The 72,089-nt window shown below is 32.2% G+C and overlaps 5 protein-coding genes and 1 long non-coding RNA gene across 15 annotated transcripts; 3 read left to right on the plus strand and 3 right to left on the minus strand.

Annotated features, from left to right (window-relative positions):
- Positions 1-28,792: 28,792 nt before the first annotated feature.
- On the plus strand, positions 28,793-32,317 carry LOC112283144 (palmitoyl-acyl carrier protein thioesterase, chloroplastic). The gene is made up of 7 exons (XM_024521503.3): positions 28,793-29,130; positions 29,268-29,709; positions 29,934-30,067; positions 30,200-30,313; positions 30,537-30,705; positions 30,934-31,002; positions 31,117-32,317. The coding sequence occupies exons 1-7, from the start codon at positions 29,012-29,014 to the stop codon at positions 31,462-31,464; spliced, it is 1,395 nt and encodes a 464-aa protein (XP_024377271.1). The 5' UTR covers positions 28,793-29,011; the 3' UTR covers positions 31,465-32,317.
- Positions 32,318-41,224: 8,907 nt separating this feature from the next.
- On the plus strand, positions 41,225-47,134 carry LOC112284052 (E3 ubiquitin-protein ligase COP1). 7 transcript variants are annotated; one of them, XM_090250996.1, is made up of 15 exons: positions 41,228-41,757; positions 41,874-42,510; positions 42,636-42,705; positions 43,159-43,236; positions 43,368-43,523; positions 43,817-44,203; positions 44,426-44,595; positions 44,843-44,908; positions 45,219-45,297; positions 45,404-45,559; positions 45,799-45,897; positions 46,024-46,128; positions 46,285-46,464; positions 46,631-46,741; positions 46,925-47,134. In XM_090250996.1, exons 2-15 carry the CDS (start codon positions 42,500-42,502, stop codon positions 47,090-47,092), a joined length of 1,836 nt encoding a protein of 611 aa, XP_090107122.1. In that variant the 5' UTR covers positions 41,228-41,757; positions 41,874-42,499; the 3' UTR covers positions 47,093-47,134. The 7 variants fall into 7 exon arrangements, with proteins under 7 accessions (XP_073391070.1, XP_073391071.1, XP_090107121.1 ...); XM_090250995.1 differs by having other exon boundaries at positions 41,226-41,757; positions 46,631-47,134; XM_024523556.3 differs by having other exon boundaries at positions 41,874-42,705.
- Positions 46,134-48,141, minus strand: LOC149989108 (uncharacterized). Of its 2 annotated transcripts, none has more exons than XR_016503216.1 (3): positions 47,550-48,141; positions 46,764-47,139; positions 46,134-46,565 (listed from the first exon to the last, which is right to left on the minus strand). It is a non-coding gene; the product is annotated as an uncharacterized LOC149989108 (long non-coding RNA). The 2 variants fall into 2 exon arrangements; XR_016503215.1 differs by having other exon boundaries at positions 46,263-47,139; positions 47,550-47,732; positions 47,921-48,115.
- A 721-nt stretch (positions 48,142-48,862) lies between these two features.
- Positions 48,863-51,050, minus strand: LOC112284053 (uncharacterized). 3 transcript variants are annotated; one of them, XM_024523560.3, is made up of 5 exons: positions 50,617-51,050; positions 50,172-50,494; positions 49,900-50,064; positions 49,577-49,649; positions 48,863-49,448 (listed from the first exon to the last, which is right to left on the minus strand). In XM_024523560.3, exons 2-5 carry the CDS (start codon positions 50,415-50,417, stop codon positions 49,444-49,446), a joined length of 489 nt encoding a protein of 162 aa, XP_024379328.1. In that variant the 5' UTR covers positions 50,418-50,494; positions 50,617-51,050; the 3' UTR covers positions 48,863-49,443. The 3 variants fall into 3 exon arrangements, with proteins under 3 accessions (XP_024379328.1, XP_024379329.1, XP_024379327.1); XM_024523561.3 differs by having other exon boundaries at positions 50,702-51,049; XM_024523559.3 differs by having other exon boundaries at positions 50,664-51,048.
- A 2,379-nt stretch (positions 51,051-53,429) lies between these two features.
- LOC112283386 (uncharacterized) lies at positions 53,430-55,239 on the minus strand. Its single transcript, XM_024522005.3, has 4 exons — positions 55,072-55,239; positions 54,506-54,801; positions 53,841-53,943; positions 53,430-53,716 (listed from the first exon to the last, which is right to left on the minus strand). The coding sequence occupies exons 2-3, from the start codon at positions 54,764-54,766 to the stop codon at positions 53,860-53,862; spliced, it is 345 nt and encodes a 114-aa protein (XP_024377773.1). The 5' UTR covers positions 54,767-54,801; positions 55,072-55,239; the 3' UTR covers positions 53,430-53,716; positions 53,841-53,859.
- A 2,601-nt stretch (positions 55,240-57,840) lies between these two features.
- On the plus strand, positions 57,841-61,596 carry LOC112283276 (uncharacterized). Its single transcript, XM_024521796.3, has 5 exons — positions 57,841-57,957; positions 58,557-59,225; positions 59,619-59,926; positions 60,204-60,635; positions 60,822-61,596. Exons 2-5 carry the CDS (start codon positions 58,917-58,919, stop codon positions 61,333-61,335), a joined length of 1,563 nt encoding a protein of 520 aa, XP_024377564.1. The 5' UTR covers positions 57,841-57,957; positions 58,557-58,916; the 3' UTR covers positions 61,336-61,596.
- Positions 61,597-72,089: the final 10,493 nt, after the last annotated feature.

Consider the following 72,089-nt stretch of genomic DNA (forward strand, 5'->3'; position numbering starts at 1 on the left):
AAACAATGTTACAATATAAAACTAATGCTTTATAGATGACACATTCTTATATCTTCAAAGTACCTTAAAAAGCTTTCAATATACCTTTAAAGATCTAAAACTACTGTACACAAAGTTGGAATCTTTAGTAAACTACAATGAAATACGAGCATTCTGAAGTAGTAATAACTTAAATCTATAGTAATATTACAAAGACAAAGGCCTAATTTAACTCTTTTAAGGTATAACTATAAAATATATGAATTTCATATTTGAAGACAATATCACTCAATAAATCAAAGATAATGTCATCATACAACAAATTTTGATAGATGTCATCAATGAAAAGCCTCAATTTTTTTGTTGTATTTCCAAGATTACTTGCTAACTCTTATGTATATTCACTAATATCATATCTAATCCAATGAATAAGATATTTCAATCTAATTTAGTACCACCTTTAATCAATTACTTCCTCTACTTCAAACTCTTGATTAATTTCTACTTCTATAAGAAGAAGTGGTATTTGTCTTCTTTTTGAGATATTCATTGTCTTATATGGCTTAAGAAGAGGCAAGTAGAATATAAAATGGATCTTTTTAGACTTTAGTAGATATAATCAATAAGCAATAACATTGACTTGTTTACAAATAGGAAAAAGTTCAAACTTACAATAGTCCAACTTATCACAAGAACAAGTAGTCTTAATATTGCAATGAAGTAACCATACTTTTTGCACCAATATTGAATTGTGATTGTTCTTTACAATAAGCATCTGCATTAATCTTTTACTATTTTTAAAATTCTTTTAATTACACTTTTATTATTATATGTAGCTTTAACAAATAATTTTTTTAATTATTTTGCTATAGGATTATCAACTTTCAAAAAGACAAAAGTATCAAGTTGTGGATGATAATCATAATTGGTAAAAAAAAATCTTTGTTGAATAGAAAAATATATTGTATTATTGTACACAAATTCAACCAATGGCAAAAGAGTTGTCCAATCATCTTGATGATAGTTGATAGTATATATCAAATACTACTCTAAAATTTAATTTATCTATTTTTTTTGTCCATTGATTTGAGGATGAAAAGCCAAAGAGAGCTTTATATCCACCTTTAAAATCTTGAAAAGGATTGTCCAAAATCTTGATATATATTGAGTCTTCCTATTTGATATAATATCTTTAAGCAATCCATGATAATAATAAATATTTTCAAAAAATACTTAGTTATTTCTTTACTTGTGATAGATTTTGTACATAGTATCAAATGTTCCATATTGGTAAAACAAACTACTATCAAAAATATAAAATCATACAAATCTATTACTGAATGATTTGTAATAAAATCCATAGAAATAAAATATCATAGTTATTTTAGAGTAAGTAATGGCTAGAGAAGTCCATGAGATCAATGACAAGGAATTTTGGACCAAAAATAAATATCATATGAATTTACAGAGTCTTTGATTGCCTTCTACATTTGAGGCCATGAAATATTTTTAGATATTAGCTCTAAAGTCTTATTATATCCAAAATGTTTGAATATTGGAAAGTCATGACAAGCTTAAAAAATACGTAATTATGCTCTATCTTTTAGAATGTATAATCATCCTTTGAAATAAAATAGATTATTTTTAAATTTAAATTTAGAAGAATCATGAGACTTAAAAGAATTATTTTTAATATCATAAATGAAAAGATTAGAGAACATACTCAATTGAACTTACTTGAGAAAGGTTGTATCAACAATCAATTTCGATTTTATTGCTCAAAGTTGAAAATATTCTAGCTTAAGAAAATTATTTTTTATTGAACAAAAGATGTATTTCTTTCTTTTGGTATAAGATAAGAATGTCTAGAAAGGGCATCTGACAAACATTATTATTTTTTAGATCAATAAGTGATCTTAAAATTAAAGCTTGATAAAGACAAGCTTCAACAAGCTTAGTAATAATTCAAAATTTATGCTGTCATAAAGTATTAGAGATTCTTAAAATCTACATATACAATGATTGGATTTAAAGTACCTTCTAGATAATGATGTTATTTTTAAAATAAATCCACAATTATAAAAAGCTCTTTATTATAGATCTTATAGTTAATCTTGGTTGCTAAAAATTTCTTCAAATAAAAAGTTAATAAGTGGAGCTTATCATCTGCCTTTATTTGTAAAAATATAATACTTATTACAAAATTTGATGGATCTATTTATATGAAAAATATCTTAAAAAAATTGATACAATACAAAATTGGTACAAAAATAATATGTTTTTTAAGGCTTCCAAAGATGCTTCAACTTCATTATCTCACTTAAGTTTATTTTTATAGGTTAGATATATAAAAGAAGCTACAAGTTAAAGAAAGTTTTTCATGAAGATATTGTAATAATTTACAAATTTTAAAAAATATTACATATCTTTGATGATTTTTGGAAGTTTTCAATCTATAATAGTCTTAACCTTCTTAGGATGTATTATAAGACTATTATTTGAAATGATGTATCCTAAAAAGTTAACTTGAGTAGTATAAAATACATATTTTTTCATCTTTGTATATAATCTTATATCTTTTAATTTTTGTAATACACAAAAAATATGAATTTTGTACTCTTTTATGTTCTTCAAATAATTTAAGATGTTATCTAAATAACAGACAATAAAATCATCAAAAAACTCACAAAGGACATCATTTATTATATGTTGAAAATTAGTTGATGCATTCATGATTCCAAAAGGCATGACATTATATTCAAAATATAGTTTTTTAATTATCTTTATTTTTTAACACATATCAAGTTATATGCTTCTCTTAGATTTATTTTTGTATAAATTTTTGCATAATTGAATTGATTAAGAAGTCTTAAAATCAAAGATAGAGGGTACTTATTATTATTGGTAATCTTATTGAGTCTTTGATAGTCTACACATATCTATAGAGATCTATCTTTTTTCTTCATAAATAAGATAGGAGCTCCAACTGAAAATTTAAAAAGACATATGAGGTCCTTAGCCAACTTTTTATCAATATATTATTTGTATGTAGAAAACTTGTTTTGTGATAGTTTATAAATTGGTCCAAATAGTGAATGAGCTTGTTCTTAAAAATCAATGGAACAATTAAAGAGATAATACTCTCAAAAAATATTTGTATTTTTTTAAAACAAAATATCTTAATAATCTTGTTATTGGATTGAAATGCCACTTGAGATCTTTTTTCTATGAAAAATAGTTGTAGTGTATGTAACAAAAGTTGATCATTCTTTTGCAACATGCATGAAAGCTCTTGTATCAACAAATAATGGTTTAGATGTATTGATTTTATGGATTTCTACTTGCCTAAAAAATCTTGGACTCAACTATGGAAAAAAATCAAGATTACAAGAAATCCAATTTATTTGAAGTTTGTATTTTTTTAGCCATGATAATCCTAAAAGAATTGAATTAAAAGGAGACTAATCACATTAAATATTTCTAAATTATTATGACTACTAATTATTATATCTAAAAGAAAAATTTTATGTCTAACATCTTAAGAAGGTAATAAATAACTATCTATTATTTTTATATATTCATATTTGGTTTTTTTAAACTAAAGATATTTCTTATTTTTTGATAAAGTCTTCATCTATAAAACAAGCTAAGGCTCTTAAATCTAATGAGGCTATGACTTTGTGATTTATTAGTTCTAAAGAAACTTCTATTACAAAATAAGGAGAAGGATTTGAAAGAAAATAGGACCTTTATTAGGTGTTATGTAAGATTTTAGCCACATGATTCCTATTATAATAAAAAAAAAAAAAAAAAAAGCTTGTTTTTTGATACCTTATCTTCTTTGGCAACCATGCTATTTATTTTATAATTGCATTGCTTCTTTGGATAATATTGTATAGCATATTTGGATTCTCTACAATATAAAAATAAACCTTTTTTATGAATTTTTTTTTCTTGTTTAGTAATAGGTTTAAAATATACCTTATCAATTTGTATAAGCTTTGGCCTAAAAAACTAAGTATCTAAAAATTTAGAAGGTATCACTATAGCTTGACATATAGAATTCTAATCAAATCTTTGTTCTTGGCATCTTTTAAAGAGTCAATTATTGCATATAATTTCTTGAATAATAAATTGCTTTAATGAATCTATTCTTGATATTTTCAATAATGAATCTTTGACATAATCTTTTATCCTATATCAAAACTGATTGATAAGGACTTTGTCATTCTAATTCATATTCCAAGCAAGATTTTAGAATTCAGTTGCATGTGTAGTCGTTGAATCTAATCTTTATCATAGAAATATAAGTTTGGTTTCTTCTATTTTTGTAATTATTTTCTTCAAATACAGCTATAAATATTTAGAAGAATGATTTCAAATCTTAGAATGGTTGTGAATCTTTTTCTATCAAAGATACAAATGAAAAGAAAGAATTTTCACATAAAAGTATGTTTATGAATCTAACTTGAATAAATCCATTGAGATTTTGTAAAAGATGCAATTTTAAATAACTCTTAAGTTATTGTAGAAATATTTGAACTTTTGATCTTATACCATCAAACTTCTCAAGCATATTAATCTTTGCTTCTCTCATGCTTGTAGAAGCAAGACTTTTTAATTTAATTGTGAAGCTGATCTACTTACTTCTTTTAACTACACAACTTTTTGGCATAGATTCTAGACTTCTTCCATAGGTATAGGAATAGTGCCTCCAGGGTTGGAATTGGCAATATGTGAAATTTCTATCATAAGAATATTGAAAAGCTTGTAAAAATTAGTAATAATTGAAAATCTATTCTTATTTAGGCTAAGAGTGTTATACATAATTTTTTCTTTTATAGACAATTCAAATAAATTCAAAAGTTAAATTAGAGGAGGATAATTTGCAACCTCTAATGTCAAATAAAAATTTCAACATAGAGATAATTTACTTTTATTAAAGAAAAAATCAATATTAAAAAAATAAATTATTTATTTAGAAGATATTAGTCAATGACTTTTAAAACACAACAATAGATGTAAGATAATCCACTTATTTTTTTAAAAAGATAAAAATAATGATAGAGCACTCTTATTAAATTGTCAAAGATATAAATCTTAAAGAACTAAAAGTTCAAGAGATTCTTGTGATACTCAAAAAGACTAAATAATCACTCAAAGATAATATAATATTAAATTAGAATGGCTATTATCAAATACAAGAAGACAAGAATCAATATTTTTCACAATAATAGCTGATTTAATTTTAAATGACTTTATAAAGTTATAAAGTAATTAAACTATAAATTTTTATAAATACAAGCACTAAAAATTTAAAATCAAAGTTGGAAAAAGAGGCCAACTAACACCTAAACAAATTTTAGGATTGATTTTTTATATGATAAGTTTAATTTGCTTCAAATTAGATGTGTTTGATGTTAATTTAATAATTAAAATATATAATTTTTTTAAATTATAATCTATTATTAGATTATTAATTATTAAGATTTTAATTTGTTGTAGTATTGATTGAAAATTTATTTAAGATTTAAGATTGGATTAAAATTTGATTAAGATTTATTAAAGATTTATTAGAATTTAATTAAAATTTAATTGGAAATTTTTAGGATTTAAATAAGATTTAGTTTAATATTTAGTATTTAATTAGAATTTTATTTTATAATTTTTGATTTAATTAGGATTTAATTTAGGATTTAAAATTAAAGATTTTATTAGGGTTTCATTAGAATTTATTTAAGATTATAATAGAATTTGGATAAGATTTCATTACAATTTATTTAATTATTTTTGTATCATATATCAATCTTTACTCAAATTGGAATTATTTCTCATGTCTGATTAACTTAAATTAAATTAAAAAAAAGATGACCGAATAGTTTAAGAAGTAAGAAACTTTGAGTTCGATGCCATTAATTCTTTTGATGTGATACAGTTCTTGGTTGATGTAGAATCGATTGATTTTGAATCAATAGGATGTTAGATTTTTTTTCTTTGTAATTTATTTTTGGCTAATTCTTTATTATAGATCTAAATAGAATGTATCTAAAATTCCAAATTTGAGGAAGAAATTTGTCTACAAGGATTACTTGTAGCATGTAGAACTTCAAATATTGAAATCAACGCTTTAGGTAATATAGATTTTTGTAATATTAAAATTTCAAGTAACTATATTTAATATTAGAAAGAAGTAGAATTAAGAAAAAATATTCTAAAATTTAACTCATTGGCCTATAGTATTTGGTGCAAAATTATTTTAAATATCCATTGAATTTCTATTAATATAATTAGAATAAAATATTAGACTATAATAATGACTTAAAAGAACATTACTTTTGACTCTAGCTTATAGAATATTGAAATGGCCTTGTAGCTAATAAAATAGCCTTTATTTGTTGTGTAAGTAGAATTATTCTTAAAGCTTTTGTCATCCTTAAATTATAGTTGATTTGTATATTATAAATAATTATTTATTTTATAGTGGTGTTTTTGCAACAAGATAATCTTTGATTGTGGATGTATCTTTTGAAATAGATTGTAGATTTTGGTTTATTTAAAAATCCCTTGAATGCATTGTCTAAGATATTTAACATTCAAAGAGGCCATGAGTAAGTTCTCTACAATTATTTAAGGAGTAGAAGGTACAAAAGTTTGTGAGTTTCAAGTTTCTCTATTGAGCAATCATCTTTGCATATGAATTAATGAGTCTCTTGATGTGTGGTTGCTCTAGCTATCTACTTATTAAATTAAAAAAATGATAGATCCTTGACATATTGACTATTGTCATATAGAAATAATAGTGCATATTTAGTTGTTATAAAGAGCAAACATAGCATTTCTATGAAGTTGAGTGCCACAAATCCTCAAAAGGTTAAGCCAAATAGTATCTATAAGTAAAAATCTTATTATTGTGGTTTAAAATTAAATAGTGATAAGGAGATGAATATTGCACAAATACGGTAGCTTATTATGTGATTGATTTTTATCTATCTATAATTTTAAATTACATCATCATATTTTTATAGAAGATTTCTAATATTATATGTACTAACAATTATTTTAAAGAAGGTTGTGGTTATTTTATTTAGTATGAGAGACTTGGCTTGTATTATTGATTATTTTAATAGATCTTCAAGTATTGATATTTGGCAAGACATGGCTGGTCGACAACCTACCATGCTATAACTTTCCTATAGAATAGAAAATCCAAAAGATCTTGTATTTAGAAATTTGTATATTAGATGAAAGAGTGAAAGTTATAACTTAAATAAATAGCTGTAGAAGGGATGTGGTTTATTAATCATATTTATAGAAGTTGAGATTGTAAGACTTTAGTAAAGGAATTCTTTTATGTTGATGACGCTCTTTAGAGAGATATTTTTTCATACAAATTATAATTTTTTATCATAGGTAGATTGTACAATATTCTCTATATTTATTAATATTTAAGTAGTTACTAATAGTTTATCATTTTAGAGGAATGTAACTTATTCTTATAAGATGTAACATTATGTAGTATCATTTTGCTAGTTATTGATAATGATTGATAATATAAGATGTAATTTTTTTAAAGTTACATTGAAGTGTAAGTGTGAGCTCTCAATTATACTCTAAAATTTAAATTTTTATTATTTTCCTATTTTATGATAATTAAACATGTTGAATTAGGATTTATATAAGTGGAATTTATTTTTATAGAATTTTTAGGATTACAATCCTTGATGGTATAAATTAAAGCCTAATTCCTTGAATTAGGTTAATTAGGACTAAAGTGATAAGAGTTAAAAAATTAGAATAGCAACTTAGTTAGTTTAATAATTTAGAGGTTGTTAGTCATTACTATAAGGGTTGACTAAAAGCCTATGAGTGCATCTATAATCATTCACATGATTTAGGAGTTGGAATTATAATTCTCTAAATGATTTAGGGAAGTTAGCAATGATAATTTTGGATTTTCCTCCAAATTTGACAAATTCAAGCGGCATGGTGGTTCTTCTACTTAATGGGAGTCTTTTTAATGCAATGGTGGAACCGGATTTACCTCCTAGAATAAAGAAAACAAGATCAGCAACCTCTCCTTCAAAATACAAGAGAAGTAATGAAATTCTCATTTTGAAGAATTTCACAAAAATTGCCAAGATCCTTGTAAGTAAAAACTTCCATGAAAATTATAATTGAGCATGGATTGAGGCATGTAAGTAGTCGATTTTAGCTTTAAAAGATGTTTTGAATACAATAGTGAAGTTAGATTTAGAAAAAAATGCTTTCTTGACCTCTTACAAGAGCCATCAGCCTTGGTAACGAGATTAGTTTTTCGATGAATGAAGGCTGTAGATCTAGATTAGGGATCTTAAAAATCAAGGGTGAAGATGTAGCCACCCTTCTACGACCCTCTACTCAATTGTATAAGAGGGGCTTGGTTTTCCAAGCCCTCTCTCTCTTCTCTTTTGGATGAAGGGCAGAGCAATGCCAAAATTTGGCCAAAAGCCTAATCTTAATTTTATTTAGATTTTAATTCTCATTGTAAACCTTGTGATTGTGTATGTATGGATTTTGCATTGTGAAGGATGGTCATTAAGTTTTAAAATATGTTTCATTGAGGTAAATATCTCCTCGGCCTTTCAAATACCCCAAGGGTTTCAAGGGCCTCGAATTTTCTTCAATCAGTCACTCAATTTCTGTTGTTTCAATGTGACATTCTAAAAAGTTTTAGCTTTTGTTGTTAGCTTTCCAACAAGATAAGACTTGCTTGATTTGGAGTAAGAAGGAATTTTTTAGTGAATTTTTGAGTTTGAAGGAGTCGACTGCCTTTGCAGTTTGAATTAATCAAGTTTGGAAAGGCATTTCTCAGTGCCTGAAGATTGAATTTATTTGAAAATTTGGGAGAATCAAGTTTTATAAGATAAGCTTTAAAAGGCATAAATTTTGTTGAATTTGAAGACAATCTGAATTTTAGTGAATTTCTAAGTGAAGAGGATTGGTCACCGCGGCAATTTGGATCACTCAACTTCAAAGGAAGAAGTCTTACGAGAGGCTCATTAGATTGTAACAAAGATTGTTGGATCAAAAGCGTCTTCAAGTCAGCCTTGCAACAAGCTTAGAATCATTCAAATTGAAGCCGATTACAAATTTTGGCAAATTTTGGAGTAGAAGGGGATCACTGCCTTCAATCCTTACGTGTTGTCAAGGTACCTTCGCTTTCACCTCTCTCACTTTATTTTTACTATCATCTTCACAGTGACTTGTAAGCTCCACATTTTATTTTTTGGCTAATAAATTTTAAGTTTAACTTTAAACCTCTAATATTATCACTTTAATTTTTAACTTTAATTTTTAAACTAAACTTTTAATTTTAACTTTTCACTTAACCTTTAATCTTAATTTTTAACTTTAAATTTTTTTAACTTAACTTTTAACTTAGCTTTTAATTCAAACTTAAGTTTTTATTCTTATGGTCAATTAATAGTAATAACTTAGTTAATTATTTTTATTATGTTTGCATAGTAAATTTCATTTAACATGTTAATTTAATATTAGTAACCATTGCTGGGAAGGCCTAAAACTAATTGGATTTTTAATATAAAGATTAAAATTAATCTAAAAATTACACAATTATGAGCTCTCCAATTCCACCTCTTGGTCTTGTTGTGTGGCATAAGTTTCATCAAATGGTGAAATTTGGCCTCACAGTAAGGTATCTTTATAAGTAGTATGGCCTCAAATACTATATGTAATGTTAAGGCGAGTATAGAGTCAAGTCATTATAAGTCCAAATCTTATGTAATCATTGACATTAGTTGAAGTGGTATCAATCCAAGTTAGGCAGAAAAAGAAAACAAAGAAGAAAGAGAGGTTTGTCATGTTTCTTGAATTTGTTCTTTGACCATGTATACTTGTTAGTAAAAAATATAGGTTTTGTAGGGGAGTTATTCTTGAAGAAGTTAGTTTTTTTAAGATTTCTTTGAGTTGTAGTAGTTTGAAAGAGCTTTGTTTTAAGCTTCTAGATCTCAAATTGCATAGTAGCATTATTATTACTTGGCATGATTTAAATAAGAGGATTACTACAACGTCCTACTTAGTCCATATTTTTTTGTATTTTTTTAATATTTTAATTAGAAATATATTAATATTTTTAATATGATATATATATATATATATATTTAAAATTATATATAAAATTTAATTATTATTTATAAAAATAATAGGTAATAAAAATAATAATTAATAAAAATAATAATTAATAAAAATAATAATTAATAAAAATAATTATTATTATAAATATTTAAACATCTAATACTTTTATTAAAATATTTTTAAAATAATGTAATAAAATATGCATGCATATAAGTAAGAATTTTTTTAAAAAATACTATTTTATACTAGCAATCACAAAAGATATAGATGGTAAGTGTTATGAAAAATAAAACTTGTGGTGGCATTAAATATATCTTATTATATTAATAATAACTAATTAATATCTTTAAATATTTATTTTAATCTTTGAATATTTTTAAATAAATTATAAATATTTCTAATATATAAATATTTTACATAAAAATGATATCAACAATCTTATTTAGAGTTAAAGTTAAAAATTGAGCTAACACTTGTCTAATAAATATTAGAAACCATATTTCAATACTTTAAATAACATAAAATTTAATTATCTCAATAGTTTATTGATATTTTAAAAAAAGAGTTAAGAAGACAAACTAATATATTCTAGTTTTTTTTAGTTTTAAAGAATTTTTATTTTAAATTAATATATAAAAAAAACTAAAAATAATTCTTAAAAGAAAATAATATAGATAAATTTTATAAAATCCTATAATATCTATTTTAGATTTCTTATTTAAAATACTTATTATGTAATTTTTTTCTAAAATCATATAAGATTTTTATAGATTTTTCATAAAAATATATGAATTAGATACTAATTCATATATTTAGTTCTAATTATTCTTTTATCTATATTTTTAAAAATCTTATAAATTTTAAAATACTTATTATGATTTTTTGATAAGATAATTATTTTATAAATTAAATAATTTTACGAAATTTAATTTATATTCATTAAATTATATTAAAAAGTATTTACTTTTATAATTTTAAAATAATTTAAAGATTAAAAAATTCGTAAAATCTTTTAAATACATTAATGATCTTGAATAAAATCTACGTAGATCTTTTAGAAATGTATAAAGTATGAAAAGGATTTTAAATCTTTTTTATTTTCGTAAAAGTGTTTCTAAATCCATTCTAGTCTTTTTATTGTTTTTTATGCTTTATTTATATATTTGTATTTATATATACATTGAATAATTCAAAAAGCTTCTAAGGCCTTTTTTTCTTTTAAAATATTAAAAAAACATTAATCCAATACCTAAAGATTTATATAGTAGCTAAAAAAAATTAATAAAAAATTAATAAAATTTTCTATTTTTTCGTATAGCTCTGGTATAATTAATAGGAAAAAAATATAATATGAAATTAATAATTTGATTCTTAGAATAATACTTCAATTATATGTTTTTATAATTTAAATAAATATTTTTATTGAATTTTTTAAAAACATTTATTTTATATTATAATGATATTTTTAATAAAATATTAAATATAATAATAGATATTTCATAACATATAGCATAGTGAAAAAAACACGAATTAACTATAATTTAATTAAATTATTAAAATTTAAACTATCAATATGTTTCTTTAATAAATAAATTTTATAGCCTTTTTAGGTGGTTTTATTTGAATTTAAATTTCTATATTGAAAAAGGAATTTTATTTTTATTAAAATTATAATTTATTTAAAAAACTTCAATTATGGTAATAAGATCAATTATAATAGATTAAGTTTTTAGAGTATATCAATATTACACAAAATTACTATTTGATGTATAATTTCAAAAGTTTTAGTATATTAGTAGGTTTTATTTTCTTATACATCTTTTTTGTTTTGAAGAACCAATCTACAAAGAGTTAAAATTAAAATATAAATATTAAATACTAAATTACAAATTATTTTCTAATTTATGTTTTTATCTAATTAAATCTTGATCCATCGCCTCGTATCTCATTTTTTCTTAATACGTAATTCAAACTAAGATCATGCAATTATAAAAGAAATAATCCAACTATAGATTAAATATATTCTAAAATGGTTAAAAAATATAGTATTGATATCAATTTTTATATATCTTTGTTGGTTACATTGATAAAAGTATTACCTCTATTGATAAAATAATAATATAAATTTATTTTAATCTATTTGATTCTTTTATTTATTTCTTGTGTAGATTTTTTTTCAATATAAGTATTTTAAATAATACTCAAATTTTTATAATGTGCATTTTTACAATCAAAATTTTACTTTTTTTAATTATAATTTTTTTTATGTTAGAATTTTTAAACTTATAATAAATCTTTTGTGTAAAAATTTTATAAATATATTTATAAAGATTAAGATATATAAATGATGGATCCATATAGTATTATACATATATAATTGATTAAAATAGTCTAAAATTAAGTCATTATTATAAAACTTATTTCATTTCAAACCTTGTTTAAGTCTTCTAACAAATTGACATAAAAAGTAACTAATTGTTATTTTAAAGGTTTTACATCATCCTTGCATGTGGATGACAAGAAGATGTGAAAGAGATCTAAATTGGTATGACAATTGTTTTATGGCAGTTCATATTTATACTAATTGATTTAAGAAATACGAGGCAATTGAGAAAAATAAATAAATAAATAAATAAAGCCTAGAAATGAGGCGTAACCAACAAAACAAAAAAAACAAACAAACAAACAAAAAAAAAAAAAAAAAAAAAAAACTACAAAAATAAAGAAAAAGTAACTCACTGACTAAGAGTAGTCTCTATGCAAGACAAAGATGGTTTTGTATTTTGGCTAGGGCTAATAAAAATAGTCTTTGTGCAAAGCAAAGATATTTCAGCTGGGGTGAGAATTAATCTTTTTCAATGCAAAAGTGGTTTCATATTTCAGCTAGGGCCAAGTTTAGCCTCTTTTTTTATGTAATATATTGCTGATTTTTTTATACTACTCTTATTTGCATCAGAGTTTCATTGCACTCCACTTTGACAAAGTACTTAGCTAATCCATTTTGTATTTGCTGATCTTCTAATATTCCTCATTTATGCTTATAGTTCTATTTTAGTTGTCATAATGTGGTACCTGATGTAATGAATCTAAACACTAACAGTATGTACACAATTCTATGCTATGTCCCTTCCAACCAATGGTAGTCAATCCTCAACAACGTGGAATTCAGGCAATGCTTTATTGTAGAATCTACTTAATTAAAAATAAAATTGTCTACCTTTTTTTAGAAATTATTCTTGAATAATAAGTCTAAGCACTTTTGAACCTTTTTTTAAAAAAAATGAGAAAATGTAAGTCATTCATATAGATGATGATATTTATCTATAGAATAGTACTAGTTCGGTAGTTTTGTTTTTGACATAGCTGACTACTAGACCAAAATTTTTAGATTTGTTAAATTTTTAGTACTATATATTATCGTTACCTTATTTTAGCTTTAAGATTTTCTTTAAAATATTGGACAAAAATAGTTTTTGATATTCTAAAAGTTCATTAAGCATCATTTGATAATATCAAAACAAGTATAATATAATAGTCATAAATAACTTTGTTTTTTGTTTTTTTAAAGTTTTTTTAAAGTTTTTCTGTATGATTAAATTATAAATATAATTTATGTAATTAATTAATTAATTAATTAAAACATAAATTAATATGTGTGCAATGCATATTGTTGTTTTGTTTTTTTCAAGCTAGATTTAATTGCATAAAAAATCTATTTAACATTACCAAACTACAACATTTAATCTTGAATCAAATATTGCTTGTATGTGCATAAAACTTAGACTAACTTTTTCTAAATTTCATTAAAAACCACAAGTTTAGAGTGTAATATTTAGAACTAAGTAAGAACCAACATATTAAAAAGGCATTAAACTCTGTTGGAGAATGCTACAAGCATTTGATAATTTAAAAAAAAAAAAAAAAAAAAAATCATTCATAAATGAAATTTGACAACTGAATTTTTTATTGAATGAACTTTGTGGTAATTTTTTAGTCTTCAGTTGATATTGTGAATATATTATCATTACAGTATTTAACTTCAATAGGATAATTAAATTTTTAATAGAAAAAAATAAAATAAATAATACTTTTGCCTTACACATATTAACATAAAATATGTTTGTAAATACAACCTTCATTTTTAATATAAAAAATTATTTCTCATAGTAATTATTTCTCATAGTATTTTTTTTTTTTTTTTTTTGCATATATACATATAAATAAAATTTATAATTGTTTTTTAGATCAAGGAGAAATATGTTCACACTGTTCAAAGTAAAACATGAATGGACTCTAACTCTGTATTACAAGCTCAAAGAAGGAAGCAAAAAAAGTACATATCTTCAAGGTTGCCTCAAGAGGATCAAAATTACTCTAATTCTAAAAAGGCAAAGAAAATAGTTAACCCTTTACTATTATGGGAGAATAGATCAATTGGTATGGGACCTTGGACAAAATGAGTGGCCTAGCCACATACCATTCGTGCAATGCACTACTATCTTGGGCCACTCCCTACTCAAGAAGAGATATATGGTACTTAATGCTATTAAACAAAAGTGAAATAGAATTTTACCACAAAGTTTTAAGCTCATATGGGCAAATGTTTGGGACGTAGAGAGAATAAGAAAAAAGGCTAGTCTTTTGTGGCAAACATAGCACAAAAAAGTTGCAGTGAATGTGTGGCAATGGCACATTTGTGGAGATGCAAAATATTGTTGTCATGTGTGCATGGACGGCTCAAAAAAGATAATGTTACATCAATTTTAGAAGTGCAATTTTGCATCTAGAGCATGGAGGTGGGAGACCCACCTCTTCCAACTTCTTACTCCAATGACCATATTTACAAAGATCCTGAACAAAGAAATAATGATAACAAAAAAATAAGCATGTTAGGCCTTAGGACTGATGAACAAAGTAGTCAAGGTAATGATATGAGAGGTAATATACTAGAAATGCGGCACCTTCAATTTTCACCATTGTGGATGTACTGCATTTTTGCATATCAAATTCCTAGGCACTTTAAAAAAGTAAGTTGAATATGGTTATTATTGCGTATGATTGTGATGTAGATCATATGGATCAAATAAAATAATGAATCATTCAATGGAGTCTTTTGGACAAGTGAAAAAGTTTTTCATTGAATATGGCTGCAATTAATAGATTATGGAAGGAATGTTTAAATCAAAACACAAGAGAATATGAAAAGTAAACCATTTTTTAAAGCCAAACTTATTCAACAATTCTATTAATCATAGTACATAAATCAAATATTGGTTAGTTGGATAACAAATAAACCATTGTGGAAGCTATCATGATAAGGAAAGTAGAAGTAGATAATTGTCTATTTTTATTTTTATTCTAAACTAATATCCTAACTCAAATTAATTGGTAATATGTAACTTACTCATCTACAATAGAAAAAGTCTTCTATTTGTGTATATATATAATAAAAATTAGAAGACATAGACACTTTAATATCCATGGTGACTTTAGCATACTACATCAAATCACCATCAAGTTAGAATAACTTCAAAAAAGCTAATCAAATAAATCCCACACTATAAATTTAATGAAGACTTTGAAACTCTCTTCAAAAGCTTCAAGTTGTAAGACTATGGTCACATATTTTTCCAAACTATCAGTAATTAAAAGAATCTATCACCTCCAAACCACCACACAATCAGCAATCCATAGTTTATTTAATTCTTTATTAATATCTATATGATGTTTATTAATGTCACCATAGTTTTTGCTATTGCCACCACAATTCTTCACTCACTTTACATATTTATTTCATTTCATATATATATATATATATATATATATATATACAATCTTATTTTTTGTAATATTATCATTATTATTTTATAAAATTAGTGGAAAAAACTTATTTTCATTAAAAACATTGAGAAAGGTGTAGATAACATGTGGTGAATGACAAGTTGTGGTAGTAAAAACACAACTCTAGATATATCTATATATATATATATATATATATATGAAAAGCCTGTCATTCACTAATTTTCTTAGTTTTAAATATCTGGAGCCAAGCATGTTTGAAATTATGTTGGATAAGTATTGATCACAGTGGGTTTAGGGTAACCATGGGAAAGTAAACCAACAACAACCCATTTCTGAAGAGGCAGATAAGCTAGAATGAAGAAAAGGAGGAAAGGCAGCAAAAAAAATTAAAATAAATGACATTGACTCAGATTGAAATTAATCAGAGTTAGAACTCCATCGAGAATTGAAGTAGATCTTATGCAAGTCAGTCAGCTTTGGGATTCAGTGTGTGTGAAGGAACTGGTGTCAGTAATAAACAACATGCTGACTGTGATGGTAAATGAACGACAAGTACTAACATTTTTCACCTCATTGGTACAAAACATTATTTAGTAAAAATAAGTAAAGAATTAAAGAATTAATGAATCTCCAATCCTCATTGTCACACCCATGTTTATTCAAGTGGGGTTTTATTTTTATTTTTTTACATTTAAAAAATCATTAAATATTTTTGGGAATTGATTGTAATCAATTAATCAATGTAAAAGTTCTTAGTTCATTAAATGATAGTTAGTAATCTCTAAATGTATTTCGCATAATATCTTAGAGCCTAAAACTCTGATTTGTCTAGTAAAATGTGGTTGTGTTAGTATTTTGTGGATATATTTTGATGTATTTAAAATTTTGTTTCGTTGGAAATGAAATATCTTCAATGTATAATGGGTTTGTAACCTTAAATTTTTAATTCTGCAATCACTGATTAATTGTTTTAGATGCATCTTAATAGTACAACTGAAGGTTTACCAAAGCACCTCACAAATTTCCGAATTTGTGCAGAAAAAAACATTCCCATTGTTGTAGGTTAACATTGTTACAGTTCTATTTGAAAAAGTTAATAAAGCAGTTAAACAAGGTTGGCCTATTTAAGAGGTTTTTGATGAAATTTAATTTATTGTTACTAATACGATTAGGTAGCATAACCATTAACAGCTGACTCAAAAGAAAGTTGACTATCCATAATAATGAATGTAAAAACATGTTGTGCTAATATTATGTGGATATGCACTGGTGAATGGGTAGATACAAAACTCTCTCAAAAAATCAGTTAAGGTTTATTGGTCCATTTCATTGATATTAAGGTGGAATGTATAACAAATTATGACTTAATGAAAAAATAAAAAAATGTTATATCTACTTTATTAAGGTATATCAGGAATAGGTTGAAGCAGATACGGAAGTTTAAATGAATTCTGATTCTTCATTTATTGAAACAAGCAGTACAATAAAAGCAAAGGTGGTAATGTGAAGATGGTTTTTGTGAAGGCTGATGCAACTTATTTGTTGAAATTCATGCTATTGGAAAATCCATCATATGCAACCTTTGTTGCATCACTAGTTTTAAGTAAGTTGGTTGATGTTACCATAATTATTTCTTTGGTAAATGTGTACATGGTTGTACACAACCATATGTGTATGTATATATATATATATATATATATGTTCTTAGGATTTTTTTTCAATTAAAAGTAAGAAAAAAAAAATTATACCAAATATAAAGTATTGGTTACAACAAAAGAACCCTATAGTTTAGGATTGTTAAGAATACATGCTTGATACTATTTTTTATATCCATATATTAAGATCGCTCAAGGAAACAAGTAGTGGTTCTAGATGGTTGCATGGATGGATCTTTGTTTTTATTAAAAAAATATATTTTCTCTAGAATTCACAAGTCGTTTTATAAAATATATAGGCCATTTAATAGAGTTCACAAGCTATTTTACAAGTTGTTTTACAAAGCTTTGCATCCATATATTAAGCTCAAAAAGATAAGTGGTGGCTCTCATTCATTGCATGCACCTCTCTTGGTTTTTATCTAAAAACTTAATGTTGTCTAGAGTACAAAACTATGGTTCTTAATCAACAATGTGTTGCAAGTAGAAATCTACCTACTCCTATGTGCAATGAAAGCTATACAATCTAAGTTACTTGATAAAATTGCAATAGAAACCTTCTCATGAGAAACCTTTTTTCTTTGCACCTTTCTTATAATTGGCACTAGATTCTTGATTCAACAATTAATAGTAGTATAACATTGTTGTTCTGTATGGATTTGCAAGGAATCTTAGAAATTATTGAAAAGAAGCAAAAGCTTGACCAAGAGGAAGCAGAGTTAAATATTAAAATAATTCTTGATTTTTTGCATTGTTTGCAAGTTTGGAAATTAGAAGCAATGAAAGAGATAAGTCCTAATTTCTTTGCTTCTTCTAGATTACATCTCAACCATTTTAATTTTACAAATGTTTTTTGGTTTCATAGTTATATAAATTTTTTCTTAATTTTTGATGGTTTTTATATGCAATTTCAATTTTATTTTAATTTTTTATGGTTTCTATTTGCTTTGGATGTTTTGTGTATAGAAAAAGAAATGAAGTGGATAACTTAATTAGTTGTTTTAAGATATAGTGATTCACTTGGCACTATCATAGCAATATTATAAAGCTTAAATCATATTTTTTTGAGCAAAATATCAATACTAGTTGCAAGTTCATGATGGCAAACAACAAAAATGGCATGGAAAACAAACTTTTCATTATAACTTTAGCACTTACATATGCAGTCCTCATCCAATGTGTGTTTCTTATGAGAAAGTCAATTGGTGTGCTTGATTTAATTTGTGAATCATTATTTAGATCTTCATGAGTAATTAAGTCTCCAAGTTCAATATATTGAAATCTTGAATTTTCTATCTAACATTTAAAAGTACATGTACAACTTTATAAATGCTTGAAGATGATAGAGAGTAGCAACAATATTTGGAAGAAGCATCAAGAATAAAAACTAGATCTCAATTAAGGGCGTTGTTTGCTGTTTTGCTACTGCACAAAAATTTGTTAAATTTATTAAACTTATAGTAAAGGTTTTGGAAAAGCATCTCAAATGATCTCAATGCTTGTTTGCAAAGAAAAAATCAAATTAGTAATCCAACACAAGAAGAGATTAAGGATTTTGGACTTTTTTTGCTAGATAAGATTTCATAAGACTCCAACAAAATGCTTATATAGTTTCTTTCAATGCCATTACCAAGAAACAATTGGAATGCAACAATTAATAGAAATTAATTTATTATTGAAGAAAGAAAATTAGACATTCAATACATAGAATCAAATTTAGAGCACTATGTTCCATAATTGAATCATAAACAAAGAAAGGCATTTGATGATATTATGACATCTATAATAGAAGAACACGGATGCATGTTTTTTCTAAACATGCTTACAAAAATTGATAAGACATTTGTCTACAAGATTTTGGCAATTAAAGTTTGATTGATGCAATACATTGTCATATTTGATGCATCATCAAGATTTACTACATTGCTACTTGAAGGAAGAAGAACCACCTAATCTATGTTCAAGATTCCATTAGATTGTAATAAAGACTCTTTTTGTTCAATTACTAGGAATTCCAACTATGTTGACTTTATTTGCCAATCTTTGCTTATTATTTGGAATGAACTTCCAATGTAATATCATTATTGTCATGAGGCAATTGATTCTTCTTTAAGAGACATTTGGGATATTGAATGCACATTTAGAGGAGCTATATTAGTTTTTGGTGGAGATTTTTGCCAAATATTGCCAATCATTGTAAAAGGAACTTGAGAGAAAATCATAGAAGCATCTTTTTAATGTTCAACACTTTGGCATCTAATAAAAATCCATACATTAAAAGAAAACATGATGTTGAATTCACTAGCTTTTCAAGCAAATATTGAATTTGCTATTTGGCTTCTTCAGATATAAAATGCATACACACATTGTATATATTAATAGTTGTATATTTGAATTTTTATGGTTGTATTATTATTAACTAATATTTCTATTTTCCACTTGTTAAAATAAGAACAATACAAACTTATTACCTAATAATGTAGTTATGCCTCTCGATCACATGATTGTTAATCAACAATTAATGTCTTTAATTAATGTTATTTATCCAAGGTCGTTTTAAAATTGGTGTAGCAAATGATGCTTTCTTAACAAATAGAATCATTTTATATGCACAAAATGATAATGTAGAAGATATTAATGAAGAAATTATACCCATATTTTCCAAAGAAAAATAAGAATATATAAGTGCTAATGAAGTTTTTCTTGAAGATGGTGTTGACAATAATAATGTTTATCTAGTTGAATTTATCAAGTGGCTTAATCCATCTAAAATGGCTAGATTAAGACTGTGTCTTAAGATTGAAACTTTAGTGATATTACTAAGAAATATTGCTCCTTGCCAAAGACTTTGTAATAGAATCCCATTGGTAATTACATGACTAATAGATTGTATTATTGAAGTAAGAATTATTGGAGAAAAATTTGGTAGAAACTTGGTATTCATTCCGTGGATTACATTAACTTCTACAAAAAAAGAACTTTTGTTTATTCTAAAGAGAAAAAAATTTCCAATTTGTCTTGCATTTGCAATAATAATAAACAAATCCCAAGGACAATCAGTGAAGCATGTTGGTTTGGATCTATGACATCCTATTTTTTTTCCATTGTCAACTTTATATAGTACTCTCTCTATGCACTTCCTCCTGTTTTATCAAGATTCTTCTTTTTAAAAATGACAATTAAAACTACATTCTAATTTATTTTTAAAAAAAAATTAATTAGATAAATATTAATAATTTATTTATTTCTTAACTTGACTACATCTTTGAATGTTGTAACATACTTTTATAATTTTTTAATGTAATTTAATGATATATATATATATATATATATATATATATATATATATATTATAAGTAATTTCTTGAATAAAATTAACTATTTTTTTTGGATATGATCCATAACAACTATACAACTTTACTTATCCTACTTTGTAGCTAAAAGATCTTTTGTATATTTTATTTCTTTCTATTTTTATTGTATTGTAATTTATATTTGAAAAATATTCTTTGGGTCAAAAAATGCTTCATTTGAGTCACACTTTCCATGACAATGACACGGTTTCATCTATATATATATATATATATATATATATATTCACACACTAGTGAAAACTCTTGTTTTTAGGCAAAGAAAATTTGTAAATGATCTATTGTACAAAAAATAAAGTAGAGGTCTTTCTACAAATTATGTAGGGTTTTTTGTTGTCTAACAATTCCTTTGATTTTGGTCAATGACAAGGCTTATTTGTCTCTTTGTCTTTTACTAAAGCTTCCTTATTATATACATAATAACAATAAAAAAAAATGTATTGTGTAAAAGAATGCATTAAAATAATTAAATCTAATTAATAAGAACTATAAGATTACCATAGATTGTAGTCAAAGTGTTCTATGATTATATGGATCATTGTAATGTACATACATACACACTTAGTGCTATAATAATAAATAAAAAAAGATTGATGATATATAAATTTCTATACCAAATAATTCTTAACATTTTATTTTATTTTATTTTATTTTTCACAATTAAAAATAGAATAACATCCACATAATGCTCTTTGTTAAAACAAAACTTCTTAAAATTTAAATTTCTTATATTAGGTATTTATATATAGTATAAAATAGTTCATAAATCCTTCTAAAGAAAAATGAGAATGTTTCATTTATTGCTTTTCTCAGGATTTCAGTAAATTATGTTGTAAGCACCTATGTGTTGATACAAAGTTTTTTTAATAAAAAAGTTAAATGAAATTTTTGTAATATTATATGTCGGAATTCAAATCCACTTCTAAGAGCAAAATTTAATAACATGCAACTAAAGCTTTCAAGTTTTTTTAAAAACCCAATCAATAATGATCCTATGTGCTCAATGCATGTCAATTCACAAAAATTAATCCTTAAACATGGAAATCATTTTATGTTTGCATGTATACTTGAAATAACCACACACTGAATAAGCATTTTCACAATTAATGCTGCTTATAACAGTTTTTAATGTATAAAACAACGATTATCACAGTAGTCACGGAATCCTTTAAACACATCCGTAATAACAAAACGTTTAATACAAAGTAAGGAAAAAACCCTAATCCCAGCAGAGAGACAGAGCGCGCAAAACCCTAATTGTCGCACATAGCCACCACAATTCTAACCGCAACACAACGGCAGAGATTGAAACCGTAATAGGAGCACATTGCGAGAGCAAAATCCTAATCTCAGCACTAAAGGAGCGAGAGAGAGAGAGCGCGAAACCCTAATTGCAAGTCAAAGAGAGTGAGAGCCAGTAAAACCCTAATTTCCGCACAGATGGAGCAAAGTTCTAATCGCATCATAAAAATGAGAAAAATCCTGATCAAAGCTCAACGAACGAGCGAGCCCTAATTCTTGACTGAAGAGAGACAAAATATTTGAACGAATGCCTACAATTTGCAAATCCTACTTCACCGGGCGGATGTGGTGGTGTGAGAATGGTGCTATGTTTTCACCTAGAAGAGATCAGTGAGTCTTTGTCTTCTTCTGCCGAGCAAACATTGTGCATCTGCCCATATATGTGTGGATAAGCGACCATCAGCTCTTTGGGCGTTAAGAACCTGTTGCACCCGGAAATGCGTGCAGGAATTGGGTCGGTGCAATCGCACACGAGGTTTTGCTGAAATCTGTGCTGAAGATAATAATCGCGACTGCGCTGTAGCTTGCTATCCCGATTTCGATCCATAATTTTGTTCCCTTGTACAAACTAGAGTTGAAGACTTGACGGTGGCTCGCGAAGGCATTGCTCGTGTGCACATTCGTAGACATCCGTAGCCTTGCTGCCTTTTCTGAAATGCGCTGATCCGTCTGGGTTTGAGGAAGAGCCTTGTACCACGTGGGGTCACTGATGCGGTATTTCAGAGTGGACCATGGCCTGGATCGTCACCCAAATACTGCTTAGGGGTGATGCATGGGTGAAACAGTGATGCAATAACGCATTTGCCAAATTCAGACGAGATTTGCGATGCACAACAATTTGGGTGTGAGCACTGCTCTGAAGCTGGAGATGTCAGCAGGACATATTGGTCTTGTATCTGATCAAATATGGGAAGGTTGCGAATTGCTGGAGGTGGAACAATAAAAGCCTCTGGATTTTACCCAGTACTTGCAAACGCTGCTCTCAAACCTCCTCATACTGACTTGAATACGGCAAACTCACTCGAATTTGGCTCTCCTCTGTTGATTTGCCTACTGGGGGGGTAAAAAATAAGGGGTTAAGGATCAGAAAGCACCAGGTTGGCAACGTTCAGATTTGAGAGCCCGAAAGCTATGGAAACGTTTTGAGAAACTGTCGTTGCATGGCTGTTTTGACAGTTCCATCATTTCTGTGAATAATTTCTGGTAACTCACATACGTTGTGATGCATCAATTTGATTAGAACTGCACGTTTGTGCCGTGGCTTTCAGTAGGGTCAACTTGTATCAATAAGCACACAACTTATTGTACTTTGGCAGCTGTTGATTGCGGCTCTCTCTTCCATTCATCATTTTGGTTGCTGGAACACGAGAAGATGCTCACGCAAGGGTTCGTATCAATGTGTACATGAGTTATAACAGGTCCTCATCCGCCAACCCCACATTATCCAAGACAAAGCAAAGCGCAAAAGTTTCAATCCGCTTTATTGAATCATGTAAAAATGTGAGACTGTGAGGCAGAATTGCGACAGTAAAAGAAAGCATGTAGAAAAAGTGCCCAATTATCAATAACTTCACAGAAGTCCGGAGCAAGAGCATCATGCGTAGGTTGAAGTTCTTGGCAACTAATGTGAACGATGTGAGCGAGGCCAGATGGGTATCTTCTCTGCAATCTATTCTGCTGTTCGAAATCAAGTAAAAGAACAAGAGAAAACTGGACTTGCTGTGAAGACCCCAAGCCTGACAAGAGTATAGTCATGTGCCTCTGGGCAGTGCCTTCAATGCGAGCTCTGTGAAATTAAACAAACTCTCACATGACCCCTGTCTAGTTCCGTCGTTATCTCTGCTATACAAGGTGTTCCAGTCAGACGCCATTTGCCAGGCTTGTCTTGTGCATCAGCAGCCTTCATAATACGAACACTCCAGTTACTGCGTATACGCCAGGGAGCGGGTCATAATGCTCCCTCAAACATTTTCACTGGCGGTACATCTTGAAAACTGGGCTGGGCCAGAAAAAGCCACTGGAATTAAAGAAAACGCGCTTTTGAATGACTTAAAAGCTCACACGAACTTGCCCCGGACAAGGAAAAAAAGGCTCACTCAACAAGCCTGCAGCGTCGCAATTCGAGGTCGTCACATAGGCCATCACACTTTCCTTACCTTCCCTCCTGGTTCTCAGTGCGCATTACAGTGACCGTTCCGCTGCGCTGAATCATTGAACCCATTACAGCTTCGCATCCTCATTCCGTGAGTAACAGCCAGCCCTGGCTGAGGCTGTAGGTGTGCACACACACTCAGAGAGTTTTGCCTCCTGTTCCCGCTGACAGCGAATCCGACAACTCACCTGATTTTTTTCCCTCATCCCCCGCGGGCCTTTCAAACCTCTGCACATCACGCTGCCGCTTCTAGAAGCTCATTTATTATGCATCCACCGCACATTTGTGGGTGGCACCAACTCTTCCCGTATGAAGCCGGTTTAAGCTCACCAACGTCGGAGGAAAGCCGACATGGACCTCCCTTCTATGCAGGGGGGATGAAAGCACACACTCCCATGCCTGCGAAGAATCCCACCGCAGACAGCGCTGGACAACGCTGTACAACCAGGCACGCTGTGCAGTAGCAGCTTTGACTGGAGGTCTGCAGTGCATGCATTAGCGGCGAAGTTGCTGCTTCTGCTGCAACAACAATAACAACTACAACCAAGGTAATGAATTCTCATCATGGGCGACGGATCCCCGGCTTCAACCGATGATTGGAGCTCGGAAACTGCAGTATTTCGTGCGAGCTGGCCACCGCTACGAAGGGAGTGAGCATATCCATTCTCATACACTTGGTGTGTGTGTGTGTGGATATTTTTGCTCGTGGAAATGTGGCCTGGTTTTGCATCAACGTGGGATGTGAAAGGGAAGCCTATAATGCATATTATGTGGGTGTTTTGGGAATGTTCTCAAGTGAAAAGATCATGGCAACCTCACTCTTGTACAAGATGTTACGTAGCTCTGAGGGTGTGGGGACCATACAGAACATTTTCTTTGCAACAAACAATTTTTGCAGTAAACCTTTCGTGAGATTTGAAAGACTTGGATTTTATATGGACCTTGTTGAGAGGTGTATGCACACGAATCATTTGGATTGAAAGGAATGTCATGGTTTTCAAAAGAAAAACTTCAAATGACCAGCACATGTAGAAACAAAATTGTCAATTGAAGAAATAGTACAAGAATATGTTTTTTTAAACAATTCACTAGAATAATTACAAATGTAAATGTAATTTTGTGTTTGTTATTGTGTAATTATTTTTTAAAATATGAACTAAATTATGGATTCAAAATTTTTGATACATCAACTGGGTTGTTTTATATAAAAATACAACCAATTGGTTTTCTATTTTATAAACCTATAATGTTTTTATTGTTGTTGTGTCCACAAAAGTGTGGAAAACCTTTTTTCAAGTAGCACTTTGAAGTATTATAAAATGATAAATAAATTGAAAAAATAAATAAATAACCGTTCAATATGTAGTGAACACAATTTTTTACATATTTAGATTCTTAATTTTAAACAATTTTCATATATCATTCTTTTTCAAAAGAGTATACATTTGACAAGGCTAACCTTGGTGTCATTGATTTTATCATCTCAAATTTTTGAGAATGAGGTGTTTTAAAAATTCAAGTAAAGAAGAGCTTGAAGAAACATTTATTACAAATACTTTGTAAAATTTAGATTAGTAAGGTTCTGTTTTGACAAACAAAAGATATAAAAAAATGAATCTCTTCAAATGACTAGTAAGACTGAATGGTTTACATTAACTAAGAAAAATATTTAAAATGATCATTCATACTATTTTACATGGTGTATATTTAAAAAATGAAATAAAACAATTTTTCATGTAAATATTATCCACAAAATGGTTGTAATTCAAACTATCTTCTATCAAACAGAATAATGGGTTGTTTACCAAGCTTAGGATATGATTTGTCAGGTTCTACTTTTGTACTTATCTCCATAAATGTACAAGAAACTCTTCATGCCAAAAAGATCTCTTTGATTTTCTTTAAATATATATTTTTCCTTTTCCTGTTCCAAAATCACAATAAAAAATACCGATTTTAATAGTTGTCAAAGGTCATAGTGACTACAAAAATCCAAAATCTGTAAGTAATAAATATGTCAAAATATGGAATACCTTTATCACTAATAGATATAATTTTGAAAATATTTTTATGTGTTCCTCTACATTAACACAACAAACAAATGGCAATGAATTTTTTATTTGTATAAAGTAATGACATGTTCAAAGGGAATTATGGCCTTTAAAAGCTGTAAAATACTTGATAACTGTGTAAATAAATTTTGATTTTTATTGTTTGTATAAAACCTTGCCGTGTATTAAAAATAAGAACTTTGCTGCAATGATTTGGAAGAACCATATCTACTTCATGATTTTGGAATTGTAAAAAAGAAAAAAATTTAGGATTACAGAGGCACTATTAGCAAATTTTACAACATCTAAAAACATAAATTGTAATTGATATATTTATAAATTTATATATATATATATATATATATATATATATAAACTGGCGGAAACTTGTGGCTTTGGGTTTAAAAAAGCCATAACATTTTAATTTGCGAAGTCAAAAATCATCAACTTCTAAAAAATATTCAAAGAAAAGAAAAAAGAAAAAAGAAAAACATCAAAATATGAATGGAACCAATTACGTTTTTTTTAACTAATTTAATAAAATTTTAGAATGAATTACATTTATTATGGTATTTTGGCTTTACTATTTTTGGATAAAGAATCTTGATTGTATTTGAATAAGTGCATTGTGAAATGGCAACATAAAGTTTCACATTATGAAAGGACAACATTTGTTTTTACATTGTGAAAGGGCAGCATATATTTTTACATTGTAAAAGGACAACATATGTTTTTGACCAATAAGAAGACTACTTTGTCTCAACCAATTAGCTAATGAGAATGCTTCTTTATCTCTTTGTTTTATAACTAAGCTCTATACGCTCCCAATTGATGTATTCAAACCCAGATAGCACCTCAATAAATAATCCTTTCAAATCTGCAATTCCGCTAAATCAACCATCTGTGGATTAAACAATACCAAAATCTCGCACTGCATCAAGGGATTTTATGATCGTCTTGAATGAAACCCAATGAAGTGGTGGGAATTTAATGTGAGGGAAGAAGTCTCCACACGATTCCTCGGGTAGAAACGTGGGAGTCAGACCCTGAGTTTCATCCATATACATTCATTTCCGAGCAACCGCGGTGTGCGAGGAGCGTCGCGTCACGTCGCGGCGGCGACGCGAGCACAGGCATTCGCGACGCGCGCGCGCGGAGGGGTTTGGCTCTCACGCGGGTCGCGTCGCGTCGCGTTTCACCAGTGTCATGGAATCCTGGCCTCCGGTACTGCAATCGGGAAGGGAATGATGGAGGGGGGGGGGTCACGTCACCAACCCACCACCGCCCGGGCCTTTCCCCCACTCGTCTCCTTCACCAAGGCGTTGCATTCTGTTGCCCTCCGGAGAATTATGGTTCCATTGATGGACCATCCCCTCGTCGCTGCTCCACCGGGGATATTTACTGCGAGTGGGTGGCTGGATTCATCCTCTGACTGGATTTTCATCGCACGTGACGTCACCGGTGGCCCGATTATCCAGCTTTTTCGATTCTCCATATATTCAAGGTGTATTACACTGTGGATTACATATCCATGATTCGGAGCGTGGAAATAAGGAAGGAGGAAGCATGCGGTTGTGCAGCGCACAATATTCTGTCTGAGAATTGATGTCACTTCTGTCGCTGTTGGAGAAGTTGGGAGAGGGTGGAGTAGTACTGGGGAGCAGGAGTACTAGCGGGGAAAGGGAGGTCGATGTTGCTACGAGAATAAGGAGGGCGGAGGAGTTGCATGGAGGGGATGTACAGTGAGAGGTTTTGGAAGATTGTGAGTGATCGAGTGGCCGGGGACGAACGGAAAGGGCTGGGTGGGAGGGGTTTATGAGGTGGGGGCGGGGGTCGTAGAAGCGATTGGCTAGGCTCTTGGTGTCTGTTGTTGGAGAATTAAAAACCGGGGTACACGCGAGCACCTGCCACTCTGGGGAGCCATTAATACAGTCCCCGCAGTTTTGGCGATCCTGCTCATGAACCTCACAATCACTGGCGTTCATCTGCAGGCTTTTTGCGGTTGCCTCAGCCCATCGTGACATGCACAAGTTCAACTGTCTCCCAGCTCCCTGTGGTTGCTTAATGCAAGGCTGAGTTCACGTCTTGCGACACTTCCTGCCCTGCCACCTCTTTCGGTTGGCGAGGAAGCCGAGACGAGCGTGACAGTCAGCGGGGAGAGGCTTTTCACTGTATCGCTGAGGCGGTTGTAGTATTGTCTGCGCATCATTTTGAGGGCGGGGGCGATATATCTAGGCCTTTTTCAAGTCTCGGCTTACTGCTGCATTGAAGAAGGGCGTGAGAAGATTAAGAGTGAGTGGGTGATCGGAAGTTTTCTCTGAGCTAGCGAGTTTGCCAGTTTGAAGTAGAACCCGAAAACATACGAGCGTTTAATTTGGCGCATTCGCCATAAATAGTATGCATTGGCGCTCGGGAAGTGTCCCCGCGGCATTTTTCGCGCACTGCAGGTTGTGTACTTTAGTGAGTCGGCGGAGCGTACGCTGAAGCGTTTGCAGATCTGCGAGGTATCGATTCGAAACATCAGGGAAGTTTGTATATATTTTCATTGCGAGGCGGTTCGTCGGCATGGAAGCAGCCACGGCCGTAAGGGTTGGTTCCGCCGCAGCTGCGTCTACTTCACACCCCTGCGTCTCCAAATGGTCGGGTCTCCATCGAGTTTGCACCGCTCGGCGGACTTGCCGAAGGTATTTTCGCGGGTCGATTTTGAAAGAAACGCTGTGCTGATAGTGCAGCTTTGTTGTTAAACTCTATTCGTCATTCTCACGGTCCTCTGTTATTGGGTTCGCGTTCAAATGACATTTCTTGCGTCCTCCTCTTGTAGGGATGGATTGAGTTGGCGAAGGGACTCCAACTCCCTTAGGATTTTCGCAAATGCAGTGGCGCGGGAGTTCACAAAAGTAAACGAGACTCGGTTGAATGGCGCGGCGAAAGTTGAAGGCAAGAAAATACCAGGAGGAACGCTTGAGGAGTTCGCCAATGGCCTCAATGTGGGTAGTCGCATGACTCACCCTGTTCACCACGAGAAGAATACTGCTACGTTGAGTACGTGGATTGCTGCCCTTGCAACTGCTGTCCTTGCAGTTGAGAAACAGAGAAGGATTTCAGATGCTGCCATGGCTCACAAGCTTGTGGCGCTGGATACCTTGCGTCGAGGAAAACTGGTAGAGAACGACCTCGTGTACCGGCAGACGTTTGTGATACGATCTTACGAGGCTGGGTTTGACAAGATTGCTTCAATCGAAACAATCGCTAATCTGTTTCAGGTATCTAATTCTCTGCCCTGCTTCACACGCCAAGGAGACCTCGACTTTGGAAATCCTCAGGACCAATGATTCGAATTTCTTTTGAAATTTCGAGGCAGACGCAGAGACCGAATGAAGCTGTAAATTTTCTGAAAGTTCTGGATTGATTTTGTCCTCCTTCCTGCCAACGTTCACATGCTGTTTTGTTCTCTGATTTTATTATAACATTCTGCCTTGTGCGTCAGGAAACGGCCTTGAACCACGTGGGTTTGTCGAAGTTTGTCGGAGATGGCATGGGCACTACGCACGCCATGATGCGCCATCGCTTGATCTGGGTCGTAACACGCATGCACGTTGAAGTTGACCGCTACCCTGTCTGGTAATCGACTGAATCATGGACCATGGACCCCTCCCTTGTCGACCAAAGGCATTGCATTTTAATGCATTAATTTGTTTATCGCCCGTCTTTTTTCGTAGTTGTGTTAACTTCTCTCTCGAGTTGTTTTTGCAGGGGGGATGTTGTGGAAATAGACTCATGGGTAGCAGCAGAGGGCAAAAATGGCATGAGACGCGATTTCATTGTCCGGGATTACACTTCTGGCGAGGTCATTGCAAGGGCTACCAGGTGTGTGTGTGTGTATGTGTGAATGTGATTGTTGGCTTATTTTACCAAACTCCTCAAGCACAGAATCGTAATCTACTGAATTAGTGCCCTTGGTGGTTTAATAATTTTGCAATGAAGTAAATCAGTTTTTTCTCCTCGTAAAGGAGAACGCAGTAGAGTCGAGTCTTACAGGTGCCAGTAATCGTTTCAAGTTTGTCATGATAAGCTGTGGCTGTCAATGCAGCACATGGGTGATGATGAATCAAGACACCAGGCGGCTGTCCAAGATGCCTCAAGAAGTGCTAGCAGAAATTTCTCCATACTTTTTGGACAAGCAATGTATAAAGAATAACAACTGCAATAAGATAAAAAAACTGAATGACGACGCGCCTTACATAAGATCCGACCTTGTGGTACATACACATCCCAAAGTTCTTTTCAATGCATCCTGCCGTCTGCTCTCCTTGACAAATAGAGAACATTCTCCAGTGTGAACGCTTACATTTTCCTTGCGTTTGATGTGCTTTGATCACCCGTGCCGAGCCATGGTGTGTGGAGCCGATGTATTAAAGATGTTTCAAAGAATCTAATTCTCGATTCCTGAGTTTCTCACGTATGACGTATTCGGTGAATTGCTGCAGCCTCGTTTGAGGGACATGGATATGAACCAGCACGTGAACAACGTCAAGTACATAAGCTGGGTAATTGAGGTAGGCGAGCTTCACTCATATAGAGTATATTTCTCGATCAAAACTGAATTCGGGAACATGCTATCATTTCTAGTCTTAAAATTGATGCATATTGTTGGCGATGTTATGATGCAGAGCATACCCCAATCACTACTTGTTGCCCATGAGCTTGCGAGCATGATCCTAGAGTACAGGCGTGAGTGTACCCCATCAGATGTGGTCCAATCCTTGTCATGCCCTGATACTCACCTCTCTTCTGGTTCCTTTAAGAACGAAAGCCCGTTAGCACACGGTGGTTTGGACGGCTCTCCAGACGCCGTTTCGTGCTCCTCCGGCGCTCTGAAAAATGCCACAATTAGTTCCAGCACAACGGGTCCTGTCGAATATACACACTTGCTGAGAATGCAATCATCTGGAGCCGATATTGTTCATGGGAAGACGAAGTGGAGAGTGAAAGACAGATATGTTGCAGCTGCTCACTAATTGAGAGCATTGACTGCTCATCATTTGGCTGAAGACAATCACATGAAGAGCTTCGTCTCTCTGCTGGTTTAAGCAGCTTCGGCTTGGAACGGGTGTCACTAAGTGTTCGTCACGTTACTTGACTATTTTTACGATACGGCCCCGCAAGTTACTCTTTCATAGCTCAGATGGAGCGTTGCTTCTTCTCCAAAGATGTGATCAATGTTAGTCTCTTTGTTGGATAGACTATGGCTTAAACTTTTCAGGCTAGGTAATATTCTTGGATTTGAGTCAATCCTCCTGGGCATTCGATGTAGACGTCGATTTTGGGGAAAATTGGCAGCAATCTTTGATTGCATTCGAAACATTTTTTTTATAACATTGGAAGTTCATGCCCCACCTTCTAATGTAGGTGGGGCATGAACTACCACAGCAATTTGGGATTTTTCGAGGAAGCCGACGTGCATTGATGCAGCTTCCAGTCTTTAGATGAAGACTGAACAATCGTCAGTGTTGCTGACGACTGAGAATAAATCTGCATCACACTGTTGTCCTTTGAAGTTATTATGTAGAACGTCATGATGAATTAGGTCAAGAAATAGGTCCATTGACTCTCCTCTTCTGGGCAGAGTAGAGAACAAGCACGATTTAGAGCTTGACCTCAACGTTTCTTGTTTTGATACCAGCTCTGTTAAAGACCTGCAAAACACGTGTGAGCCTTCATGCAACCGAAGAAGGTGGATACGCAATTAGCCAGTAGAGTAGCTGTGTGTTCTTTGAAAAATTCCATATCAACCAAGAAACGTCTCCATTTCTAGCTCAAATGTAAACAATTTCGCGCTTCGCAAATTTAATCAGATCCTCTGTCCTGAAATTTTGTCCGTGAGAATGCATGCCATGTCACGCCACCGAATCTGAGCTCGTTGGATGTCTTGTTAATCATACCAGACAGACTCGGGAGGAACTGCACCTTACTCTTCAATGTAGGAGATCATTACCAGTCCTGTGTCGAGTAACTTTTTTGGACCCTATTTGAATCTTGTCTCCACCTTGTATTGTATCTCTTGCACAGTTCAAGACATCATTCTAGTTTGTCCGCAATTCAGCAACAACCCTTTTGGCAATTGTTGAGGTGTCAGAAAACTAGCATCACAAGCGCAGCACGCTTTCATGTAAGTTCTTAAGAACATCAATTCCTGCACTGACATGGAGTTGTGGTCCACATGTTCCTCGTGGAACCTATCATGTTTCAAAACGCCATCTTCCATGTTTGGTGATACGGTGGTTGCTGAATTGGCAGCAACCATAGATTGCCCAGTCTAAAAGGACGGATAACTTCTGCGAGGAAAATTTCTTTATTTAATGCTTCCAACCGGAAAAAAACTTACACTGATGTTTCCCTGATGCTTATTAGTTTTTAGAATCATTTTGTCTAGTTTCTTTTGTTGTTATATACTTGTCTGTATTTACAAGAATATTTAATAGCTTGCAAGGCCACACGCTCCGAAACATGGGATCAATTGCGGTGATTTGCAGATGGACATCACTGCATGCATCGGAAATTATGCAAGTGTAGACTGGTTCCAACTTCTGCCAAGTTTTGTGCAGATTTGTGAACTCAAGCTGAGCTTGTTCAATGCATTTGGCTGTTGTGATGTAAACCTTCCTGTTAAATCTGAACTTTAAAATCTTAAAATCTAGGGTAAAGTCCATGATTACTTTCGAACAATCTATTTTGTAATTTTCATTGTTATAACTTTGATGTATTTTTAGTATACATACATACATACATACATACATACATACACAAATGTGTGACTATGTAATTATTTTGAAAAAGTTAAAACAATCATTATGTGAATTCAATGCAAAACTTGAAGATACGGATGCTATTGTTGAGCCTTGGCTGAATTGGGATATTGTTGATGTGGAAAAAACAAGTTTTATTTATTCATTTTATTTTTCCAGAAAAAGTAAAATTCTGCACAAAAGCAATGCAAATTATTTTTATTATTTTTTGTGTGAGCTTGATATTTTATTAGATAAAATTTGGTACACATAACAAAACTTAATATGTTCACTGGTTAATTTTTGTATTTGTTGTAAACAATTCCAAAATTATCTTTATTTATTCTAATTTCTGAATTTTCTACCTATCATACTTTGATAAGTTTTAATTTATTTAGTTTATTTTCATAAAATCATGGATCTGTTGTCCCTGTACTTTTTGTTATATTAACTTCATTGACTCATAAAAAAAACACCTAAGTTACATCTAGAAGAGGAAAATAGATAAAAGTTAAAAAGAAAAGAAATAAATAATTCTTAATAAAATTCAAATAAAAATTTTAAATCAAGAAAGTGAAATGAAGGATACAGACTTATTTTGGTTAAATTGAAATTAAAATAATTGTTCTTTAACGGCATAATTTTAATTTTGATTTATTTATTTTAGATGTAACTAAGATTCATTGATATTATATAATAGAAATCAATTTTTTATTATATAGTATTTATGCTTTAATAAAAAATTTATTTTATATTTGATTCTTGAATTTTTAAACCATTACAAATAAAAATAGAAAACAAACAAAAAAAAAAATTATTAATCCACTATATGATCATTTTTATTTTTTTTCCTAACATGTTTTTAAATATATAAATTCTATTATATTGTCTAAAAAATATATAACATTGATAAAACTAATTATATATTTTTTTCTATGTATATTACTATATTAATTGTATTTATTCAAGAAAATTGATAATATTAATTAGTAGGTGTAATTCTATTCTATACTTCTTTAGCAATAACTATTATATTTTTAAATTTATTTTTTTATAAAACGTATTCTATAAATATTAATTTAAATTTATATATTTATATACTTAATCTATTTTTAAAAAATAACTTATTGCTAAAAATAATTATACTATTTCTATTATCTTTAGATAATCATTATTCTATTTAGTGACAATATTGTCTTAATCTCAACTTTGATGTGCTTATGTATATTTCTAAAACTTATGTATTATAAATTTTAGAATATTACTTATGCAAATCTTGCAATGTAATGATGGATTTAAGTTAATATCTAATTTCAATTAATTTAGATCTATATTACAATATCATTCTAATTATATAAGCATATATTCTTTTTTTTCTAATCTTTAGTTTTTACCATACATATTTCTCTTTGAAGTTATTTTATACTCAAATTTATCTTTCCATTTAAAAAGTGTTAATTTCTATGGTAGATAAGAGCTATTAAAAAATATTGTTTCTTAGAGAAATTTCTATCATAAGACCATGTCTTAAGTTCCATCTATGTATTAGGTTTGAAATATAACTTTGCAATTGTACCATGTAACTTTTTAACAAATATCTTATATTTTTTATTTTTAGTCTTTTAGAAAAAGTATTACTTTTGCAACTTTTCTAATCTGTAAAGATTAGAATACTTATTAATTTCTAAAGTACAAGTTTAGATGTTCTAAGATGTCATAAGAATTCTTTAATCATGCATAATATTGTAGACTTCTAAACTTTAAACTGTTTAATATCTTATAATAAAACATAGGAAATTTGAAAAATAAGTAAGACAATATTTTTGTCTAAGATTGCTCTAACTTAGTCTAAATCCAAGTCTTTAGATTTGATTTGTGATTTAAAAATAAAAATAAAAATAAAATTTAGAAACAACACATCTTTTGTATTCGATTTAAATATTAAATCTATACTAAATGAGATTTTTGATATTTAAATTATTGAGGTGTAATATCATAATAATCCATTATAATGACAGATTTTTCAAAACCTCTTTAAGGACTATTAATCTTAAATCTTCTTTTCAATTTTGTTTGCAATATAGTCTCTAAGCCACTTTAGTACAAGTTGTTTAGCAGATGCTCTTTTGTTTATATTTTAATGTTTAAATCAGTCATAGATATTAAATCTATATAGACGTAAAAAAATATGTTGAGAATAATAAATAAAAAAAAATCTTACAATAATTATCTTCTTATCTATGTTAAGTTTGAATAAACACATATTATAAAATATCTTCTTTAAATGATTTATAAAGAATGGGTGTTGCAATTGCTACCTGATTTTTGCAAGATTTTTGCAAGTGTCACCACAATTTTCCATCTACCACAAGTCACCATGGTTTTTGCTGGTGCCACCACAAGCTACCCTAAACTTGATATGAACACCATTCTATATTTTTCTCAACCACCAGAGTTGTTGCCAAAGCTGTCTTATTTCCTCTTAATTACTTCATGACTAAATTCTCACTCCCACTTCTTCCACCAAGCAATGAACACATCCTCTGCACCACCCTCCCACCTCATCTGCACACCACCTGCTCTCCCTCCTCATCTTCCTCAATCAGCATGATTATTAAAAGCCGGGATTAATGAGATCGGGAACTGCATCGATGGTCCTTCCGACGAACCCAGCGAGTGAGCCACTTAGAGAGCCAGCGATTGCAATATATGAGAATTGAATATCCAATCCATGAAAACAAGTTGCCAAAAGCATAGACAGACAGACAGACAGACAGCGAGCAGGTGTGGCGGTAGGATTTCGCCACTACGTATGCTGCATGTGTGATGCAAGCAGGGACGATGTATTATTCAACCAGTTTTCTACTGAAGGGGGTTCCTGCAGTGGTTCCTCGAAGGCGAGACATGATCTTCGCAGCCCCCTTGTGCATACCCACCTGAGCACCCTCACCGCAGCACCCGACTCATCGGTCAAAGCTTGGGGAAAGTGAGCCTACCACTACACGTCTGGGGACGACGACCTTATCAGATGATTGAGACAAATCGCCGCTGCAACGTGGTCGCCTGGTTGCGCTTCCAGTCCCCATCGCAGTGGTTTGTTGTGACTGGCGCAAGGAGGTGATGCTAATCCCCGCGGTTAGATAGTCGACGCGCATTGACTACACGACATGGTGATCGGTATTAACGCAGCGTGGTCTGCTGGTCGTCGTCGCTCAAGTTAGATGGTTTGAGACGAGGAGGAGAAGCCTCTGAGTTGCTGCGACGAGGGGCGAGTGGGAGTGTTACGGGGAGAATTGCAGGGATTGCATGAGGAGTGAGGAACGTGATGAGGTGATGAGAAGGGAGGGTGGTGCCGAGTACGTTTTCATGGAGTAAATAAGAGCAATAAGAGTATTTAAGACAGGATAAATTGAGAGCAAATAAGTCAGCTTTGGCAACAATGCTGGTGGTTGAGAAAAGTGTTGGGTGGTGTGCAACTCAAGTTTAGGGCACTTGTGGTAGCATAAGCAAAAACAATGGCGGTATTTGGTGGATGGCAAGTTGGGGTGAAATTAGCAAAAGTTGATGTGGCAATAGTAACATTTTCAATAATTGATGATACACAACAATAATATAAAAAAAATTCATAAGGAGTTTAATTGTTTTACTTTCACTAGGTCGTATCTTTTTTTTTTTTTTTTTTTTTTTTTTTTTTTCTAATGTAATCTCACTTTCCTTCTAATTTTCTTTTTTTTATAAATTAATTATTAATCTATATGCAAGATTAAATTAATATATAATTTTTATTGTATTATGTAAATTCCATTTATCTCTTCTAAATAAAAATAATGATTTGTATGTTAGTTTAGTGTTTATTGAATATTATTCTTAAAAAATTAAATTTGATATATTTAATTTAGGATATTCTTGATGCCACAACAAGTTTTGCTTCTACTACTACTAAAACTTATTATTCCTTTGACATATTATTGTTATTTTTATTATTATATTTTTAATAAAATATTATATTATTATTTCTAATATATATATATATAATTAATTTATAAAAATTAATTTTAGTTATAATTTTTATTTTTATTTTTAAAATAAGAAAAAGATGTGGTGAAACTACCAAAAATTGTAGTAGTATTAGCAACACCCTTACTTTATTTCATTTTATTTTATTTTTTAATTTACTAAAATTTTAAAAATCACTATAAATTATAAATATATAACTAGATGGCAATTTTCTCATATCTCTATTGATTTGGAGAGACTTAGTTATAATGTCTTTAATACTTATGGTTGTTGTAGTCTTTTTAAATAGAATGCCAACTATGCTAAATTATGGATAGAAATTATTTTTTTCATAAATAATGACATGAAGAAAAATTGGGTCTCTAGAAAAAAATGAATCTAGCTAAAAAATAAAAGTGTATTTTATATATAAGCATTTTTTTTTGATAATAATACAAAATATTTTATAAATATTATGCATTTTTTCTATATTAAATTAATTCTTTCTGATAGTTTTCCAAAAACATTTAAAACTTTTCTCCACTTATTTTATTTAGAACGATTTACATGTTATTAATCATATCTTTTATTTTTTTAATATTTAAATATGTAATTTTTTATTTATATTATGTACTTTTTGTTTTAAGATTATTAAACCTGAATTTATCTTGTTTTTAAATTTAAAATAATCTACCTTCATATTGATTTGTAATTTTAATGGCTTCTATAAATCATCTTGGAGATCTACAAAATTTAAAATTAAATATTTAAAATATTTCCTCTATTTCATTTAGATTTTAGTTTTATTTTTTATTTTTTTGGAGGTCTTAATTATGTATGATAGAATATCTTTGTATAGCACTACTAAAGAATTGTTTTGATTATTTTTTTAAGTACAGCTAGTATCTAATTATATACCACAATCTTTTGCTCTCTTCGTATTTTTATTAAATTTTAGTATTTTTAATATATATGAATATATATAATTATTTATTTAATTTGAATGAATATTTTCTTTATATTTTATATTATATTAAAATTTAAATTATATTTATTTTGAAATTTCTCTATTTATTATTTTTTCTTTATTTTTTATTTTTTGTCTAAAATTTAATTTAGTAATATTACAGAACTTATTCTATGCAAAATTATTTATAGGACTAAATAATCAATTGAGTTTGTTCTATTATATATATATAGATTAAGGAATTATGATTTTTATGCATAATTTATATGGTAGTATTCTTGAAAGAATGTTTAAATCATCTTAATAAAAAAAAGTCGAAGTTACAAAAATATTCCATTAGTAGGTTACAAAAAAATAAATTTAAAAACATCTTATCTAATATTGTTTTGTCTTTTATAAGATAGTGTTTATACTCATCAAAATTTGTCAATTTTGGCAAGAATTTTGGTCTTTTTATTTAAAAGCTATTGTTATTTCTACCTACGGTTTTGCTATTCCTACCCAATTTTGCCAAGTGGTTTGCTTTTTTTTTTTTATTTTTATTTTTATTTTTATTATTGTGCCATCCAATGTGACTTACAAACCCTCTATTGTTAGCTTACCACAATGTCGGCATCACTCATAGGCTTTGTGCAACATTTTTTCTTCTAATGCTTGTTGTCTCCACAACTACCACACTTGTGAGTATTCATAAAAACTAAATATTAAATAGTAGGGAGTAGGTGAGAGAAGGCAAGGTTAGGGCTTGCAAGATCACATGGCATAATTGGATGGAAATAGTAAAAACCATAGGTAGAAACAACAATGGTCTGTATATATTGTCTTGTAAAAACTTCAAGTATTTGTAACTTGTTTAATAATCTTATTATCTAACACAAGATGTTCATAGCTTCTATATATATATATATATATATATATATATATTTCTTATTAATATCTTTTTATAGATTAAAGATTTTTCAACCTTATATTTTATCATATTCTATTTATCTCAAAATATCTATAGAATTATTATTATCAAGACATTAATAAAATTTATCCATTAATGAATTTTTAAAATAAACATTAGATGCATTTGTATTAGCAACTACTAATTTGTCACCAAAAATGCCCTTAATTTTTATCTACAATATTCCACTTGTTATTTAATATTTTAAATTATTATAATATATAGTTTCAGATTTTTTAAAGTTTTTAGATAGAGACTTAATTTGGTGTTGCTTCTAAATTATTTGACAAGCTTTGTTTTTTACCATTATAATATTATCACAATCAATTTGTTGTGTTTAATCATTTAAATGATTTTGATTTTTTGGATCCACTTTGGTTACTGTGTGATTATTATAAAAGTTCTATAGTGAAGTTAGAAAGAACATTATTTAACTTCAAAATTTATATTTAATAATTCTGATATTTAATTTATAAGTTGTAATTAATTAAGTTTTTCTTTTATCCTTTCTTTTCTTGTAATAGAATTAACAACTTTAAATAATGCATTTTATTTTAAAAAAATTAATTCAAACATAAAACCTTGAATTAAGTTATTTAATATTATGTTCATCTTTCTGAACAATACACTCAAGTTATTAGCAATCTATTTTCTTAAAAATCTAAATTCCTCTCATAAGTTTTTAAATATTATCAATATAAGTTTTTCAATCTATTTTTTTTTATTTATAGTTAAAACTATTAGATCAAATAAGTATCATACAAATCCTACAATCAATTTAAAAATATTGAGTAGTTAAAAAGTCTTTATCTATTTATAGATTATTTGATTTAATGCAGTAATAACTTCTACTAAATAATCTATTTTAGATAGTAGAATAGCCAATCTTTCTTTGAAGTTGAATAAACTATTGCCCAACATCAAGTTTAAAGGTTTTTAAAGGTTTTTCATCCACAAATCTAGCAACAATTACGAATTGGCCTAAATACTCCAATTCTTGTTTTAAAATATCTTCATACTCTTCTCTTAAACAATTAATATCATAAACTTTCAAAACTTTCAAAACTCTAATGAATATCCAAAATAAAACACTTCATAAAGATTTTTCTTGTGGGGTCAATATTTTTGGAGTAATCCTCTATATTTTGGTAGTACATTATGGTCTCTTTAACATATAATATTTTGTTAAATCTGCCCTCCATACTTCTACATATAATTCCCAAAAAATCACGTGCATTACTTGATTTAGAATTATTGTTTGCAATTGCCATAATCTTAAGTCGGTAGGAGCTTGCCAAACCCCATACTTACTTTGCCCAACTCCTATAGTCCACCTAATCATCAAAAGAAGGTTTCAAACTAATGTTCATGATTAAATCCTAATTTCCATAAGACCCTAATCTGAGTCAAGGTCAGTCAAATTACAGTGAAGCTACTTGTGAAAACAATCAAGCGCTGAAGATTAGCAGCGATAGAATCAACGATCTAGAAACCAAGCGAGCAAAGATGTCGTGAGGTCTAAGAGAGTAAACCCTAAAAGTGTGGCCTTTCCGCCACTGTCCTCCATCCTCCACGGCGGAACACGCCGTTCGAATTCTCGCCCTCACCAAGCATGGTTTTTAACTTCATGAAAACACAGTTGATGGAGGGGGGCGCAGATTCAACCCTTGCCTGAAACCTAATACTCCTGTTCATGAAGCAGGCCTTTGGTGTCGTAGATGGATATGAGGAGTTTCATAATGGAAGAGGAGGGCTCGGCCGTCTCGTCGAAGACCTGCAGCGGCGTAGCCGTTCACCTAGTATTTCCCACTTCGAGCACGCAAACATGAGGCAAAGCTCACACGCTGGGGGACCCATTTGTGAGATCCCCTCGAATCGTGCCTCCAACAGCACGTACCGCTAGATCAGTACCTCTGAGTTTGTGGCTCACATGAACTTGCTGACGTGGTCCTGACGCGAAAATCGGCTCAAGCACTCCACAACTTGTGGCTCAAGTTCGGCGCTGGGATTCATCCCGAAACGACCATCCTGGTGCCACTTGGACAGCATTGATGATGTGCCAATCAGTGCTTATCAGGTGACCACAGCTGCAACTTGCGATGCGCCGCCTTGTCGCGGTTCTGCTGCTCAACATGGTTCCAGATGAGCCATCTGGGTGCCCATCGATAGCGGAATCGCATCCTATCGGCACGATCGGAGCTTGTGACTACAGTCAAGGCAGGAAGTCGTCACTAGGTGCGCGGGAACATGGATTCGGACCACGACCAGGCCACGCGCATGTGGTTGATATGGCTTGATGACAGTCACCAGTTTGGGTTCCAGGGGGTGGGTTCCTTCCGCTTGCAGATTAGGATTCGGTGGGGTTCAGTTCGGTTTTGGATTGTCGTCGATTGAGGTCGAGCAGTTTTGGGAGCATCTTGTGGGTCTGAGAAGCAAGGGGAATTTGGATGTGTGAGAACGGACAAGAGTAGAATTCGCAAAGGTTTGATTTGGGAATCAGACTGAATCGGAGTTTGGGTGGAGAGCCAATGAGGGGCTGCCGTAGTTTCGTGGTGACCGAGTGTATGGCTGATGCGAAGTAGTCCGCGCTGATTGTTTCGTGCCCAGATGCAAGGTGCGCAGCTGATCGACCTTGTCATGTTGAAACTTTGCAGTAGGAGCTGTGTGGGCCTTGAGCTGAGTTCACGCATTTAATGTGCTTATCAGTGGGGTTGGGCGACGTTGGAACAGGTTTGAAAATGTGAAGATTCTCTGGTTTGCATTACAATATTGGAAGCCACCGGCTAAAGAAGAACCAGGGTTTGGGTGGTCAAGTCGAGTTTTTCAAGTTTCTTGAGAAGTATACAAGCTTCTGGGACAGGATTTAGGGACATTCAGTAACTGAGACTGAACGCTCCGCATGAGCTCATTGAAGTACGATTGATCAGGTTTCGGTGGAACGGAATGAATGGAGATCCACTCCACACTCCTTTGACCGAATAGGTTTCTGTGGAGGTGTTGCGTGAACGGATCGCAGGTGATGACTTGCATCTGCGGTGCATGGTTGTAGATACTGTAGTTGCCGCACGCCGAGGTCTAGGGAAATAAAACTTGGAACGCAGGGGTTGTCCGAAAGTCGGTCGCAAATCTGCCAGAGTTAAGAAGCTGCTCTCTTTTCCGGGTCTCCAATTGCACAGGGTTTGCGTTTGGATAGGATGTCCTAGGATTTGGCATGCAGCGTAGTTGACGCCGTTGCTGGAAGGAAGAGGCCATGGCGTCATCGGTCGGAATTAGTGTTTCTTCCTCACTTGGAGTTTTGAAGGAGGAGGCTCGGACGGTGCGATGGGCTTCCGAAGATCACATCCGTGAGCCTCTCGATGTTGCAAAGGTATCTGCCGATGTAGATAAAGATTTTCAGTGTCCGATTTGTCTGCAGACAATAGAAGATGCGTTTTTAACCAGCTGTGGTCACTTTTTTTGTTACTCGTGTATCACAACGCATTTGGACATCAGAAGCAACTGCCCTAGCTGCGCTCGGTATCTTACCTCAGAGCAGCTCATCCCTAACTTTCTCTTCTCTAAGGTGAAACTTCTAAACCTTTTATATTTTCACTAGGGATTGCGCGAAGTCAATACATTGCAAGTTCTAACAGCTGAGGGCCTTCTCAATGTTGCTGATGGGTTGTTCATCTCACTTCATGTGACAATTTCGCAATGAGGTTGCCAGTATTTGTGAGCATTATCGCATGAGATCCATATGAACTAGCACTTTCTTGACATTAAATCACAGGAGTCTAGACTTGCTGGTGTGCACTGGATCTCGGGTGAATCATATGAGCCTTGATTTGTAGGAATTTTGTCATGGTTGCTTTCGAGGACATGCTCATGATTTAGGTTGCGAAAGTGTCAGTCGAGCGATTTTTAATTGCAACGTCACTTCCTACATGTCACAGAGAGTGTGTTATTCGTAAAATCATTGGAGATAGATTAAGGATGATGTTGCATTCTTACAGTCCATGTTGCATATTTTCTGCAGCTGATGAAGAAGACGGCAGCCTCGCAGCTCCTCGACAGCACCTCTTCGGCAGAGCAATTGCGCCTTGCACTTCAGCAGGTGATGCGTTAACTTTTGATCTACTTTCAAAATGTCACCGGCGGATTAGTTGTGACGTAGTAAGATGTGATGCTGTGCCTGTGCCCCAGCTGATCTCCTGACGTCTCAAGTTCTGATAATACACTTTGCAGGGAGCGGATTTGCCCATGAAGGACTTAAATTCCTTGCTGCGGCTTATAGGTGAAAGGAAACGTATACATGAACAAGAGGAAGCCGAGTGCAACATGGAGATTCTACTTGATTTTCTGCACCTATCCCATCATCGAAAACAGGAGGAAATGCAAGAGGTGAAAATTTCAGTTCAAGCTAAACAAGCTGGCGTTAAGTTGTGTATAGTAGAACTGGAGCTCCTAGGTAACGAAAATATTGCTAATCATTGTAATAACGTATCCGTCCTTGTAATAAAAGAGCAAGTGAGTGTCCTTGTCTTAATTAAGAGTGGTATGTTGTTGCTCCAAGAATGTATAGATTCATCGAGGTGCGCGTCAAAGCATAACGGAGAATTAAATGCTTTTGAAGAGTTTTCAGAAGAGTTTCGTCCAGTTGGGCTGAAACTAGATGGGTGTTTTTCTTTCAACAGATACAAGGCGATCTTCAGTTTCTCAAAGAAGACATAGCCATGGTGGAGAGTCGGCGGCAAGAGATATTAAGTGCAAAGAAAAAGTTCATTAAACGATCACACTTACTAACGTACTCACCACCGCCTAGCTTAGATACCCACTCCGGATATGAGAAGTTAAGTGATGGGGGTGCATTATCTACTTGGCGAAGTGGATTAGATGGTGCTTCTTCTCCACCTAGTGAAAGTAAATTTACAGCAGGGAATATGACTGGGAGTCTAGCATGTCCTATGGTTACGAAGGATGGGGGTATGAAAGGAAAATTACTCGAGAATCCTTTTACAGAATCGTTTGATGGATCAACGGGTGTTCAGACCTTAAACAAGAAACGCCGGGTGTTGGCACAGGTTTGTATTCCTAATTGAAAGAACATGCTATGCTTTATTCTTTGCCAAACGATTCACTTTTGTGTTGAATGATGACAGTTTGTTGCCCGATGGCTTAGAAGATCCCATTGTGTTACCCCTTGCTCAATTCTCTATTTCCATTTGTCGAGCTACGGTAAGGACATTTAGTGTCCGTTAACAGAAATATGAACATTGACATAATAACATGGCCTGCTTATGCAGTTCGAGGATTTGCAAGAAGCCTATTTGGTGCGCAGGAGGCAAGTTGCTCTTAATCAAAGGTGCAGACAGATGCAGGAGTCAGGCACGAATTCGACACTCAAAGGTGTGAAGAGCTATCAGGATGGGTTAGAAGAATTTGAGTCTGTACTGACGGCATTTTCACGTTACAGGTGTGAGACCTTTTTAAAATTATATTGTCAAAAATAATGCATACCAATTGATTATTTATCTACTCTGCTATAAATTCATTTTCCTCATTATACATCTCACATTATCTTGCATTCATTTTGGGTAACATTTACGAAAGATATCTTTTGCCCTCATTGTCAATGATATCAGAACTATGTAAAACTTAGGATCATAGAGCCTGTTCTTTGCTCCAGTCTAATTTTAACTTTGACTCTTGTTGATGAACAGTCGTCTCCGTGTAGTTGCTGAGCTTCACCGTGGAGATTTATTTCATAATTCAAATATTGTATCTAGGTGAGATATCTTGTAGTCATGCTTCTTTCACCCTGGGTGTCGGACACTTCAGATGTCAACAGTAGCTCTCTAATAGTAGGTGCATGCATTTCGAAGTATTCTCCAGCATACACCTACTATTAACTAACTCTAGTGGAGGTTTTAAGGTTGAGATACTTTAATTCACTTGTCAAAATCAGTATGAGATGAGAATGACATGAATGTTATGGTTTTCTCCTTACGAAGACAAAAATTGCATTATTGATAAAAAGCGGTGAGAGGTTATTTGCGAAAGTGAATTCAAATTGCTTACTTTACTCTTCATCTGCAGTATTGAGTTTGATCGGGATGATGAATTCTTTGCGACAGCGGGTGTATCTCGGCGCATCAAAATATTCGACTTTGCAACGGTATTTTAGAGTGAATTACTTTTACTTTCTTCATGTATATTTGTTTCTGGTCACTAACACTTAGTATAACGATTGAGTTAACACTGGGATGATTTGGATGGAACAGGTTATAAATGAGTTAACAGATGTTCATTGTCCAGTGGTGGAGATACCCACACGATCTAAAATGAGCTGCTTAAGCTGGAACAAGTGCCTGAAACCTCTTATAGCCAGCAGCGATTACGAAGGCATTGTTACAGTATGGGATGTAAATACAAGGCAGGTATGGGAAGAACAGGGTCTTTGATACGAATGTATCTTAGTTTATGTTGCTAGTAATGTGTAATTTTTTGTGTCCTGAACTTGGATTGGAATAGGGTATTGATTGACTGAATATGCGTTGTACATGCAAAACTACTTCGATACAAGATGAGGGGGAGCAATCCTAGAGAAAAATTAGTACGTGAGTAAGGTTTACTTGTGTTACTTATGTTATCTTCCTAAGTAATTTGTTTCGTGCAGAGTGTGATGGAATATGAGGAACATGAAAAGCGTGCTTGGAGCATCGATTTTTCTCGTACAGATCCATCAATGCTGGTTTCTGGAAGTGACGATGGAAAGGTGCAGCCTTAGTTAAGCCCTTAGCTGTGATGAACCATAGAGGTTTAATGCTGTAGTATACTTTATAAACTTTTGGGCTGGTTACCGACTCTGCAATAATGGGATTACTGCGTTGACACATTGCAGATGAAGGTGTGGTGTACAAGGCAAGAGAGTAGCGCACTCAGCTTGGATATGAAGGCCAACATTTGCTGCGTCAAGTATAACCCTGGCTCCAGTAACCACATTGCAGTAAGTGTTGGTTATGATTTGTAATATATATAAACCATTGCTTGTGCTCTCTCGCGCTCTCTCTCTCTCTCTCTCGCTCTCTATCTTCATTATTTATGAGATGTTCGAAGTCTTTATGTGTAGTGATTCTAATTCTGTCAAACTCTTGATTGACAGGTCGGCTCCGCTGACCACCAAATTCATTATTTCGATTTACGGAACGTAAGGAAACCACTTAATGTATTCAAGGGACATCGAAAGGCCGTGTCTTATGTAAAGTTTATATCACCAACTGAGTTAGCTTCGGCATCTACAGACAGTACACTTCGACTTTGGGATGTTCAGAGGGATAGTTCGGTATGTGATACTGGTTTTCTTCATTTAAATCCCTTAGAGCAGTATTTTTGTTTGATTTACTCACAACCATGTGGCTGCACGCCGAATGATGCGAAAAGTTTCTGCAAAGTGAATATTCACTGAGTATTTTCAGTACCTGAAGTCGATGCGGTGTTTTTTGCCGCAGATACGGACTCTTAGAGGACATACAAACGAGAAGAACTTCGTGGGGCTGACCGTCAATAACGAATATATTGCTTGCGGCAGTGAATCAAATGAGGTTGTCGTGTATCATAAGGTAATATGCTGGCTTTACTTACACTTCAGTTGCCTTGATTGTAGCATCTTTGGTCAGAATATCCATCAATTTATCAACCTGCTTTTTTTTGAGCATACATGTACCTCTTTCTGCGCATTGAACCTGCTCTCTTTCATTATTAGGTTTCACGATTCTGAGACCGTTTTTTTTGCATTTTGGCAGGCAATTCCGAGACCAGCTGCATGCCATGGATTTGGATCCCAGAATCCTGAAGGTAGCGATGATGATGGTTCACACTTTATTAGTGCAGTGTGTTGGAAGAGTGAAGGTCCAACAATGTTAGCTGCTAACTCGCAAGGCACTGTTAAAGTTCTCGTGTTGGCTCCTTGAATCCCAGAATTTGTCCTGTGTGACTGGCTATTCGCTCTCTCATTTCACTGTCCAATGCACAAATTTTGCGGATTTTAAGTTTTTGAAAAACATCATTACCCTTGAATGGCATTAGATAGCTCAAACTTTAAACATGTGTTATAAAGGAGTTCAATAGTACTTAGTTTTTTCCATACTGTAATTGTTATATTAGATTTATAATTGGAGCTACTGGTTCCAAAGTATGAAATAGTATCATAATTCTGAATCAATTTATACTTGGAGCCGGAAACTGGAAAACTCCCCTTGCTTAGCATTTTTTTAGAATGTACGCAGAGCTACCTCTGCTCAAACCTCGTAAAGTGGATCACAACTGGGCAAATGATAAGTCGCGTTGCAAAAGGCACTGTTTCCGTTTGTTCGATTACCCGGTGATTTACAACCGATATAATACACTGGCAGCAGGAAAATAGCTTACTACGAGGGGAGGCCTTAGCCTGGAAACGTAAAAGCTTGCTCTAGACGCCGCTCTCAACCCAGCCGAGCATCTGAACCATTTCAGGAGACGCTTGGAAATACGCCGCTCCTTGTGCAGCTCCCCAGGAGTGATACCAGTGGAGATTGGCCGCTGATCACCGGCCATCAATGCTAACTCCAAAGCCTAGAGTTCTCACTCACAGAAAACCTTCAAGGATGGAAGACTTAAGAGAGAGAACCCAGAGAACAAAGCTACAAGCTTCAGATTGCCACATGTTGCAAACTTATTACTGTGCAAGTGGAACCAATCGAGCGACAAAGATGAACAACGTTGCGAGAAGAGAACCACGTAATTGAGACTCATGTACAGACCTTCATTCCAGCTTGCACAGAATACCAGTGAAGACGTTGAATTCGGCACAAGGGGCTATTCTAGGATGGGCTGTCATAGCAACCGAGAATTCACAATAGCACAATTAGTGAATTACTTGAGCTCCTTGGGCTTCACATCCTAGAAGATGCGGCGATTGGGAACCCAACAGTCGTTGCAAAGGTTTGCATCCTATTCAGTTTGTTTACCAATGAAATACTAGCACAGTTTTGTATGGGATTCCACACATGATCCATGCTCAACAGAAGAACTTTCATCACGATTTCTAGAATATTATGCGATGATCTTACGAAATTTAATTAAATGTGTAGATTTATTATTTAATTTATTTTTTTCAAATGTGACATTTTTTTCAAATTTTTATTCTATATATATTTTTATAAAATAAATGAGGGGCACTTTAGAGGACAAGGTGAGGGTTTATTATTTGTAGATGTTTTGAATTCAAGAAGCCTCTTTGAGTTGGTTTTGTACAAAGAAAAATAAGTCCAAAAGCCATTAGAGGAAAAAAGGAGGTAGAATGCACTTTTTTCCAACATGGCATGGACACTGCTATCTGTTGGAAATTTCTATTGAATTCATCTCAAAAAGGTGGTTAAAAAGAAATTGAGAAACCATGTCAAAAAATGCATAAATAACCACTATAAAATTAAAAAATCAAGTTTTATTTTTTATTTTTTATTTTTTTTATACTTCTCATAATTGTTTGAATCAAGAGATAGGTTGACATATTTAAACTTGTAATAAAAAAAAGGATGATTTTGTCTATTTCATAACCTCTTCTCACTTTACATTATATCCAAAAAGAATAAGGTTTCCAAAGGATTGAATATTTTTTCTATTTTTAAAAAATTAAATAGCATAGTCCAACAAAACATAGCAATATCAATCAGAAATGAAAAAAATAATGCCACTTCAAAAAATTCAACACTGAAAAATATCAAGTCACATTATTATTACTGGTCAACACTACATGTGGCAACCCAAATTTTTTTACCAATGTTTCCAAATCATTCTTTAAAAGTCTTCATAAACATGCATTTTATCAATCTTTTATGTAAACACTACAAGCCATCAACCCAATTTTGAACCCCATTTTGAAGTCCCATTTATCCACTTCAACGGAAGTGCATGACAGTAACTCCCGTCCCTTGGAAGTCGAAGCTCTCATCGAGCACTGTGGTACCCAAAATAAGTAAAATTGTGCAACGGTCGATCTCAAACAATGGAACATGAGCTTGACCATGTTTCCAATTCACACACCATCAATGGCAAGGTGACTGATTAGTTCAGATAACAGCCATCAAAAGCTGAGAAGATCCCGAGTGGTAAAGTCTTTGAAGGGCTGCAACAACGTTGGTTACTGATAATGATATGAAGTATTGAAGGTGGATGATGCTCCATTTGGATCTCAATCCGTTTCAGGAGTCTCTGAGTTACGAGAGCACATCTTGAGTTGCCAACCCAACGATTAGCATTCTGTCGACTTCCGGTTCTGACATCCTCAATCTGGTCACAACCAAAGACAATGCATGTGTGAGCTCAGAATCTACTCAACACAATCATCTCAAGAGTTGGAACATAAGAAGCCTTAGAGAAAGGAATCAGCACTGCCTTGAAGTTGGACTAGCAGTTACCTTGTCTTCTTGAGCTTGCGCTCTCAGTTTCTTCAGTGATTCTGTCCAGCGTGCTACCTGTTATTTGCACCGCCTATTCATGCCCAAAACCAGGTATTGAGTTCTGAACAACTGGGGAGCCCCTGGCCATGTCAAAGTAATGACAGCTTCCTTGGGCTCCTGCCGATGTTACTAAGTATTTCGAATTGGAGTATTTTAGGTTTTTGGAGTGGCAGAGGCTTGTTTCATTGCCAGATGTGGTTCGTGCACTTCGTGCACTTGAGATGTGTGGTGCTAGTGAGAATATTGGCGGATTTTGCCGTGGACAGAAGTTAGGGTTTCACCTTGACAGGCTTCGTTTGTGTACTAATCTGTCCAGCATGCATGTCGCGCTGGTCTTCTTCCAAGTTTTTGAAGAGATTGCGCCGTGAGTCATCTGCACTCCTGCTGGTAGCGCATGCGCGCTGAGCCGTCTTCTGATCTTCCTCCTCTTCCTTCGTCAAGGCTTTCTGTAGAACCAATCAGCATCTCTTGAACAGTGAGTCAGGTTCATGGCACTCTCTGCCCCGAAATTGGATTTAGGGTTTGATTTTGCAATGCAGGGGAGATTCTAAACCTGGATACGTTTTCTTCGATTGTCCTCCTTTTGGATGAGTTTCAGCAACCACTCCTCCTCTGCCTTCCTCTGCTTGGCCAGCCTCGCTCTTTGCTCCTCCTCTACCTTCCGGAAGGCCTGCTTACTGGTGGGTCCATTAGGCACCACTTTTTTTACCTCAGCCTCCTTGCTTGCAACCCCATTTGCCACTGCCCTCTTCACCTCGATCTCTCTGATCGTTGCACCAGTCCCTTTCTTGTCTGCCATCTATGGTCCAATATGCTCAAGTCAATGTGATGTTCCCCTTCAACGTTTGCCTCCGCGGCATATTTCCTGCTCACTTTCTGCTCATTCCCATAATGCATACAGCCCACGAAATGAGGTGGAAAGAATAAGAGAATCAGAAAACCGTAGAGAATGAAGGTAGGCCTAAGTTTTCTTTCTTTATTTCTTTATTTTCACTTACTTAATTTGAAAACAAAGTTCAATTCCTGTTTTCCCGATTCTACGCACCCAATAATACCAAGCACCAGAAGATTGGTGCAACATACGCTTTTGGTGACTTGGCGTTGTGGAGATGGCGAAGGATGGGATTGGCATGAGCGGCAGGTAGTGAAAAATTCCCCACATATCACATCAAATTCTGTTTGAGACCCACTGAATACTATTTGGGGCTGAACAGGTAGGACGGTTCAGATCTTCCATGCTTCATCACAATCGGGCGCTCAACCCACCCAGGCTCTCTCTCTCACTTTTCTCACTTACCCACCTTGGAAGGGGCTCCTGCTCTTGGCTACATGGTGAATAGCACCAGGCCCATCTGTGAAACCAACCCACTTGCGGACACCAAATGGCACGCTAGAGGCAGACAAATGTGTCAAAAGAGAGCATCAAATGTGTTATTGTCTGTTGTCCAAAAGTTTGTCGAAGACAAAAACGTGCTCTTCTTGTGACATAGAAGACTTTAAAATAATGTCGAAATACTGTAAACCATGTCATCCCCTGAACCAACCCATAGACCTTACTTAAACCACCCTTGCGCAAAACCACCCGTTTTTCTTGTGAAAGATTTTAAATACACTCCAAATACATTCCAAACCCACCTATGATCAACAAACTTTATAAGGATGAAAGGTGCAGTTTAGTGTGATTTAGCATTTATGTCCAAATGTTACTTAGATTTAATTGACATTACCATGGTTCACAACAACATTCATGGCTAAAGTAGATTATTTGTTAGATTGATACTTGGTAATTTTTAAATATTCACTTTAAAGACAATATTATGATATTTATAAAAATAAATTTTATTATGTCAAAGTATCATAGATATATTTATTTCAATATTTATTTAGGTAATCTAAATAGGTAGAAATATATAGAACTAGATAAATTTGATACTAAATTGCACCTTTCATTCTTATAAAGTTTGTTGATCATAGGTGGGTTTGGAATGTATTTGGAGTGTATTTAAAATCTTTCACAAGAAAAACGGGTGGTTTTGCGCAAGGGTGGTTTAAGTAAGGTCTATGGGTTGGTTCAAGGGGATGACATGGTTTATAATATCTTGTAAAGAAGCATCATAGATTTTCTTTTATATGTGTTTATAGGTGTTTGATAGGTTGAAAATTTAATCAACAAGTCAACCAAATGTTGCTTATGTTGGCCACTTATAGTACAAGTTGGATATGTAGTACACATAGAAGGAACTTGCTTTAGAAATTAGACATGTGTCTTACAAGTTGAATACATGGAGGTCACATAGAACATTGCCACATAGCTTCTAGTTAGATAATATATATAGAAGCCATAGTAAGACCTTCCTTATTCTTATCAATTCCTTTCTTGCTTCAAGTCTAGTTTCAAGAGTCTTTAGTTTTTTAGTCCTTGACAATAACTATTATAGTTTTTTTTTTTTTTTTTTTTTTTTTTTTTTAAATGTATACACTTTATTGTGTAAAATAACACAAGAATAGTAATCACTAATTAATCTTACAAAAACTTATATTTATTTGATTTAAGATGAATCATTTTAAAATGCTTCATCATATAATTCAAACTTATTTCATATTAGGATTAAATAAGAAAAACTACTTCTAAAGTCAACCACAAAAAATTAATTCAATAGCAAATGTATCTACAAACGAAGAATTTGAGCAATTCCAAATGTTTTTTATATATTAATTTACTAGAATTTTCCAAAGACAATGAATTCAAGTAATGATACATTACCTCTATACAATTTATCACATAAATATTAAAAATACTAAATAAAGATTATAACTATAGTGTTTATGCAACATTCCAATCTAAAAAATTGACATTGTCCAAAATTCTTATTTATCACTTACAATATAATTCTTTTTTTTTTATTTTTAAATCTTATAATATATATTTAAAAATAAAACTTATTTATGATTCCAAAGATGACATTTATCTACAATATTGGATTTGAAATGTATACACAACACATCAAAAACCACCTATACAACCACAATACTACAATTGTATAAAATTGAGAATTTGGGCAACAAAAAAGACCTTGGGTGGAGCAGATAAATATTTTTTCTCACTACATTTCTAGGACTTCTTTACAAAACAGAACTGGACAGTGCTAGGATTGGTATGTGAATCATGCAAATATTGTTCTGATTAGAATCAAAGAATAAACGACGTTAACTGAAGGAGCAGAAAGGAGCACTATACCAAGAAGATGGAATAGTTATAATCTTGTAACTTAAGATTTGAAACCCTTGGACTGCACGTAAACCAGCAAAGAAAGTTACTGTCTTTCAAAATGGAAAAGAATGTTGGTTATCTTGAGACATAAGGGCAGCAGCAGAACCATTTCTTGCGGTTAAAATAAACTTCTGGGTTAACGATTCTGGTGGTTGGTAGTAAAAATCAAAAAGTATTTGCGTAGCTGCAAATAATAGTTCATCTGGTGATGTTGGCGTGTGTGTGTGTGTATATCTGTAGTAGAGAGAGAGAGAGGAAGATAGATATTAACTGCCGACATGTTCATTTCAGAATTTAGGCAGCACAGAACTTGGTCAGTGCAGAATTTTACCACTCACTGCACTAAGAGAGGTCATTTAAATGTGCATCTTAGTATGTTGAATTGTAAATTGTCGATCCATTTCAGAAAAAAATGATTCATTACCTTCCACACGAGGGTGTTCCCTCAGAATTTGTCTTACGGGCTTGGCTTGAGGAAGCTTTTCAACAAAACTGAGAAAGGTGATACGGCAGAAGGAGTCCATCTCACTCAGAGTGTACTTTCAGGGGTGTAAACGTGCATGCAGACTTTATTCAGAAATTAAAAGAAATCTGCTGCCAATGAGCATGACCTACTATCCCACTTCTACTCCTGCAGTTGGTGCATCCGGCTTATGCAAGCACTAACTGTTATGAAGCAAATTTCGCTTCAATCCTCCAGATAGCAACACACTAACTACATTTCCGTGACAACCAGACAGCTTCTAAACACTTTCCACCAATGTTGATGCCCGTCCGTCCTCTGCTGCTTCCAGTCAACTCAGTTTGAGCTATACAATAAAACATGACTGCGTTGAAACATCGGCACAGAGTTAACGCCATGCGAAATTAAGAGTAACGGAAAACAATAATAAACAAATGAAAAGTAACACAAATAAAAAACATGAATAGTGAAGAGGAAGAAGAATGGACCTTTTGAAAATAGGCTTGCCTAATGGTTTTGATCAACAGTTGTACTCTGTGGTTTTGCGTCTGGATTGATGGGTTTATCAAATCCTGGCATCAACTTACTGCCCTGCGGTAATCACAAGGTTTGTTGTCTAGTAAATGCCGAGTCAATTTGGCAGCATTACATTGCCTACTCAAATACGTAATATGACCAAACGTTTCTAATGAGTGCAGGCAACATAGATACGAGGAATCATAAAACATAATTACGTAATCATTTGTCAAACTTCTTCATCGGAGTCTGCAACACTTTGCCATAATCAACAATGGCAAAAGTGTACAGTGAAGAAACACTGAATCATGTGATATTTGAACCTTAGACAGGCAGTGATCTCACAGGAAAAAATAGCAAATGCACTGTCATGTTCTTTTGAAGTTAATTTTAATCATAGTTTGTTCACCTATAAAAAATACTTAGCTTATAATCACATGTGAGAGAGGTTATAAGTAACCATGACATAAATATGAGAAGCCAGGTCAGCAACATGCATCAGTGCACCAGCTACACATTCTGTTCTAGGAGATAAACTGGAAGAAAGACCACTTAGGTTCCAGCAGCTCAAGCCAGTGTAAAATGGACAGAATTGACGACAACATCTAATTACATAAAGTTCAAATTCTAAACCCACCTGAAGGCCTTCAGGCTCCTCCGATACCTCGGCCACTTTCTTCTTTGTAATCTCCTTAGGCTCCGCGATATGTATATCACCGGCACGTCTGTCGTCAGGGGCATTCCCTCGCGTTGCAGGGTCATTTTCAGCGCCTTTTACCGGCCCCACTCCCCGAGCTGCGTCCACATTGCTGTATCTCACAGCGCCTACGGCTTGCCTCGGCATTAAAGAAAAAACTCTGCCCCAGGTTGTGCAAACTCTAATTACGACCCCTGCCATAGCTGCAAAGCCCTAAAACTCCAATTGAAGCGTATCTGCACTCACCGAACAGCACACCAACCTCAAAATCTCACCATTTCATCCAACATAGTCTCATAAGGATTCTTCCTCTACATCAATCTTGGTCAAGAATCACAGTCATATTTCCCCGCACAATGCCATCTGCATAAAAGCTATTCCACATCCAAGATACAAGACACTGCGCTGCTCGCGAAGTGGATAGATCCATAACCGCGAAAGCAATTTCTGCCACGGAAATCCACCCACAGCATGCACAAAAGAACGTGCTCAAATTCACCACATACCGCTGGTCACCACACACACCCAGCTCCGACTAGCTCAACTTGCAGATGAGAAAACCGACTTGTAAGTCTGCGAAACGCCGAGATTTGTTCCGAAATTGTGCGCGATGCGATTAGGAAGGCGTGGTGTGAAACTCAACTGCTAGAAAAGTGGAAGAGGATTCAGGGCAGGAACGTTGATTGAATGGGCAGAGACGGAGAGACTTCAGAAAGTGGTCCCGGAGAACGGCACCGACGAAAAGCGGCGACACTTGGCGAGTGAGTTGTCACCCACGTGGACTACGCCAAGTGGCGGTAGGACAAGAGCTTCAGCTGAGGTGGCAAGCGTGGAGGAACCTCGTGCCGTTAAGAACAGCCACGTGTGAACCTCTATTTCTCACACTGAATTAGTAGTATATGGTTAAGCTTGTACACAATTCTTTCTTCATTATATTATGAGAAATTCAATATCATGCATCCATATTTGCCTTTGGGTTGAGTATTTTGGAATAGGTTTATTTCAAAATAAAGATATATATATATATATTGAGTGTTGTCACTTCCATGTCATATCACACAGTTAGAATGCATTGTTTTTTTGGAAAGTAGATATAAATTTTTTTAGTCTGATGCCTGATTCACCCTTGCACAGGGTTTACTCCTGCTGTTCCAAAAGAATCAAAATAAAATAAAAACAGGAGACTCTATTAACTCAATTTATTAAAAAAAGAAAAAACAGACTGTGTGTGTGTGTGTGAATATATATAAACATATAAAAGGATTACCAAATAGAACGGAGGACACAATTCTGTTATTATATAGATATATGCACATGATTGCCTTGATTGCAAACCTTAAATATGGATTTTATTTATTGAAGTTGCGTGAGTTGCTTTTGAAACTCCAATCGGTTTGGTCCCTGTGTTATGTAGAATAAACATTTCAAAATGTTATGGTCGCGTACATACATATATACATACAATGAAAGTTTATGATGATAATATTTCAGAATTCTTCAAGATTCAAAAATGTTAGTTGAATGGTTGTATTATTTGTGATAAATAAGGATAACTGTAAGCATTCTCTTTCCAACATTAACGAGTAATTTTTTGTAGTGACGTATTGTAAAACATTTGAATTACCAAGATTAACAGTGCAGGACAGCCAGCCTGGAATTCCTAAATTTATATATATCTTTTAACAGCTTCTGCTATGGCAAACATCATCAATTTTGAAAAATTTAAACAATCCAAACAATAGTATGTGTTGGAATTTATTTCCTTGTATAAACATTCCATGGTTTTTACAGCATAATCAAAGTTTTAAAAATATCCAAGTACCCTTAGATAGATGATTTAAATTAATCCATGGAATATCTACATGTCGACTGGCTGTTAATTAAAAATATAAGTGGATGATCATTCAAGCACAAACATGCTATTTAAGTCATAATTTTTTATCACATGTTTTGAATTTTGAGTTGTTGTTTCAAATAATTCAAATTTAAACTTTACATTGAAGAAAGAAAGAAAGAAAGAAGTCATAACACGGGTTAATTTGGTTGTGTGTGACTCGAAAGACCTGACAATTAAGGCTTATAATCAGTATATCTCTATCCACTTGTACACGTCAATTAATGAAAAATAGGTTGAATAAATTCAGAAAAAAACAACTAGGAATATGCATGTGTGTGAAATGAAGTATATGAAGAAGTAAGAAAAGTCAACTTCATTGGTTCTCGAGTTTTCAGTTTTAAATGATGTAGCATTTCAATTAGAATGAATAAATAAATAAATAATTGAATCTTAGATGATACATGTAATCTTAGAAATGTGACCATTTTTAACACATCCAGTAATACTTGTTTACTGCATTCATAAACTTCAAACATAATAAGATTGTTTTTTAAAAGCATAAATTAAATTAAACTTTAAACATGCTACAATAACACTTGGATATAAATATATATATATATATATATACTTATTTTCCAAATCTATTTCTCCTTCTCTTGATGGATATGGTACTGCAACATATTGAACGGGTCAGAATGATTTTGATCTTCAAGAAAGTAAGAATCATTGTGGAGAAAATGTTATGTAATTTCAATATTAAATTTGAAAGATGGGCATTCCAATTGCAAGCCAAACCAGTGTTGTGGTGTCTTAATATGGTTGAGCCTCTTTATCTCTGGATTGTGACAGTAATGAATTTGACACATGACGATTTTAAAGGGCAATTCCTGAATCTGAGTTAATTACCAAGTGGAAATTCTGAGATATAAAGTTTATCTAGACTTGGGTCAGTTGCAGCAGGTCCAATGAATCGAAGAGCTAACTTCATTTAAATTTTCAACACTAACAAGGAGTCAACTGGATATTGGTGGTAGTGCTACGATCCTTTTCAAATTTCGTATGCTTTTCCGACTGGGTGTAGCCGGTCTTCCTGTTCGGCTGTGGTCGTGCTAAGTTGAGGGGGGGGGGGGGTTTGAGGTCAAGCTAAAGCGCATGCAATCCCTCGGAGGTCTGCTTGCCTTTGACCGATCGCTGAGCCCACAAACAACGATCGCATCGGAGCCTCATTGTTTCGTTTTTTCTGTTAGTGATCATCGTCGGTTGAGAATCATTATGGGAGCATAAAGTATTTTTGGTTATTTACTTGTTTTTATCGATTTCTTTAGTGCAAATGCGCGCCAGGATCCACGTGCTCGTGAGCAACCATTCCTTCTCTCACTGAGTGTGGGCCAGACTTTGCACGTCGCCTTGCAAAGACCAGCCCACACGTCGGTTGGCAATAGAGACCACTGTCTCGGGAAGTCTGGAGACCCCGAAACACAGATCTGTCCGTAGTCCTTCGTTGAGTGTGACACTGACGACGACGGTTTGGTTTGAAGAGGATCTCGAAACAATTGTGGGTTTTGTTTTTCCATCCACGTCCGTTGAAGTCATTTTTTTTCTCTTTTTTCTTTGTATCTTTGAAGTGGACCCTATTTTGAGATTTGGATACTGTTAGCATTGCGTTGTACTATTTCCGGGGTTTAAATGTGGATGGTTGTGAAAAGATCTGAGCTGGTGAGCCCAGGTCGAATGCTCTACCGCTCCGTTTCTCTGTCTCTCTCTCGTACAGCTTTCCGAAGATGGAAGTTTTTATCACTTTTTAGCGCAGCTTTCTACTCTCTCTTATTCCTCTGAGCAAATATTGTCGATCTGCGATTCGTGTCGAAGCATATTTTGTCCCTCCAGGCGTTTTGTTCGGTCGTCTGGGTTCTGCTTCCTCGACAACCATCCCAGGAATCCAACCCAGCCCACTAGTGTAGCTCTTTCGATTGTGATCTGGTTTTGCCACAGAGAGCGATGCTGATGAAGCTTCCATCGCAAGTATCCTGTTAAGCATGCTGTTCACTCTCGGGTCTCATTGTTCTCACGAGAGCTGATTTATTCGAACGATTCCTATGGGTTTCTGTGCATGGTTGAATTGTTCTCATACCAAACTATCTGTTTGGTTCACAGGTTGTATTCTAATTTCCAGTGTTTCAAACAATCATTGCCACCCCATGCACTGAAGTGTCAATCCCCACTGGAAGGTTAGGCATGCTCCCGCGGCCTGGAGGTGACGAACTCATGGTTGGCTGGAGAAAAATAGTTTTGTAGCTTGCTGGATATCATCAAGGTTGCAGGATGTGGCGCTTCTCCCAATCAGCTCAAGTGGTGCACATTCACAAGAACGAGTTTGAATTCCTTATCAATACTAGAGTGTTTCACATCCTCAACGCCGCAGATGAAATCCCAATATTTACAACCGCTCTGCTCATCTGCTGAACCAAGTCGATTTTACTTCAGAAGTGAGGTGTAGTGGGAATCACGACTGAGATGAGGGGTCTCGAGTGGTGGAATAATGGGGCTACTCGTACTCTGCTGATGGTGAATCTGGCCGCCATCATGGAGCGAGCAGATGAATCATTGCTTCCTGGAGTGTACAGGGAGATAGGGTTAGAGCTCCATGCCTCCCCCGCCAAGCTTGGATCTTTGACTTTGGTGAGATCTCTGATGCAAGCTATTTTTGCGCCGCTGGCGGCCTACGCATCATTGAACCACAACAGGAAGAACGTGATTGCGCTCGGGGCAGTGTTGTGGGCCGTGGCTACATTTTTTGTCGGCATTTCTGCTTCATTCACGCAGGTTCCTAGCTTTGCCCATCTACATGAAATGATATCGTAGTGGCAGCAACATCTCAAGTTTTGTTGTTAGCTATTGCAAGCTTAATTAGCAGCGGAATTAGAGTACCGCTTGTCCCTAATTCGCACACAGAAATTTGCGTTTCCATCTGTTGTGAGCGGTTGGATCACCAGGATACGAAATCATTTTCAAGAGAAGAGAATTGTACATGCTAAAATTAATCTCCCCATTGCGACCACATGGCGGTTTCGCCTGAATAGCTCTTAGTCGCACGCTGAGCTAGAATTGGACTCAATCTGATGAACTGAGCCAGTTTCTTGATTCTTGGTTTTGCGGATTTCAGTTGATAAGTAACTTGTACTTAAGATAAGAAAAGCCGGTGCTCAATGATTACAGATTGCAATCTCTCGGGCTCTGAACGGTATTGGATTAGCGATGGTGGTGCCTGCAATACAGTCCCTGGTTGCAGACTCAACGGTAGAGCATCAGAGAGGTGTAGCGTTCGGGTGGCTCCAATTGACAGGCAACATTGGATCCATCATGGGGGGGTTTTTATCTGTGATTTTAGCTGGGCATGTCTTTTATGGCTACCCAGGATGGCGGTTGTCTTTCCATCTTGTGGCAGTCGTTAGCATTGTAGTTTCAGTCATGGTCTACTATTTCGCAGTTGATCCAAGATTTTCCGGAAGACATCCTTCATCTCAGTAAGTAATGGAGTCTATCATGTGCATTTTAAGGGTCGAATTCTAATGGGGTATTATCATCAAGCAAACTACTGGTCTCCAATTTCATATTCGCCGAATCATGAGCACTATTGATTGACCTTCGACTTTTTAGGAGGTGGTCAAAACAATTTAATCCCAGCGCGCTTTCTATATGTATAGTTATCCTTTGTATTATTCATATTATTCTAAAAAGCCAAGGTTGCTTTGAAAACTTTATCGTGTTAACATCTGTGCATTGTCGTGCTTCTTATTCTAGGAAGCAAGGGTTATGGAGCGGTCTGAAAGCAATGCTGGTAGAGGCAAAGCACGTTTGTCAGATTCGCACTTTCCAGATATTTGTGGCGCAAGGGTTAGCGGGAAATTTCCCATGGGCGGCATTAGCCTTCGCACCATTGTGGCTTGAACTGATCGGATTCTCACATGAAACCACTGCGGTGCTTCTGGCTGTTTTTTCTGTGGCCAACTCTCTGGGTGGTCTTTTCGGTGGCAAAATGGGGGACATTCTGTCCCTGCGCATGCCAAACGCAGGTCGAATCATGCTGTCTCAGATCAGCTCTGGCCTTGGCGTGCCTCTGGCTGGCATCCTTCTGCTGGTGATGCCCATCGACTCGTCCACACCTGTGTGGCACGGTATCATGCTTTTTATTCTGGGCTTTTCCATGTCCTGGAATGGCGCTGCCACAAACAAGTAAGTTTCGTTACATATCATCTACTGGTTTGCCTCAGAGTGCTCTGACTATTCTAACTCCGAATCATGGTATTTATTGACAGTTTTTTTCTACTTTTGCATTGTTTGTTGCGTGTAGTAACAAATTTAGTACGAAGCATACGATTTGGAGACTGATTGCTTGTGATGTGATTGGGTGTGAGCCAGCCCTATTTTTGCAGAGATTGTTCCGCCGAATGCACGGACAAGCATCTACGCATTGGACCGGTCCTTTGAAACCTTGTTATCTTCCTTTGCCCCACCTGTGGTCGGCATTCTTGCAGAGAAGGTTTATGGGTACATTCCACCGCAGACTGGAATCTCCCAGACTGCCGAGTCTAAGATTGATAGAGAGAATGCCAAGTCACTTGCCAAGGCTTTGTATACTGCCATGGGCGCCCCCCTCACTATCTGCTGCCTTATCTACACATTGTTGTACTGGACTTATCCACAGGACCGAGACCGAGCTCGTGCATTAGTGCTTGCTGATGCCCAGCTCGGCACATCTTATGACTTCGAGAAGTTTAGCTTGGAAGAGGAGAATGAACTTGAGATTATCGACGTGTATGGTGAGCACGCCGATGATTCTGACTTCGAGTCGGACGACCTTAACAATAGTAAGAAGTTCACCGAAACCCAGTGGATGTTGGATCAGAAACACAAATCAGACGAGCCTGTGTAGGTTGTTGCTGAATGCAGCTTTATTTGAACTATTGTTCTTGTTGCTTTTGCAAATCTTCCAGGCTACTGGTAGTAGTGTGGATATCATAGTGAAGCGGTTGGAGGAGTTTATATAGAAGGCTCAGTTGCGCGTCCTGTGCATCAGTAGGAATCAGTTGCAGCAAACTTTATCAATATAGATGTGATTGGTATATATGCTTGGAGTTCTGCTTCATATGGTAGCAGAAGTTTTTCACTTGATCAACTGCTCACTTTCACAATATTCCACTCTGATCTTCCATGCTGATCACCTTCCCATCGTGATCTTTAGTCTATCCTGTCTCCAATGGTACACTGAAATGAAATGCCATGAAATTTATGGCTGTTACTGGAACAACACAATTTTTATGCCTCTAAATTAAAAGTGTGACATCACCTATTGTATACTCTTAAATTTCTTTCCTGTTGTTTTGTAACAATAAAATGGCCAGGTGCATTCTTTTGGGACTGGGATGTTAAGTGGATACACACTACTATTGGGTCCATTTGGTGCCTTTACAAAATTTCATAGAAAATAATGAAACAGCTTTCTAAAACAACATGTTTTGTTTTAGTGAGTAACTGTTACAAAAGTGAAATGGTTTGAAAAATGTGTTTTGAAAAAAGTTCCTTCCAAAATTTGATCCATGTTAATACTGTTGGTCTTGTTGATAGAGATGTTGAAGTTGGGAATGTTCTCAAAGAGTATGCAGATATTACGTGGAGAAACAGTAATCTACATTAATTGTAGATTTTTTTATTACTTTATTTATTTATATTAAAGTATACCTTAAAGTAAGGCTTAGAATATGTAGCGCCTTGATTTTAAAAAAAAAGAAATGAGAATGCTTATTGTGTGTACAACTCTAGAATGAAATATGTGTGTGAATATATATATATATATATATATATATATAGTGTTATCTTTAATAATTAATCCTCCATAAACTAATAACTTCTAATGATTAATCAAAATTTGGAAATTGACTCCATTCTATGATGCATAATTAATATAGGGCATGTGACATGCAAGGTTATATGGCTTATATGTTATTGGGCATGAACAAGGCCATGCAAGATAGAAACAAACTATCTATCTGCACTTCAACTCATTGCTTCTAATAAGCAATGCTTTGAGCATTTTTTTTTTTTTTTTTTTTTTATTATTATTATTATTGTAAATTTTACTCCTATTATATTCTAAAAATGTTTTAGAAGTAATGAGGTGGTGTTGTTAATATTAAAGCTTTGATGTTCGTGACTTTTTGACACTTGCTAGACATAAATAATAGTCTTCTGGATCTTAACTAATAATAATTAATATTGATAATTAAGCACTTTGAGTTTATTATTAAAACTGCTATGAAATTTTCAAGATTGAAGAAAAATATTATTTTTTATGTTTTAAAATGACAAATTTATGTATATAACATACAATTGATATATATTTTTAAATATTACATAAAAAATTACATATTTTTAATATTTGACTAAAATAAATAATTAAACATACGCATATATCTATATATATTAAAAATTGCAAAATTGATATGGATTGATTTAAAAGACCCTATTTTTAAATTTTAATTTATCAATGAAATGGAAACAAATGTGATTTCTTGAATTAAAATAGTTATAGTCTTTTGAAGCTTGTATTTGAGATATTTATCCTTAAATAAAAAAAACTTATAGTATACAATAACATGCTTAAAAATATACTTTAAAAAAAATGCAAGCTTAATTGTGGAATCTTAGCAAAGATCTTTGTGAAAATTTCTAAAAGTTTGAAGATAAATTGATATATATATATATATATATATATATCTCAATATATATCAACATATTTATTTTTTCTAATTTTAACTTAATTTAAAGAACATTGAAGATGAAAAGTCTAAAACATTATGATTATTATTATTATTATTTTAAAAATCTAATTCATCAAAATAAAATTGCTCAAAAAATCATTAGTTAAAAATATTAGTAATTGGTCTTTGGTAACAATTAAATAGTCCAATTTTTTATATTTCCTTAGATAATACATGGTAGTAATACGATTCTATTTTTTTTAATTCTTTTAATAAACTATGTTTTTTTTAGAATGCACTTGTTTCTGGTTTTTTATGTTATATTCTATGAATCTATTAAAAAATCAATTAACTGTACAGTTTTTGAAGATTATATTGTAATTTTAAAAAATATTAAAATAAAGGCTCCTATGCAGTATATATTCACCTTTATTTTTTCTTTTTATTTTTTTAACCTAATTTATTTATTTAGCTTCTTATTTAATACAAGTCTATTTTTATAGATTATATTAGATTTATATTAGATTTTTCTTTGAGATAATAAAATAAATTTAAAGAATAAAATCTAATAGTATAAAATATCTCCAAGCTAAAGTTAATCTAATATTTTTTTTATATGGTAATGGAATAGGTTAGTTTTTTTTTATAATCTATATAAAAATAAGTGTCAATTAATAAAAATCACAATTAATACTTTTAAGAAGTATTTTAAACTTAAACATTTAGCTTCTTTTAAATTCTATATATATATATATATATATATATCTTTTGCAACTTTGTTTTGTAGATAGTTATAATAAAAATTATTTGAAAAAAATAAATTAATGTATGGTGTTTCACATTACAAAGACAACTTAGATTTAATATTGGAATATATTTATATTTGAATAAATAATTTTTATTCTGAATAATATCAATGACTTAATTAATTTTGTTAATAAAGAAAGAAAATTCTTATAAAGTCACCTTATAATGTTGTTTTTTCAACATAAATTTGATTTTATGACCTCATATCTCAAAATGAGAGATTCTTATTATTTTTATGCTGAAGAAATATAATACATTAATTGATTTAAAAATTGTTAATACATCTTTTAAATTAATAATATTAAATTTCTTGTTAATTTGTGTTTTCAACAAAATAGTTTCAATCAAAGACCATATCTTATTTAATTTTTTTTATTAGAGATTCTTTAAGAATAAATCTAGATTTAGTTAGTTTTTTATTGAACATTTCTAAAAAGCTTTGAAATGATAGAAAAAAAATATTATAATTTTAAATTCTACTCATCTTATAAAATATTATAAAAAATAATAAAATTTTAATTTTATTAATTAAAATTTTAAATTTGTTTTAGATTTTTAGAAATACTTAAAAAGAAATGTATCATATTTTATTAATATTTTTATTTCTTGTCTAAATATAATTATATATTTTCATATAATATATTAAAAATAACAAATTATTACTAAATTAATAGATTTATTTTTTATTTTTTTATTTTAATTATTTGATAGTTATATGGTATATAAAAAAAATTGAAATATTAAATTTTGAACATATTATATTTAAAAATATTAAAATTTAATTATTAGAAAATTAATTAAATTTTTATAGGCCTATTTAAAAAATAGAATATTGTATTGAATAAAATGAATGTAAAAAATTATTAAGGACATGAATCACAAGCAACCAAGGGAATCAACACACTCTTGTGTTATTAAAAAAGAATAAATAATCAATCAAAGATAATATAATATTAAAACACGAATGGCTATTATCAAAAATAAAAAGACTAGAGACTCTAGAAACATGACTAAAAATAAGAAAGGCATTGACAAGAGTGAAGAAGGTCTCATTTTTGCCTTCAAAAATATTAATTAATTAGACTTTACATGGTGATATTTTATATGACCTTCAATACATGTTCAACTTGCAAAATACATGTTTAGCTTGCATGATAAGTTTCTTATATGTACACCACATAGCCAACTTATACCGCAAATTGCTAATATATATAATACATGGCCAATTTTTTGGCCAAGTTTTTAACCTACCATTCATCTATAAATACATATAAAGTCAATTCTACATCTATAAAGCTTCTTAGAAGCTTGTCCAAAAGATATTATCAAATTTATTTATATTTATTTATTTTTACTTACTCATACTATGTAATTAATTATAAGTATTGATTGTGTTTGTAATATTATTTCTCTCCTTCCTCCTTATGTCTCCTCTAGGATCAAGTTCTATGAAGAGCAATGTCAAAGACATAAAATTAAAGAATGTAAATAAATATGTTAGTTTTTTTTTAAAAAAATATGATTATATATATATATATATAAAAGAAGAAATTGGAATAAATATTGTTAAAGACTAAAAAATAAGAGACTCTTAAAACTAGACTTGAAGCTAAAAAAGAGTTGATAAGAGTAAAGAAGGCCTCATTCTTGCCTTTATTTATAATATCTAACTAAAAGCTATATGTCAACATTCTATAAGACCTCTAATACATGTCTAATTTTCAAGGTAAGTTTCTTATATATCTAGTATATGTCTAACTTCTACTATAAGTTACCAACATGTGTAGTATGTGGCCAACTTATAGACCTAATTTTCAACCTACTAATCACCTACACATATATATATTAAGGCAAAGCTGTGTCTATTGGCTTATAAGAAGCTTCTCTATAAGTTATTAAAAATTTTATCTATTTTTATTTAATTCTATATGCTCATATTACTTAATTAATTATTAAAATAAATATGAATGTCCATAACTTTACTCCCTTCTCTCCCCCTTCTTTCTAAAAACAAGTTCTATAAGGAGTAGTGATTACATGTTGAGGTAGTCCAAGATGCAATAAATTATATTTGCCACATATTTTGATCTTTGTTCCTTTTGAAGGTAGTTGATAGGTCTTCTCAATCATTAATAGTATTTCATATCATAGTAAGAAGATTATCTTTATATTTGATCATTATTAAAGCCTTTATAACTTTTTTCAAACAAAATATTTGGAATACTATTAAGATTATTTTCTACTTTTAATAATACCACCAAAAATTGGAAGTCTTTTTGAAGGTTGTGATATCAAATGAATTGAATCTTGCCATTTATTTGAAAAAAAAACATATTATTATTGAAGATCTTCATTTCTATTATATTGTCTTAAAGCTTGTGGCAATCACAATGTCTTATTTAGGAACTCAATAAAAGATAGCTTTTGAGTTGAATTTGCTAGTTTTAGATTTTCTATATCTTCAATGCCAAAAATATAAAAAAATATAATTAAAGATAGAAGATAAGTTGCAATCTTTATTGAAATTTTTTTCTTTTATAGCAAAGAATTGCTTGACTCTTCATTTTGATTTTAATAGATTTTATCAATAAAAAGCTTTAATTCTCTTTGTTGTATATGTAAGTTTCTTAGATGGCTCCCATGTAGATTCATTGATACCATATCCATGCTAATATATAAGATATTCTACATTTTGGCACCACCTCAAATTTGAAAGATTTTTTTATTTCATGTTCTTAATTATTATTCACTTCTACAAGAAGATGTGGTATTTATCTACTTTTTGACATATCTACTGTCTTGTATGGCTCAAAATAAATAAAAATAAAATACAAGATATATCTTTATAGACTCAAGTAGATATAATTAATAAGCAACTAGATTAATTTGTTTACAAATAGAAAATAGTCAAAGTCTATAGTATTCCAATTTATTACAAAGACAACTAGTCTTGAAATTATAATGAAATAATTGTACCTTATTTCAAACATGGAATTAAATTTTTTCTTTGCAATAGTCATTTGCATTGATTTTTTTTCCATTCTTGAGCTTTCTTTAATTATGCCTTCATTATTAATTCTAGCTTTGATGAATAATTTGCCAAATTTTTTGTTGCAAGATTATTAATTTTTGAAAAGTAAAAAATATCAAATTATGAATAATAATTATAATTTTTATAAAAATTTATTTATATAAATAAAAAATACTGTGTTATTATAAATAAAATTTGTCAATGGCAATAGAATTATTTAATCATCTTAATGGTAGTTATTGGTATATTTCAAATATACTTAAAAACTTAACTTACTTATTTTACTTCTCCATCAATTTAGAGATGAAAAGCCAAAGATAATTTAATATCCATCTCCAATATTTTAAAAATATTTTTTCTAGAACTTTAATATAAATTGAATCATTTTTATTCAATATAATATTCTTTGATAATTCATGATAGCAAAAAATATTTTTAAGGATTTTTTTAGTTATTTGTTTATTTATAATAGCTTTTTTTATATAATATAGAATATGATATTTTGATAAAATAATTTATTATTATAAATATAGAATAATAATAACTTGAGATTGAAAAATCCATGATAAAATCCATAGAAATAAAATACCATGGTTGTTTTGATATATGTAATAATTGATGAAGTTTATAAGATTGATGATAAAGAATATTTGATCTTGAAAAAAAATCACATTTTTTATAAATTTATAAATTTCTTTTCACATTAAAGGCCACCAAAAATCTCTTGATATTAACTCTATGATCTTTTTATATCCAAAATGTCATATAGCAAAGAAATTGTGACAAACTTAAAGAGTACAAAATTATGCTTTATCTCCTAGAATATATAAGCATCCCTTAAAATAGAAAAGATTATTTGAGAATTCCAACTAATAATTATAATGAGATTTAAAAGGATTATTTTTCATATCATGAATAAGAAGATCTAAGAACATACTTAATTAAACTTGATTAAAAAAATTAAACAATAGTCAATGTTGATTTCATTGCTTAAAGATAAAATTACCTTGGCTTTAAGAGAATTATTTGTTATTGATTAAAAGTTATATTTCTTTTTTTTGGTACAAGATAAGAATGCCTAAAAAGTTCATTTTACAAACTTTGCTGTTTTTTTAATTAATATATGATCTTGAATTCAAATCTTAATAAAGTCATGTTCCAACAAGCCTGGTGATAATTTAAAATTTGTATGAATATGAAATATTTGAGGTTCTTGTAATCCATATAAACAATCACTAGACTTGAAGTATCTTCTAAATAATAGTGCCATTCTTAATATAAATCTATTATTGCAACAAGTTCTTTGTTATAGATCTTGTAGTTGATCTTTATTGTTGAAATTTTTTTCAAATGAAGAGGTATTGGATGAATTTTTTAATCTACTTCCATTTATGATAATACTACATATAAGATAAAGTTTGATGCATTTTTTTCTATGTAATTTGGCTTAAAAAAACTAATCTAATACAAAATTAGAGTGGTAATAAAATATTTTTTTAAAACTTCAAATATTGCTTCTACTTCTTTATTTCTCTGAAGTATATTTTTACAAATAAAACATATAAGTGGAATTGTAACTTAAGAAAATTCTTGATAAAGATCCAATAGTAATTGATAAATCTCAAAAAAATATTAGATATCTCTTATTATTCTTGTAATCTCCTAATCTATAATAATATAATTTTTTTTAAGTCCATCATTTGAAATGATATATTTTAAAAAGACAACTTGAGTAGTATAAATTATACACTTTTTATCTTGACATATAATCTTACATCTTTAAGTTTTTGAAATATATGATAAAAATAAAATTTATGCATTTTAATATTCTTAGAGTAAATTAAAATATTTAGATGATAGACAAAAAAATTATCTAAAAATTATTGAAAAATAATATCAATTATATGTTTAAAAGTAGCTAATATACTTGTGAGTCTTAAAGACATGATATTATATTTAAAATACATATTTTAAATTTAAAACATAGTCTATTATTTTTTATTTTTTATTTTTTATTTTTATTTTTTAAATATGTACTAAATTTTACGTTCTTTGTAGATATATTTTTATATAGAACTTGGCTTGATTTAATAGATTTAAAATTCTTGGCATCAAAAATAGAAGATACTTATACTAAATGCATTCATAGTGTTTTTTTTGTTTTTGTTTTTTTTCTTCTAAAACAAATATGAACTTCTATTTAAAATTTTGAATAAAAAATAAAATCTTAGGCCAAATTTTCATCAATATACTCCTTGAATATAGCCAACTTTTTTTGTAATAAGCTATAAATTTATCCAAATAGAAATCAAGTTCTTTCTTGAAGATTAATTGAAAAATCATAAGAATAATGCTTTGAAAGAATATCAATTAAAAATTTCCACAAAGATGGATAGTCTATTTTTTTAAAGGAAAGAATAAATATTAGATAATTAAAGATGCTAGTTTGATGGTAGATAGTTTGCAACTTTTTAAGCACAACAAAAGAAGTAGAGTAATTCACTTACTTCTAAAACAAAATAAGAATAGTGAATTAGCACCATTCTCAAGGTTTCAAGAACAAGAATTACAAGCAACCAAAGAATTAATACATGCTTTTGTCATTAAAAAAGAATAGATAATTACTCAAAAATAACATATTACTAAAACTAAAATGGCTATTATTAAAGAAAAAAAGACTACAAACTCTTGAAATATGATTAAAACCAACAAAGGCATTGACAAGAGTGAAGAAGAGTTCACTCTTATTTCCATAAATATTGAAAAATTAAGATCTACATGAAAATGTTTTATAAGATCTTCAATGTATGTTTAACTTGTAAGATAAGTTTCTTATTTGTGCACCACATGGCCAACTTGTTGGCCAAGTTTTTAACCTACCAATCACCCACAAAGATATATAAAAACAATTCTATATCTATGAAGCTTCTAAAAAACTTCTTCATAAGATATTATCAAATTTATTAAGTTTTATTTACTTCTTCTTAATTCTTCTTATTTAAATAATTATTAGTATTGATAATGTCCATAATACAAAAAAAGATAATACTTTTTAACTTATATATATGTAAAAACAAACAAAAAAGGTGAAAATTAAAAAAGAAATATATCATATAAGTTAACTTATAACATGGCTATTGGATAATAGAAAAAAACATTATATTATAGAAGAGTTTAATTAAAAATATAGAAAAAATTTACTTTAGAGAAAAATAGAAAAAAATAAAGAAGTAATAAAAATATAATTTAGTATTATTTTTACCACATTATAAAAATAAAAAAGTCTCTATTATCTTTGTAGATTCATAAACAAAATAAGACAAAGCATATAAGAAAAAATAATATTATAGGAATTATAATATAAAAGTAAAAAATAACTTTCAGTAGAAGTTAACTAAAAAATCTTATATTGATACTTAATAAAGACAAGTAGCAAACTAAAGTAAAAATAAGACCTTAGGACATGAAACATGCGACTAATGTATATGATGGATTCTTTTGTTGAGTAAAGAGCATGATTCAAATACATCCTTAATATGGTTACTCTAAAGAATACAAACATGTATATATATAATCTAAAACTTAGCATATATATATATATATATATATATATGCAAGAACATATTCATCATATAGCCTTTTATGGTATTTAGTGTTTGCCATTTGAAATATATAGCTTAATCTTTATGTGGATGTCAAAAAAGCCACATTGAGTTAATCATAACTTAATTTAATTATAAAAAAATAATGCTTCTTTAAGTAACATTGAATCCTTGTCAAGTTCCACCAATTAGAAATCAACTTGTTATAATTTTTGATTAAGAAAAAACTTCTAATGCTAACTATTTATACAATGATCATACATAAATCAAGTTCCATAATTACCTTCCTTACCAATATATACCTCTCTTGGTAGTGTATGACAAATAAGACTTTATGTAAATTTTACTCATCAACATCCATATTTAATTGAAAACAATTCACAAAATAAGTCTTTTTAGAAGAAAATTCATTTCTTCTTCAAATTGGTTCTATAATAGAGAATTGACATAAAGAGCATGCTCAAACAAAAATTGGCACAATGCAAAAAAAAATGACTTTCAATAGTTGTTCATATGTAGAAAACAATTCTTGTCATATTTTGTTCTTCTCTACAATAGAGAATTGACTTAGACAACATGCCATAGCATAAAATATAATAATGCAAAAATGAGGGTTTTCAAGAGACATGTAGATGTATGGCATTTCTTGTCTTTTTTTGTTATATTCTACAGTAAAGAATTGACCTAAAGAACATGCCACAACAAAAATTGACACAATGCAAAAAGAAAAACTTTCAACAATTGCCAATGTAAAAAACACAATTCTTGTGCTTTTCTTTTGTTCTATTCTACAACGAAGAATTGACCCAACGAAGATGCAGTAGCATAAATTGGCAAAATCCGAGAAAATCATCAACAGTTGCCAATGTGACTTGCATCACACCTCCGTCCATGACCAGAAACACATTTGGAGTGGAATGAATTGGGTAAAATGACATCACGGACATCCATCATTACTAAACTGTTGTAAGATTTCTGGAAGTGGTCCCTTCTTCTCTCCGAAAAACTTTGAGAGCACAACCACCGACACTCAAACCGTAAGAGTTTCCATTTGCTGCGGCGTTGGAAACAGTCGCCACGCTATCGTCGTCCCATCCGGCGCGACATCGACCAGAGCTCGCCACCGCGGCGACAACGTCGATGCATGGCCGACCCACACCATGCAGCCGAACCCGGAACGCGATGCGCGAGCTGCGATCGTTGTCTCATGTCTGATGTCTGCAGCTAGAGCCGACACTAGCTGCAGACACTCTCACCGACTGCCGCATTTGGAGGTTGGTTCCCACGCTGGAAGACGCTGATACCCAAAATCTGTGACCAGCGTAGCGCAACTGGGCGGGCTCGGGTGTGTCGTATGAGTTACGATTAGGCAACGTCCACCACGTTGCTGGATCTCGGCATGCACGACCTTCGGGGATCCAACGCCCCCTCAGGCTCGGGCTGCAGACGCGGCTTGAGGGCGTATCACAGCGTCGCGATTCGGTGGTTG

The sequence above is a fragment of the Physcomitrium patens genome, chromosome 6 (genome assembly GCF_059467195.1).
Source record: "Physcomitrium patens ecotype Gransden chromosome 6, ASM5946719v1, whole genome shotgun sequence".
In the NCBI taxonomy this organism is placed as follows: domain Eukaryota; kingdom Viridiplantae; phylum Streptophyta; class Bryopsida; order Funariales; family Funariaceae; genus Physcomitrium; species Physcomitrium patens.

Bases quoted from the DNA above. Each gene is read 5' to 3' on its own strand.
- LOC112283144 (XM_024521503.3), top strand. From the start codon at position 29,012: ATGGAAGCAGCCACGGCCGTAAGGGTTGGTTCCGCCGCAGCTGCGTCT. The intron at 29,710-29,933 runs GTATCTAATTCT...CTTGTGCGTCAG, and splicing joins CAATCGCTAATCTGTTTCAG to GAAACGGCCTTGAACCACGT. The intron at 30,068-30,199 runs GTAATCGACTGA...TTGTTTTTGCAG, and splicing joins GTTGACCGCTACCCTGTCTG to GGGGGATGTTGTGGAAATAG.
- LOC112284052 (XM_073534970.2), top strand. From the start codon at position 42,394: ATGGCGTCATCGGTCGGAATTAGTGTTTCTTCCTCACTTGGAGTTTTG. The intron at 44,204-44,425 runs GTTTGTATTCCT...CTGCTTATGCAG, and splicing joins AACGCCGGGTGTTGGCACAG to TTCGAGGATTTGCAAGAAGC. The intron at 45,298-45,403 runs GTATTTTAGAGT...TGGATGGAACAG, and splicing joins AAATATTCGACTTTGCAACG to GTTATAAATGAGTTAACAGA.
- LOC112284053 (XM_024523560.3), bottom strand. From the start codon at position 50,417: ATGGCAGACAAGAAAGGGACTGGTGCAACGATCAGAGAGATCGAGGTG. The intron at 50,065-50,171 runs GTTTAGAATCTC...TTGGTTCTACAG, and splicing joins ATCGAAGAAAACGTATCCAG to AAAGCCTTGACGAAGGAAGA. The intron at 49,650-49,899 runs GTGAAACCCTAA...GGGCATGAATAG, and splicing joins CACAAACGAAGCCTGTCAAG to GCGGTGCAAATAACAGGTAG.
- LOC112283386 (XM_024522005.3), bottom strand. From the start codon at position 54,766: ATGGCAGGGGTCGTAATTAGAGTTTGCACAACCTGGGGCAGAGTTTTT. The intron at 53,944-54,505 runs GTGGGTTTAGAA...TGATTACCGCAG, and splicing joins AGGAGCCTGAAGGCCTTCAG to GGCAGTAAGTTGATGCCAGG.
- LOC112283276 (XM_024521796.3), top strand. From the start codon at position 58,917: ATGAGGGGTCTCGAGTGGTGGAATAATGGGGCTACTCGTACTCTGCTG. The intron at 59,226-59,618 runs GTTCCTAGCTTT...CAATGATTACAG, and splicing joins TTTCTGCTTCATTCACGCAG to ATTGCAATCTCTCGGGCTCT. The intron at 60,636-60,821 runs GTAAGTTTCGTT...GGTGTGAGCCAG, and splicing joins AATGGCGCTGCCACAAACAA to CCCTATTTTTGCAGAGATTG.